At 30.0% G+C, this 60,918-nt stretch overlaps 2 protein-coding genes across 12 annotated transcripts; both read left to right on the top strand.

The window, feature by feature from the left end:
* The first annotated feature begins 14,968 nt into the window (after window positions 1-14,968).
* Window positions 14,969-34,834, top strand: LOC111639344 (protein kinase C-like 1). 6 transcript variants are annotated; one of them, XM_023385214.1, is made up of 17 exons: window positions 15,061-15,275; window positions 18,591-18,621; window positions 20,216-20,348; window positions 24,340-24,420; window positions 24,533-24,648; window positions 24,715-24,775; window positions 28,568-28,721; window positions 28,816-28,847; window positions 28,927-29,012; window positions 29,083-29,212; window positions 30,865-31,089; window positions 31,160-31,261; window positions 31,343-31,563; window positions 33,210-33,383; window positions 33,448-33,539; window positions 33,606-33,668; window positions 34,040-34,316. In XM_023385214.1, the coding sequence occupies exons 3-17, from the start codon at window positions 20,219-20,221 to the stop codon at window positions 34,212-34,214; spliced, it is 1,842 nt and encodes a 613-aa protein (XP_023240982.1). In that variant the 5' UTR covers window positions 15,061-15,275; window positions 18,591-18,621; window positions 20,216-20,218; the 3' UTR covers window positions 34,215-34,316. The 6 variants fall into 6 exon arrangements, with proteins under 6 accessions (XP_023240977.1, XP_023240982.1, XP_023240978.1 ...); XM_023385210.1 differs by lacking the exon at window positions 15,061-15,275 and adding an exon at window positions 18,188-18,494; XM_023385212.1 differs by lacking the exon at window positions 15,061-15,275 and adding an exon at window positions 34,323-34,472 and having other exon boundaries at window positions 18,189-18,621; window positions 34,040-34,181.
* Window positions 34,835-36,449: 1,615 nt separating this feature from the next.
* LOC111639339 (putative protein kinase C delta type homolog) lies at window positions 36,450-55,736 on the top strand. 6 transcript variants are annotated; one of them, XM_023385200.1, is made up of 17 exons: window positions 36,450-37,103; window positions 37,216-37,331; window positions 37,398-37,458; window positions 41,113-41,266; window positions 41,361-41,392; window positions 41,472-41,557; window positions 41,628-41,757; window positions 43,412-43,636; window positions 43,707-43,808; window positions 43,890-44,110; window positions 49,067-49,240; window positions 49,305-49,396; window positions 49,463-49,525; window positions 50,180-50,318; window positions 53,959-54,147; window positions 54,226-54,366; window positions 55,163-55,736. In XM_023385200.1, the coding sequence occupies exons 2-17, from the start codon at window positions 37,239-37,241 to the stop codon at window positions 55,307-55,309; spliced, it is 2,049 nt and encodes a 682-aa protein (XP_023240968.1). In that variant the 5' UTR covers window positions 36,450-37,103; window positions 37,216-37,238; the 3' UTR covers window positions 55,310-55,736. The 6 variants fall into 6 exon arrangements, with proteins under 6 accessions (XP_023240968.1, XP_023240967.1, XP_023240972.1 ...); XM_023385199.1 differs by lacking the exon at window positions 50,180-50,318 and adding an exon at window positions 49,897-50,038 and having other exon boundaries at window positions 36,451-37,103; window positions 55,163-55,735; XM_023385204.1 differs by lacking the exon at window positions 43,412-43,636 and having other exon boundaries at window positions 36,451-37,103; window positions 55,163-55,735.
* Window positions 55,737-60,918: the final 5,182 nt, after the last annotated feature.

Below are 60,918 nucleotides of genomic sequence, written 5' to 3'. Positions count from 1 at the left end.
TTTCCCAATGAAAACGAATAATAATAATAAGTTTCAATAAAAATGATAAAATGAAAATTTAATTTTATCATAACGAGTTTGCTTGAATTTCGTTTCTTCTGAGATCGCAGCAATGCGCGACGGGTAAGCTAGTTAGTGGATAAAACTTCCACATCGCCAGCCCCTGTTGGCGACGTCGGCTGATCAGGACCAGCGGCCAGGGCTAGCCCCCATGTGGCAAGCGGCTGGCTAGTATTTGGGTAAGCCAGCATCTAAACACTAGTAGTTAGTCGCGAACCAACGATCAACTAGTGTTCAAAAGCTTTATCAACTCGACCATTGGTATGTCTCCAACAGAACAGAAAGAGAAGAAAAAAAATAAAAAATTTAACATTTTAAAAAATCTTCAATAGCTTTTTAGAGATTAAAGAGATAGAGCCCATCCCGAAGCATGATCTGAACTTGGATTCTTATTTCATTTTTGTTAGAAATGTCCTAAAACATTAACAATAATTATTTTTAAAAATACGCTATATTCTGCAATATTAACGATATTCTGTATCTCGTAAGAAGAATTAAAATGAATATACTGTAAATAGAAGTCGAACCAGATTATTATAATGATATAAAATAACATTACTGTTAACTAGGTCTATTATGCCTAGGAAAAAATATTTAATTTAATATATAATTAAACAAACTTCAACTAAAAAAAGCATTTTAAATTCAAGTTCATAAAACAAATTCTCGTTTAGTGAATTTAAAATTTAATTAACCTCATATTTAATGTGGCAAATTCACAATTTTAATATAAAGAAGAGCCATAGAAAAAGAAAAGTGTTTGGCTCGAAATGTTTTTATGTTTAAAGAAAGATTAGAAACTATAATTAGAGGTAAAATTAATGTATGAAAGTAAGATATAATAGGAATTAGAAAAGTATGTAATAAAAATAGAGTTGTTTCTTGGGCCTACGTAAAGTTTAAGACAAGTTCTGGAAACTATTCAAGTTCAAGTTGTCACTCGAATGATAAATGCACTCATTTTACTTTTCTCTTTTTGCTTCATAAGCTATATTATGTTCCTGAATATCGTGATATAATTTATTTTATATGTTAGAGTGATGTTGTGTAAAATGTAGGCAATTGACAATAATAATTAGCGGTTCTAGATCAAGAAAGGCCCTGAGATTGAATTATTTTCGAAGAACATTTAAAATCGTCGCTTTTGTCTTTTTTATATTTTACAATAGGTCCATCTACCAATTGCCGGGTAGATAAAACTACCGAATACTGGATTTGCGCTAAACTAACGGACTGGCTAAGTGGTGTTTCTCGGGGTTCTTCACGTATCTAAAGGGAAGAGTTTCCTGTAGAAAGTTCTTCTTGGCAGCTCTTCTATGTATTGAATTGTCTTATTCCACCAATGAAAGCTAATCATTCACTATAGTCATTATTGACTAGGCAAAATTTAGTCGTTCATTAAATAATAGGATAATCATTGCCCACTAAACACATAAGACTCTGGGGGCTCTGGATCTCGGGGAACCCCAAAAATTGGAAAAACAAATAATTTTATCGTAATATATCAATTTATATAAAGTTTTATGGCTACAGTTAAATATTTTTAATTTATGATGTAAAATTACGTAGAAGGGTCCCAATCTTCTGAGCCTAGGGACTTCGGAAAGACTTAAATCTACTACTAATTATAACATAATTTATGTATTGTATAAGTTATAAAAATTATGGATAGTGAACAGGAAAAGTAAATATTTGGCTGTCGTAAAGATCCTAAAATTAACTGATCCATAACAGGAAATAGTTTATTTATTCTTGTGAAATAACTGTGTGATGTTCTGATAATGAACAAACATTATTTGGCTATACAAAGAAAGCGAGAAATAATCACCTCTACTGCCAAAATACAATTTTTCAGTATGAGTTCATCAAAAAATAGAAAAATTGTATTTTGGCAATGGGTTAGTCCCATCCGGGTTCAATAACACTTTCATCCTTTGCATGTTGAATTCTTGCATTACGTACAGTACATTAAACAAAGACATTGAACAGATATTAGAATTGTTAAGTAAGAATAAAGTTATTTGGATACTCTAAAAATGTATTTAAACAAAAATGAAGAAATTAAGCAGGATTAAATCATATTTAATCCTGTTTGTCTTGATTTCTTTCTTAAGAAAGTAAAGAAACACTAGTTTATGTACTATGCGGCCCACCAATGGCCGAGTGGATAACACCATTAAACATTTGTAGTTGGACGCGGGTTCGCTCCCACCGACGGGAACATGAAGAAAAACAGGAAAACTCCAAGAAGCCTCTTGGAGTTTTCCTGTTTTTCTTCATGTTTGTAACACCTAAATAGGGGCCAATTTCTGAAAGAAAGGCCTCTCAGAAGGCATCGTGTTTGACAAATCGCCCATGTGTTGCGTTGCCATATCCCACCAAACTAAGACAATCATTTTGAGTATTACTAATTTATTATCAATGTTTTCATAAATATTATAAGGAATTTTCACCGTAATTCACGAAAATATAGTGAAATTTTTCTCCGAAACATTTATCTCTTTAAGATCCTGAGATCTGACTGTAACAAATATGTTTGATGCCGTATAAACGTGAGGCTTGGGCCAAAGGGATTGGATTGACGATATAAGGCAACACAAGACATGGGCGATCTGCTTCTCGGGAGACTTTCTATGGAAAACTGACTGATATTTAGGTGTTAGAAACATGAAGAAAATCCGGACTAACTCATTGGTAAGGCGCAAACCCACGATCTACTCAGTGTTTTTGAGAGGTATCTCCCAATGGCTCTATTCGGCCATTGGGAGATACCTCTCAAAAATACGTAAATAAAATCAATAAAACAAATCAAAAAACAGATTTTTATCATTTATCTAATTAAAGAAACTTCAATTTATATAACTTTTGTATCATGTTTTATATATATATAAGAGTTAATTTTGGACCCTTTCTGTGTCCAGGACTTGAGCCAAATTGCTTTGCTGGCCCCTCTATTTGCACTTGTATGTTCGTGTACGTAAATTATTAAAAATCCTAGATTTTAACATTTTCATGCACGCACTGTTAAAATAATTAAACGATTAAATTATTGTTAAAAACGAAGTAATTCTAAAAGTGAAACTTAAATTTTAATCCAATTAGTCATCTTTCCTAAGTTTATTTTTATAAACTGTAATTTATCTGATGAAAACAATCATCTTAAAATAGTTCTAGTTAACAGAGGAAAGCAAGAGCAGACATTTTCTTTTACCTGCGTGAATTCACATGCAAGCTAATTAAATTTTTAATAATTTAATATCGAATTCGGAGCTTAAAAAATATATTTTTGCAATTTGTTTTAAATTATAAATTTAAATTGATATAATAAATCATCATGATCATTAGATTAGGTTAGGTTCATAATCATGATCATCATCAAACAGGGATACATTGGAAGTTTCTAAGTGACAGGCAGAGGCCATCCAGAGAGGGAAGCTAGAGAATTTTCCCTGTGAAGAATATTTAGTGGTTCCTCCTCCTCACTCCATAACTTCTATAGTCATACTGGTACAATTCTCCTTTTTTTAGGGCCTCGCGTTTTTAGGGGCCTACATTAAGTATTGTGTGATATGGATGTTATACAGGGTGAACCAAAAGTAGGTGGACAATAGGTGAAATAGGGTTTGTGTTATGGTTTACTATAACAATAGTGTATATTTAACTTGGTTATGGTTATGGTTGAAAAATTACATCAGAGATGCATTTCAAGAAATTAATACACAAAGATACTTATGCAAAAATGTTTGTCGAAGCGTGAAATGGTGAAAGGTAGACTTCAAAGCTGTGTAAATTGTGATGGAGAGTAGTTTGAGCACTTTCGTTGATAAAATTGTATTGTATTTAGGGTTTCTGAAACGGGATTCCGGGATCCCGGGATCCCGGGATCCCGGTTGTTTTTTTAACCCGGGAAATATCCCGGGAAATTTTTCTTATCCCGGGAAATCCCGCAAATTTCTTAAAAATTCACTTTTTTTCTTATTTTGTGTTAAGGTTGAGGAGTTTTGCAAATAGAAAGCATAATTAACTCATTCACTGCCAGAATACATTTGTATTTATTAATTTTAAACCTACCTATTAGTTTTTTTAAATTTTTGCTCGTTATAGCATGTCACAAATGGTCAATAATCAATATATAGCTTATTTGTGGCATGACTATAAAAATTCTTTACTTGTCGGAACCTGTAATATCTGGAATAATTGTGCTTACGCTGTCTTGAGTTTTAACCATGCCCAGTAGCTTCAATAAATGCCTGACGCCAGATTGTGCAAATTGGGCAAGGATACAAACGAGTACAAAGTCTGCAAGTATGAAGTTTTTCTTCATAAACCTGATTATTAAAGCCAAATGAATTGCCGAATTATCGAGCTCTAAGCTTGATGCCGCTATTAAAGCAGCCAAGGTAGACAAATCAAGAATACTAGAGAGCGAAAGAAGTACTACAATCTCGAAAACGAACTCGAAATCTTCCAGGCTACAGGTGAAAAAACACATAATATCTGTCTTCTCTTAAATGCATTAAACACTATTCCAATCACATCAATTGAATCGGAAAGGGCATTCTCGGTGGCAAGACTTTTCATTACTAAAATAAGAATTAGAGTGAGTTATCGGAGTATTGACCATCTTTGCTTTTTAAAATCTTATAAAAGTTTGCAATATTTTGTATTATATTTTATTTAAAAAACGAAAATTACCTTCTAAATTAGAAGTTCATTTTTTTAATTTTTAACTCAATTCAAAACATTTTTTTTTTTTGTTGTTGTATGCAGTTTCCAGCAAACTTTAATTAATTTTTTTCTATTTGTGAAAATTTCTACGTTATTTAAAGGTAATTTTTATTATAGGCCTATAGACCTAACACAGCATTATTAATATGATTTTGGAGGTTACAAAACTTTAAAATTACTTTAAAAAATGGAAAATAATTATATCATTTGATTTCAAGATATTTTCTATACCTTAAAAATAATTAATTCTATCCCGGGATTTCCCGGGATCCCGGGAAACAGTTCACTTTTATCCCGGGATCCCGGGACAAGCAAAATACCGGGAAATGAGAAACCCTAATTGTATTGTATTAATAAATATAATTGTATATGTAATCTCAGTAAATGTTATCATATACTATCCACCTACTTTTGGTTCACCCTATGTTATACAAACTTATCAAAATAGGGCAGATAAGTTCGTACGTACTTAGGGTCTTGCGCTTTCAGGAGTGTCAGACACTACTAATTCAGTATCACCTAGCAATAGTTGATTCAGAAATCTTTAAACTAAAGGGGTGTAGAAATACTCAGAAGGAAATGCAGCTGATAGAGTGAGACGAGAAAGGCCATTTGGATACAAAAAGACTCTCAAAATTTAATCTTTTATGTAAAAAAAAAGCATAATAAGAGAGTCTTACTCCTTTATCTACAATAATATGAATATTTCCAGATTTCCAGACATAAAACCTCAATTTAGATTGGACGATGAAAGCAACACTTGGGAAATCTACGAAAGAGGAACGCCTCCAGGGACTTTCTATGAGAAACTGGCTCCTATTTAGTTGTTGGATGCGTGAAGGAAACTCCACATCCAACGGGCTGACCATGTGCAGTTCAGTAGTGTTATCCACAGTGTTATGCCGGGCAAACCTGTTCGAAATCAAATATCGACTTATGATTTTATCATTTATTGTATTTGAAATTTCGTTGGGCTGTAATTTGAAAAAATTGTAGACATACATTCCCACTGACATCCGTCTGTCTGACTGTCTTTCCTTAATCTCGACAACAGAGACAGACACATGAAAAGCGAGACCAGATATTGAAACTTTAGGGACAGGAGGCCCGGATTAATTGTATGCGGATTTTCTATCTAAAATGGAAGTCACGTGATTTCAATTCAAAATTTTCCACTGAAAGGTGTTAGCTAGATGACCGGCACGACTCTATTGTTAAAGAAAAAGTATGATGTACAGAAGCATGCCACTACTAATTAGAGATGGAGAGCATATATTTTAAATTAAATAAATTAAAAATATGATTAAAAATTGCAGCCTGGCATTGTGACTATGTCACAATAAATAATTGCTCGTTTTTTATTATTAATTAAATTAGATTGCTATAAAATAAAACCTGTCTAAAACGGACTCCGCATAAAACTTAAACCTGCCTAAATGGAAAATTAATCTTGAAATGAAACAATTTGCTATGTAAAATACTATAAGCCGGAAACCCATCTAACACGGAAACGGAACCAAACAATATAACCTGAGAAAAGAGGAATTTCTGGTTGTAATATCATTTAATTGTAAATTATTGATTCCCAAACTTTTTCGATCCACCGTCCCCTTTGTTCCATAAAGTTATACCCAACGCCCCTAACCCCTTTCTCTTCTGTGAGAAAGGCTCGGAAAATCCTTAGGAAAACTTTTTTATGAACCTCACTTTGTGTCCTTACCGTACATTGTTCTCAACATCTGGAAACCATTAAACGCGATGTTTATTATTCTTTTTACAGAGGAAAGGGAACCTGTCAGTGACCCCAACCTTTGCCTATGGTCACCGTTCAGTACCCTATCTCCACCGTCCCCTGCCGCCCACTTGCATCTTTTCGCTCCCTAGATTTACTCACTGCCCACAGGAAGCGGTAGCGCCCACTTTGGGAATCACTGTTCTAAATCATAATTAATGCAATAACATTCCGGCTCGAATTATTACCGATTTCTCAGTGAAAACAATTACAATCTATCTTTTTTCCTGTTAAGATCATGCTACCATTGTCTGGAAAGTCACTTACACAGCACAATACAGTTGTTTCTTTCCAGCTCTTGTAAAGAGTAAGTTATCATCCTTACAAATATAATTCTCTATAAAAACGAACGGAATCATCTGCCAAAACTGAAAACTCTGGCCGTATCGTCGTGTTCGGTTTTAAACAGGTTACTATATTTTATTTAATAGAAACGCAGACAAATGGTGCCGAATATAAAGCACTACCGCTCTGAAAACCGTAAAAATGCAAAGAAAAAGAAAAAACACGAATAAAATCAATATAATAAATAAAGGCAAGTTTTTAAACCATTTTTCTTAAATATAAAAAGAAACTTTAACTTTGATTTGTTCGTATAGGCCAGTGTTTCTCAATGGGGGCGATATCGCCCCCATGTGGGCAATTTTCCATGTTTAGAGGGCGATTAGTAACAATTTATATTTTGGGGGGCGAAAAACAATTTTCTGGGCGATATAGTAAAACATTATATTAAAAATAATTAGATATTTTATTCGTTATATCGTACAATAATTAAACAAATAACATTATACTAGTCACTAGTCTATTCAATGCAGTACGACTTTGGCATTAGCCTTGGCCCTCGGCATCGGAATTTTGAAGTGAAGGGGGCGATACAACATAACGGTTTTATTGAAGGGGCGATACTACGTTGAAGGGGGCGACGATTCGTTACAGGTTGAGAAACACTGGTATAGGCCTACTGCAACAAGACATAAACGATTTGTCGAGAGAGACTTTCTATGGAAAACTGACACTATTTAGGTCACCTGAAGAAATTCTGGAATACCCCACATAGCGAGGTGCGAACCCATGACCAACTACTAGTGTTCAATCCACTTGATCACTGGTGAACCTTTTAATTTAGATTTCTTTTATATCATGTTTTTATATAAATGGCTACATTTTGGGACGCTCTGTTTTCTGGGTCCCACGCCAAATTAATCATGTAGCTCCTATCTTAGTTTAACTGTACGAGATACAAAAAAATCCGAAAAATATTTCTGGTATTGAATTGTTCAACGTTAAATATACATTACTTAATAACAGACATGCAGATAATTCTTTAAAATTTACTAAAATTGTATATAGAACACGGATAAACGCGTATATAAATCAAAATTTCGACATAAATTTTTCACAAAAAGTAATACCTCTTCATTAATATTATATATTATAGACTCAATAAAAAGAATGAAATTTCCCACCCAGTATTTTTATGTTGTGCTTCATATAAATAGAGTAAAAAGATATGAATTTTTAAATTCACATAAATAAATAAAATATAATGAAAACTCTGAACAACGGCCACTGAAGGCAGCATAAAAATGGCCATTGTTCTGAGATGTCCTTTGACAGAGGTTCTACTGTAATGATTAATCTCATTACATTATTGCGATAATTTCGAATTTAAGTAAAACCTGTCTACAACAGAACGCGATGGTATGAGACAGAACTTTTGGTTCTGAAAGATTTCAGTTTTTCTTTAGATTTTATAAGCATGACCTGCATAAAACTTGTTTAATTTTAATTAAAATAGCTTATTTCAAAGAAAAAATCATCTAAAAACGTATAAAAGCAAAAAAATTAATTAATGAAAACGTTTTTAAGTTTATTAAAATTCAAATTCATTTCATGAAAATATTACTGAATTTTTTAATTTTATTAGGCAAATAACTATTTTCTTAGATAAATAATAATAATTACTAATTATTATTATTATTATAAATAATTACATTATTATAATATCCAAAATAATCAATCTTTAACATTTTGTCCAGATTTCCTTTACTAGGATTCTATACGAATCTCCAGATTATACAAAAGTAGACATTAAGGCTCAATAATGGCGTAAAGAATATGATGAAATAGCGAAGAAGCTACAGATTATTTTCGCTTTTCAAACGATTTAATTTTAAAAAATGACCTGAAAATTTACTTAGAAATTCCATTCAAATCAAAACCGATTAAGAGCTTCAGACAGCTCTTTAAAAGCTTCACCAGACTGGTTGTCTGGTGAAGCTTTTAATTCGGAATTCAATATTAGCCAAGATACTAGATCTTGTATAATCAGGCCTTAAGTTATATAAACTTAAATAAAAGAACCCTCGCACAATTAAAAATCCACACTAATTAAGGGATAAATCATTCTGTATGCCTGTCTCTAGATTTTGAAGAATCATAAATGAAGTTTACGGGCTTACAAAAGGTTAAAAAAAAACCGTTATTACATTCATTATTAATTGCTAGGGACACTGTCCGACTTTGACGTTTGGCGATAGAACTGAGGTGAAGTGTTGAGATTTTGTAATTCAATTTTTTAAAATTAACATTATAGTCTGCGCAGCGAAAAAGTAGAAATGAGTCAGCCTGAGCTGGAAGAGTCTATGTCAAATAAAAGGGATGGAAGAAGACATGTGGCTACCCCCTTGAGAGTTTATATGTGGATCTGATCTCTTTCACCTGTTTTTTTTTTTACATTTCTAAAACGTCTTTATATCATTTTTATCATAAATTTTATTTTTTTTATAAATTTTATTAATTACTCTTAATTCTAAAGTTCCTCTCTCTTCCAACTCAGGCTGATTCAAGTCTACTCTTTCGCTGCGCGGACTATAGTACATATAAATAATCTTTCATTTCATCTAATCCGAGTACTGACTGACACGTGCTTGAATGTGTACGTATAAGGGCGTGCGTGTGTTCATGGATGTGTTTGCGAGAGTAAGAGAAAAAAGAGAGAGTGTGTATATATGATCAGAAGGAAACGGTTGCTAGACACACGAGAAGAAAATCCACTTGTTACAATTCTGATTCCTTATCAGAATCAGTAGGCAAATGTGCGAATTTTCTTATCATTTTATGATTCATTAACGATGACTCATAAAATGAGTCATCGTTAATAAATCATAAAATGATAAGAATCATAATCATAAAAGGAGGGGCTAAAATCATTCATATATTTCCTAATATTTCCTAATAATTTAACCTATTTGTTAGATTAAAAAAAGCATATGTAGGCTATATATAGCAGAGTCCCGATTATCCGGTCTTCGAATATCCGCCTTCCAGGTTCTCTTTTAGGCTTAATAATAGTAGTGAACAGTGCATGTATAAGATATTTATAAAATTAATTTCATTTTTAACATATTTAATTATTAAGTTAAACACGAAAATGCGGTTCAAAAGTCAGTTAACCGTGTCTTTTTTTAAGAAGTGAGCAATTTGTGAGTGTGTTAAAGTGTTATTAATTTGGGCATTAAACAAGAAACGAACAATTTTGAACAATTTTTGCAAATAAATAAAGTAGTTAAATAAATAGGCTGGCCGCGTGCAGTTTTCGGGTTTTCTTCACGTGTATAACACCTAAATTGGGACTAGAAAACCCTCCCGGGAGGTAGCCCTTGGCAAAGCCCATGTGTCGCATTGCCTTATTCCATCAAACCAAACCAAATCAATGCTTCGATCTCTCTCTCTTCATCGTGTATAATGATGTATTTTTCGTCGCTCCTTAAACTGTAATTTACGTATTTATGCAATTTATTAATAAATTGTATATTGTTGTCTTAGGAACATTATTATTAACGCATATACAGATTTAACATCATTTATTAAATAAACAATTGTTATTTACATCTTTTACTTGTCCGTAATCTATAATATAATCGAGACGGGTTGATAATAATAATGATAATAATAATAAGTGCAGAGCCCAAACGGTTAGGAGTTGGTAGCTGAAATTTGGTACACAGATAGGGTACGTCACGAAAACGCACACTAGGGTGCGTTTACTTCTGAGTTAGCAGTGCTAATTCTGATAACCGNCTAATATTCATTAGTGGATTATAATATCTTCTCCAGGATCTACAATTCCATAATATATTTGGCTACAGTGCTGACATTTTCTGTTTTTAAACGCAGATAATTAATTCCTGTCATCGTCTTAATGAAACCAGAAAATTTTTCAATTGATGATTTCAACAAGTCTATTCACAAAATTAGTGCCATCATGCTCATAATTTTGTTATGTTTTACTTGTGCACAGCCAATTTTCAATGTCTATATCATATATCCAGCATTGGATATGAGTAATGAATATCATTCGCTGAATCTCTTCTGTAATATACAATTTGCAATTTCACTGCACTTAACTGTTGGGGGACTAATTTATGTTTTATTTTTCTTCTATTTTTATATTTTATTACAAAGTAAGCATTTCAATGTTTTAGATAATTACTTATAGAACTTAATTATAGATCTTAATAAGAACAATTCGAATTTAAGTTTAAAATTAAACGAGATAATGTTTTAACATGCCGAATATTGAAACGTCAATCACACCAACACAAATTTTACTTCACTACCTGTAATATTGTATTTCACAATTCTAGTAGTAACTATTCTCATGTATGATGTGCTTATCTTCACTGACTTGAACTCGATGATGCGATTCATCTTTCTCATATTCGTTATTTTATATTGTTATTTTTGCTGTATATCATTTTTCTTTCAAATCTACCAATCAGTTAGTTTTAATATATTTAATTATTTTCGGTGTTTTTCAGATGCAAACCTCGTTTCACGATATCCAAATATTTTCCGAATGCGATTTAACGTTTGAACAGAAACTAAAAGTGATTGACTTTATAAAATATTTTGTTGAACATCATATTTATTAATTTTTTAACGTTTTATTCAAAGTGTTACACGTTAGAAGTTATATCGTAATCACGTACATTATCGTAAGCAAAAGTAACATATCACTTTCGCTTACGATAATGTACGTGATGCGTATCACTGCAATCTAAGCATTTATTTGATTCTTCTCTCTAATTTCTGAAGTATTTATTTTATGGTTTTATAAATTCCTTAATTAAGTTTTAAATTAGACATATTGTAAATCTCGTGAATTTTTTCCATAGTTTAACTCAATTTTAAATTGAATGATATAAGAATTTAACCTTAAAACCTTAGAAATAGAAATAAAATTAATACACGTAACCCCCGTATAACACGGTAGTTACGTTCCAAAAAATTACCGTGTTATGCGAATCCGTGTTATACGAAACAAAGAACTAGTACGAAAAGGAGGGTTAGGTTCCAAAAATTAAAAAACATGCCATTATATTTTCATAATTAAGATAAATATCTTTATTAAAATTTTCTTAAGTGATACATATTAATATAAATTAAACAATGTTTTCTTCGTCATCACTAAAAGCACTATTAACCGAGAGCGTTTTCTTTTTTGGCAAGTTATCCTTATCCTCTGAGCATGTTTCTGCATTATCTTCAGATCCATGCTCTACCCTGTGCAAAAAGTATGTAATTTTAGATTGCTTGCTTCTAGTTAAAATATCTTTATAAATTTCCTTATATGGTGCTAAACACTTATGAAGAATAAAGAAAGTATGGAATAAGGGAAAAACATCTGGCAGCATCAGAAGCAGAAGCGTCGAGATCTGGCAACATTGAAACAAGTTCGAGAAGGACCATGTGTATCGACAGAAAGCGAGAAAAGAAAATTTACATACTTATGTACTAATAGTTCACGAAAATAATAATTTTCGTGAACTATTAGTACTTAAGTATGTAAAAATTTATTACATTTCATGTTGTACGAGGATTTTACCCAATTCTCGAACCGTGTCAGAGTGAATCCGTACTATAGAAGTGCCGTGTTATAGGGGATTACCTGTATTAGAATTTAATTTCTATTTTCATAAATTTTCATTTTCATAATAAAATGAAAAATAAAATTTTATATATTATACTAGCACAGGTGGACTGTACTTAATGTTATTAATTGATGCAAACTCGAGCGACATTACACGAAAATGTATTGATAATTTCTATGTAAATTGGATAATTGATGTAAAAAGTTCACATATTTAAGCAATAAAAATAATTAAAATAATAATAATAATAATACGAGATTATTAAATAAGTCTCTAATTAAAATATAAATTATCCCCAGAAAAAACCCTGTTTGGGAATTCTTAGCCCCTAACAGGTTAAAAAATCCCTAAATTTAGGATAAAAATTGAAAACTTGTGTGCTGTCGCGTAAAGTATTGTGATACGCAAACCAATATTTTCTTATTTAGGAATAACGTTACGCGAAAATAACGAAAGTGTCGCGTTATGCAGAAGTCCATTGTATTATTTTAAAAATTAATAAATAAATGAATGGAAATTATGTTAAAGTTTAGACTTATGTTTAGTCAAAAAAATATATACATATAAACCCTCAAGATAATGGGACCTGAGGCAAAACACATATTAGGGCCCTATAGCTAATTATTTATATTAAAATAAAGGAAGCAGACGATAAAACATGAAGTATGGTCCCTAATTCATCAGGGTCCAGGGCAATTAGCGACTTTAGTCCCTCTGGGTTTCCTGAAAACCCTTAATAATAAATAATAGAAATGATAAATAATTTATAGTGAAATTTGAAGAAATTATTCTTTAGCAATTCTCGGAGAATAATCAATCGCATGTAATTTATTATTAGAAAAATATAGTAACAAGAAGTAAGAAAGGAAATGAATCAATGTGCATTTAATGTAATTGACCTGAATTTCATCTCTAGAAATTTTTATTAATTATAAAAATAAATACGGTTGCATTTACTATTATAATAACTTTCTAGAAAATTTAACAAGCATTTTTCTAATTAGAATCGTTACAGTTCACATACAGGGCATAAACCAGTCACAAATGTCGGACCTCACTCCGCTCTGAACACCATAAAAATTATATGAATAAAATCAATACAAACTGTTATTTTCGCCATTTATAAATAGAAGTTTTAATTCATATTACAGACAAACTTCCAATAACGATCGTCTCCCAACAACGGCTACTTTTCCAGAAGCGTTTGTTTTTGAATTCCCTACTAAATAAGTTCCGAACAACAGCCACTTTTTAATGTTCTTGTCAGTGACCGTAATTCAGAGGTTTGACCCTGTACGTTTGTATAATTTTTTTTACGTAAAACGGAGGTTGAGGATCCACCTCAACCTCCGTTTTCTTCAACACCTAGAGGCTGCAGCAGGCATAAATAATGACAACTCTTCTCAAAGGCCATCAAAATATATACATAAAATCAATAAAAACAGATATTTTTCATCAAAACAAACTAATTATATCATTTTGATGGGGGTTTACATAAAAGACTAAATTTTAAGACCTCTACGTGTCTGGAGTAAAAAAAAATGCACGTTGTTCGGTAGTGACTGTTATTGAAGGTTTGACTGTATATAGGCTACATATTACAGGTATATAATTAAACAATTTACAATTTTATAAATACAATCAAATCTCTATCAAGGACCCCTCTAAACGGCGGCCATTTTTTTCAGGACGTTGAACAAAAATGCAGACAAAATAACCTCCAAACATTAGCCATTTCAACAACTGCCATATTTTATGTTTCCGTCGGCGGCCGTCGTTTACAGGTTTGACTGCATCATTTTAAATACCCAAAATTTAAATTTTGGAGTAATTTTTGTTCGATTTTTATGTTTAAATCCAAAAATATTCGACTGCTTAACTGAAAAATAAATTATTAAGAAGCATTTTCTAAAAAAATCATCGCTAATTCTAATGAATTATTTTATAAAATATTTAAATTATATTTTATTTTAATTGCAGAGATTTAAAACTGAGAAGAAAATTGAAGATAATCTGTTAATTCGAAGATACGAGATACAAATCGAGATTGGCGCGTGGTATCTTCCATTGTTTTAATTTGAAAAGAATAAAAATCAGAAAATGTATTATGCATTTATTTATTAGTATTATTATAAATTATTTATTTATTTTAAATAAAAATTCAGTAAAATTAAATTATTACAAAGATTATTGTTTAAAATTCACTTCATTCTTTATTTTCTTTTAAGTTTTAAATAAGCCCTCTGGTGAAGAAATCGATTTAAATTTAATTTTTAATAAGGAGGTTTACACAATTATTTTAAACACGATTCGTGATTTAGACATAAAATTATTAATTAAGAATAATATTTTAGAATTTATTTAATTAACTTTATCAAATTTAAAAATTTTCAGATGATTTATTTTTGAAATATAAAACGAAATTTCATTGGTTAATTCAAAATGAGAATAACGGTAATTCGATATTTATTTATTCAAGAAAAAACTATGTTAATTTTTAAAAATTCATCGAATTTAATACATTTGAATATGTCATAAGAAATAAATAAATTTCTAATTTTTCATTTCAACGAGCCGCTAAAGCGAAATCTCCGAGAATTATCGATATCAAAAAGCAGCAGACGATTATCTCGGAAAATTGAAAAGATCGAAAAAAGCGACCAATCGGATGCTAACAAAGCATCACGTGACTCAAGGCGAAGGTCTTCTTCCGGTAAAAGGTTGGCGTATACGAGTTACAACAAGCGGCTGCTTTACAGGTGAATTATACGGATGGATAGAAGAGTCATTTTATAATCTATCGATAAGCAAAAGTTTTTGAAAATAAATCTTAACAATTTTATAATCGAAATTAGTAAAAGGAAACGGAAACAAGTAACCAATGAGGTGAGTATTCAAATATAAAAATTCGTGTTGTTGTTGACTGTGTGAGTATATTTATCATAAAAGAATTTATTCATTAATAATAAAATTATCAGTAAATATTGATGATCAGTAAATACAGAATGCATTTTATATTTTCTCCTTATCTTTATATACAAAGTCAAATGGAATCTTTCTATTTTGTTTTGTATAAATACTTGAAGATGTCCTACCGACATCATCATAAGAAATTTTGTTTTGATGATGATGATGATGAAGAGGAGGAGGAGGATGATATATAGAATATAGAATACTTTTTAAAATATCAATTTTTCTGCATTTTAAATATATAAAACTGAATTACTTTCCTAAAATAATGCAAGGATATTTTTAAATTACGACATCGACATTAAAATGTTATTTTGATGATGACGATCGGTGACGTATTACCCATTAGGCACGTGAAGCACATGGTTAAGCCATCCGGGATTCGGAGGCCCCAAAATTGAAAAAATTAAACAATTTTACCGCTGCAATTGCCTATCATAATTTATAAATAACTGTCGTTTATGAGGATAGCCAATCTTCTAAAATAATAATAATAATAATACGAGATTATTAAATAAGTCTCTAATTAAAATATAAATTATCCCCAGAAAAAACCCTGTTTGGGAATTCTTAGCCCCTAACAGGTTAAAAAATCCCTAAATTTAGGATAAAAATTGAAAACTTGTGTGCTGTCGCGTAAAGTATTGTGATACGCAAACCAATATTTTCTTATTTAGGAATAACGTTACGCGAAAATAACGAAAGTGTCGCGTTATGCAGAAGTCCATTGTATTATTTTAAAAATTAATAAATAAATGAATGGAAATTATGTTAAAGTTTAGACTTATGTTTAGTCAAAAAAATATATATATATAAACCCTCAAGATAATGGGACCTGAGGCAAAACACATATTAGGGCCCTATAGCTAATTATTTATATTAAAATAAAGGAAGCAGACGATAAAACATGAAGTATGGTCCCTAATTCATCAGGGTCCAGGGCAATTAGCGACTTTAGTCCCTCTGGGTTTCCTGAAAACCCTTAATAATAAATAATAGAAATGATAAATAATTTATAGTGAAATTTGAAGAAATTATTCTTTAGCAATTCTCGGAGAATAATCAATCGCATGTAATTTATTATTAGAAAAATATAGTAACAAGAAGTAAGAAAGGAAATGAATCAATGTGCATTTAATGTAATTGACCTGAATTTCATCTCTAGAAATTTTTATTAATTATAAAAATAAATACGGTTGCATTTACTATTATAATAACTTTCTAGAAAATTTAACAAGCATTTTTCTAATTAGAATCGTTACAGTTCACATACAGGGCATAAACCAGTCACAAATGTCGGACCTCACTCCGCTCTGAACACCATAAAAATTATATGAATAAAATCAATACAAACTGTTATTTTCGCCATTTATAAATAGAAGTTTTAATTCATATTACAGACAAACTTCCAATAACGATCGTCTCCCAACAACGGCTACTTTTCCAGAAGCGTTTGTTTTTGAATTCCCTACTAAATAAGTTCCGAACAACAGCCACTTTTTAATGTTCTTGTCAGTGACCGTAATTCAGAGGTTTGACCCTGTACGTTTGTATAATTTTTTTTACGTAAAACGGAGGTTGAGGATCCACCTCAACCTCCGTTTTCTTCAACACCTAGAGGCTGCAGCAGGCATAAATAATGACAACTCTTCTCAAAGGCCATCAAAATATATACATAAAATCAATAAAAACAGATATTTTTCATCAAAACAAACTAATTATATCATTTTGATGGGGGTTTACATAAAAGACTAAATTTTAAGACCTCTACGTGTCTGGAGTAAAAAAAAATGCACGTTGTTCGGTAGTGACTGTTATTGAAGGTTTGACTGTATATAGGCTACATATTACAGGTATATAATTAAACAATTTACAATTTTATAAATACAATCAAATCTCTATCAAGGACCCCTCTAAACGGCGGCCATTTTTTTCAGGACGTTGAACAAAAATGCAGACAAAATAACCTCCAAACATTAGCCATTTCAACAACTGCCATATTTTATGTTTCCGTCGGCGGCCGTCGTTTACAGGTTTGACTGCATCATTTTAAATACCCAAAATTTAAATTTTGGAGTAATTTTTGTTCGATTTTTATGTTTAAATCCAAAAATATTCGACTGCTTAACTGAAAAATAAATTATTAAGAAGCATTTTCTAAAAAAATCATCGCTAATTCTAATGAATTATTTTATAAAATATTTAAATTATATTTTATTTTAATTGCAGAGATTTAAAACTGAGAAGAAAATTGAAGATAATCTGTTAATTCGAAGATACGAGATACAAATCGAGATTGGCGCGTGGTATCTTCCATTGTTTTAATTTGAAAAGAATAAAAATCAGAAAATGTATTATGCATTTATTTATTAGTATTATTATAAATTATTTATTTATTTTAAATAAAAATTCAGTAAAATTAAATTATTACAAAGATTATTGTTTAAAATTCACTTCATTCTTTATTTTCTTTTAAGTTTTAAATAAGCCCTCTGGTGAAGAAATCGATTTAAATTTAATTTTTAATAAGGAGGTTTACACAATTATTTTAAACACGATTCGTGATTTAGACATAAAATTATTAATTAAGAATAATATTTTAGAATTTATTTAATTAACTTTATCAAATTTAAAAATTTTCAGATGATTTATTTTTGAAATATAAAACGAAATTTCATTGGTTAATTCAAAATGAGAATAACGGTAATTCGATATTTATTTATTCAAGAAAAAACTATGTTAATTTTTAAAAATTCATCGAATTTAATACATTTGAATATGTCATAAGAAATAAATAAATTTCTAATTTTTCATTTCAACGAGCCGCTAAAGCGAAATCTCCGAGAATTATCGATATCAAAAAGCAGCAGACGATTATCTCGGAAAATTGAAAAGATCGAAAAAAGCGACCAATCGGATGCTAACAAAGCATCACGTGACTCAAGGCGAAGGTCTTCTTCCGGTAAAAGGTTGGCGTATACGAGTTACAACAAGCGGCTGCTTTACAGGTGAATTATACGGATGGATAGAAGAGTCATTTTATAATCTATCGATAAGCAAAAGTTTTTGAAAATAAATCTTAACAGTTTTATAATCGAAATTAGTAAAAGGAAACGGAAACAAGTAACCAATGAGGTGAGTATTCAAATATAAAAATTCGTGTTGTTGTTGACTGTGTGAGTATATTTATCATAAAAGAATTTATTCATTAATAATAAAATTATCAGTAAATATTGATGATCAGTAAATACAGAATGCATTTTATATTTTCTCCTTATCTTTATATACAAAGTCAAATGGAATCTTTCTATTTTGTTTTGTATAAATACTTGAAGATGTCCTACCGACATCATCATAAGAAATTTTGTTTTGATGATGATGATGATGAAGAGGAGGAGGAGGATGATATATAGAATATAGAATACTTTTTAAAATATCAATTTTTCTGCATTTTAAATATATAAAACTGAATTACTTTCCTAAAATAATGCAAGGATATTTTTAAATTACGACATCGACATTAAAATGTTATTTTGATGATGACGATCGGTGACGTATTACCCATTAGGCACGTGAAGCACATGGTTAAGCCATCCGGGATTCGGAGGCCCCAAAATTGAAAAAATTAAACAATTTTACCGCTGCAATTGCCTATCATAATTTATAAATAACTGTCGTTTATGAGGATAGCCAATCTTCTAAGTCTTAATCCAAGATGATATAATGTCGATCCCGCTTCTCATTAAACTTGATTATATATAAGATTATGTAAATATAAAAAACATTTATATGAATAATCTATAATAATTATAAAATAGAAGTATTATTCTAAAATAACTTGATAATAATTTTAATTACCGATGAGAATATTTTGTATATTTTTCGATTATAATTAATGAGAATATTCATTAAGTGAATTTAATGGATTGGCGAAAGATCCTTCTTAAATAGGTGTAAAATTATGACTTTTAATAGGCCGGCATGTATAATACTTCTTATAAATTTTAATTAAAGTTTTATTCTGATATTAAATCATTTTATAAAAATAATAGGATTTCGTAAAATTCTGCATTTTTTTATTGTATCTCTGTAAGTTTATGTAACAGATAGATGTGTGAATACCGTATATATATATATATATTCATACATCGATCTGACATACTTAAATTTTATATAAAACAATAAAGGTTATATTTATGTAACCTATATTGCTGTATACGAAAGTATGTGCATATATATATGTGTGTGTGTGTGCAAAATATTGAAATATATACAGACAGATAAGTTTATTTTTTTGCATCAAATTTGTTTTATGTTCTAAAATATATTTTTTCTGTTGTTGCGTTAAAGTAAGTTGCCAAATATCTGTATTTTGAAATTATAAATAATATCACAAGCAGAATTGCTTTCAAAAGTTAAACTGATTAAATTTCTACGAAGATGAAATCAATGAAGTTTGATTGTTAATACTTTTTCATTATAAAAATAAGCGGGTTTGGTTTTCCTATATACAGTTGTGCAAACAAAAGCAGATGCAGTGGATATCTTCCATATGGAGGAGATTGCTTTCCTTTTTCTACAAATGTATTTTAATATATATTTCTCTGTTCAGCTCTTCTTATACGTTGACTTTAGTCATGGAAGCTGTATAAACATTGTCAACCTATGCATGCTTAATCTCTGGGGATTTTAGTCCTGTATTATATTGACTCAGTTTCATTTTGTTCAGGATATGTCGAAGGGATTCGTAAGAATCAAGTTCTGTCGGTTGGAGTTAGGAAATGAAGTAGCAAATGGCAGATTGGCTGAAGTGATCGAACCTTACTGTGTAGTCAGATTGAAAGAAGCAATCGATGTACCAGGTAAGTTTCATTTAAGTCTACAAATTATACGAAAATTGACTTTGGCGTTCCCACTTCTTACTTACGTTTCACGGCAAAGATTTAGTAGTAAATTTTACAACTCTAAGGCAACACTTTCCTCGAAAGTAAATTTAAAATCATATCCGCTTAATATCCAGCAAAATAATTGGTATCGTGTAAATTTGAAAGATTTACATGATTATAGAAAGGTTTAGTTTATGAATGCATGATTCAAAACCTAGGAAAAAACTTACATAGAGAGAGATTCGCGGAGGCTTTACTTCAAATGTGATTAAATTATTTATTTTAACTAAATGATATCCAGAGAAACTAATAAAGATTAATAATTGCAGAGTTAAGTGGTTCAAATTATTTGAATTAGCAGGTACATGCATACCCATAATTCTACCGTTCTATACCTTACAATAGAAAAAACTACTATTACTTATAGTTTTTTCTATTCTCAATATAAAATTAAACTACTACTAACTTATAATATCTTAATGGGTGAACTTGTTCGTATATTGCACATTATCAGATAAATATAATTTAAGAATGAGTATATTATTGGCATTTTATGGCATTCAAAACAATTATGTTCGGACTTATGATTTTTAATAGGCCGGCATGTATGATACCCTTATGAATTTTAATTAAATTTTATTCTATTAAATCACTCCATAAAAATAATAGGATAACGTAAAATTCTGCATTCTCTATTGTACAATGTATTTTCTGTAAGCTTATGTAACAGAGAGATATGTGAATACTGTATACATTCATACACCGCATAAACCCATGAAAGCAGATTATACTATAGAATTTAACTTAATAATGACGTAGCTAACCACATTATACTTATATTATACCTATTTGAAATCACCAATTTAAATTAATATAAAATTATATATCTAAAAATGTAACGCATAATAACTAATAAATTTATTTTAAGTGTAAAAATGTTTATATGTACTTATTATATAAACAGTTTTTACTATATTTTGTTTTTTAGATTAATTTATTGAAAATTACTTTATTATCTCAATTTTATTTTTATTTTAAAACATTTTTTTAAAATATGCTTTAAATATAAATGTCCTCAATAAAATAATTTACGGTAGAAAAATTATTAATTTATTTTAGTACAGTAAATAAATTATTACTACTTTTAGTGAGTCAGACTTTCTGGAAGCTCGCTACTGTAAAAAAAATTAATTAATTAATTATATATTTTGGCAACAATATCAAGATGTCTAAACAAAATAATTTATAAAATAATACGTTACAAAAGGATATAAAATTGAGATTTTTTACTCTTGTCTTCTTTCAGCCTAGCTTTTACTAAAACGATTATTATAATTTTTATTTTATTCCCTAAATTTTAATAAGAAACTCTATTATATTTTGAAAATAAATGAAAGTTAAATATAATTAAGTTTTATTTTTTTAAACCATTTATATTGTATGTCTCAACAGTCAATTGGAATTTGAACTGTGCATTGAAAGTTATACTTCTAGGAGAAGCAATTCTTTTTATTTACTTTTGTGTTGTTTACTCGAGAAGATTGCAGATTTATGAACCGGAATTGATTTAAATCTTAAAATTTTTCTTTAGTTTTTATTAATAATTTAATTTTTTTAAATATAAATAAATTTAAATAACAATGCTGCTCTCTCACCAAAATTATTTTATGTTCTAATAGGATCAGGAGGCTTTTTTCTTAAAGAATATCAAATATATTTTGTTAAAAATTGAATAAAAATGATTTTATTGAAATTATAAAAATATGAGAAATATAGAACATAGAATATAGATTGAATAAACACATTAATTAATTAATTAATACATTAATTTATAGCTTAAATATCAACTTTAAAACTAATTAATCATCATTTTTGTAGACTTAATAACTATTCTTTTTTAGTTTTGAGTAAAAAATTTCCTTAAACTTATTAAAAATAAAAATTTTAAACTGCATTTCTAACATTCTCCGTTATCTTCTTTAGTAGCTTGCATTTATTCAGTTATTTATTTTTAATTTTTAAGTAAATAATCAAAAATATTGATATATGCGAATTAAAATGTTAATTATTATATTTCATTACTGTAGTTTTGAATATTTATATAAATACACTTACTAAATAAAATAAATATTTTTATCCGAACAATAACGTATTTAAAACGCATTTTATTGAGAGTGTTTTTTTTAATAACGAACAAATTAAATTATAAACTATATACAAATACATAAATACAAAAACAACTGATAAACGTTTAAAATTTCATATAAACATACTTTTCTTATATAATATTACAACAAAACGATAGCGAATTTAATAACTTTGAATTAGATTTAAGCGATTAATTATTCAAATTTAAAGTTACATAAATAATTTGTATTTAATTCGTAGCAAGGAGGATTATAACTTACACAATAATTAATATTTTTACATTACAATTACTTGTTAACACGTAATAACTTATAAATAAGTGATGATAAGTGCTTCTGATGCGATGATTTTACAAATTTTCTCAAACAAAATACTGAATTTTTAACACTTAAAATCAGATTATTTTTTAAATAATACCCTTTTTAACGTTAGCAATATTTCTGTATTGCTATATACAGCGTTTATTAAAGTAAATTACCCATTACAAAAGCTTCATATTTAATGTCAATCATTTTACTTTATCTTAAATTTAGTTTTTTATGTCAAGGTTGGCCTTTAATTTGGGAAAATAGAATCAGAAAATTGCTGCAGTCTTCCTAATAGAATATATAGAACAAAACTTCTTTTTTTTATTAAATAATAAAATTTATTTTAACAATTTAAGCCATTCTGCAAACATCAATTGACATACAATTGCAATAACAAATGCTATTAAATATCTTTAAATCACATTTATGGATTATTTTCTTACAGAAAATACTTTAAAATTATTTGACTTTTGCCAACGTTTCCAAAACTGTGTTAAGATATAAATTATTTAAATTTTAATGTAAACGAGTGTCCTTTCCAGCTAATTATCTCGTTTTAACGAACCCAAAGGAACACATATAATAAAATGGTTGCTAATTTTAGACAGGTAATTGTATGCAGAAATAAAAATATTCTTGCAATTTTTTCAAAGGACTGCTGAACATATAATGAGACTTTTACGTCACGTATTTGGTCATTGGTCTTTACGGTCCTGTGATCAGCGTAATGATATAACAAGAATTATAAAACAACCCACTTCCAAAAGTTACACAAACAATTTGTAAATTTTTTTAAAACAGTATATTGGAGTATTTAATTAGCCTTCAATTAAACTACATTATACTTAATAATAATGTAATCTGTTGCCGCATATTTACAGGTAATCAGAATTATTTACTTTTACGTCCTTATTTATCATTGTCTGAAGAAGATTAAACAGATTCGATTTGGTCAGCGTTACATACATTACTAGTTAATACGATTAATGACGATGACATAAAATGTGTCACTCTTAATGTTTTCTCTTTCTTCTCATTTATACCGTTTAATGTTACAAATAATAGAATCGCGATGTATAACCATCGATGCATAATGAAAACTTGAGAATAATGCTGTAACAGTTGCTAGGTTGAGTCACGTTTCTGACAGAAGATCGATAGTTTCTGCACTGTCGACCATCTTAAACAACAGGAGCTTCACCCGAACAATTTCCAATGATAGAAGGATGTTTCTCCACATTATCATCCGTTTAATTATTTATACAAATATTTCGTCTCACGTGAATCGTTTCCCATAAAAATTATCGACGATACGATCAGAGAAAATTAAGTTTTTTTCGGTACAAAATTTAATTTTGAAGACTTTGATTAGAAGAAAACAATACATTCTTTCTTTCATGTGCGCTTCATTAAAAGAACGAGAAATAAAGCACTGTTTTAATCACTCGTATTCAAAATAAATATTCTTATTTGAAAATTATAAAAATTCACATATTCTCGATTGGTTTCAGGTAAAGGAGTGGAGATTGTGCAAAGGAAACGAAGTCAATATTTGGAATGGGATTCTTGCTTCGACGTCCAGATCTCAAGAGGTTTGTAAGAAAAGCTTTCTTAATAAGGAACGTCTTTTCCATTATAGCACTTCTTCAAAGAAGTATAGGCTATTTTTTCCCCAGCATATTATTTTTAAAATTAACTTTTCAGGTTATTTGCTGCACGTAGTAGTAATGGACAGACCCGACCGTCTCTTAGCCGATTTGCTAATTAGCGCTCAAGTTTTGGCAGATAAGTGTGCAGACGAAGAGAATAGACCTATTTGGGTAAGTTAAAATTCGATAATCCTTCGTTACGTTTCCTGCAAATAATTTAGTTTCTTTTCTTTTCAGCTTAAACTCAGGCCGAGTGGGAGGATTCTCACTCAAGTCAAACATTTCAAGGATGGTGAAGGTCAGTAAAATAATATAAACTAACGACACGAATCCTACGATGGCTTTAAAAGGAAAGAAATATAAAAGAATTCATAATAAAACGATTAATATTTATCGAATAAATATTAACATAAAAGAAATTGAATTCTCAAAAGTTTAAATAGCATTTACCGATAAAAATGATTATCGATTATTTTAAGAAATAATTAAATTAGGCTATATAAAAATTTCTAATCAAAATTTAATAATTTTTAATGAATACATAAGGGACTGTCCATTAATTATGTGTACAGTTTTTGAGCTACTTCTACTTTCAACCCCCTTTAATTACGAGTACAATTACTCATGGACCCGACTTAGAAGAAATGACTTTTAAAAGTTTTACAAATATTTTCTTACTGATCATTTATTCACATGACTAGTAAATGGGCTTATAAGAACAAGTTCATAGGTTATTATTAGCCAGTAGTGTAACCAAAGGTTAAAATTTAATATGAATTACTACATATTTTAATACTATAGGCCTATAATGAATTATAATGAACATTATATAAATTACTAGGTCAGTAGTTAATTCCACAGTTAAATTAGCTTTTCTACAGTAACATTTTTATTAACTTTCTCATATTACGAAAAGGGGCTCGCTCGGGTCCCTCTCTGGTTACGCCAGTGTTAATACTACTAAAAAAGTCCATGTAGACAATGCCTAGATATACTGTACTCCCTCCCATAGTGTACACTGATGCACTTTTTGCTACCCCTTTCCCTTAAACTGAACACGTAATTAATAGGCAGTTCCTAATGTAATATTTTTATTTTTAATACTTAGGCCTAATATCAGATAACGTTTCCGGTTGATATGAATTAACGAATTCATTATCAACAAAAATTACGTTTCAATTTTATAACTTAATTACATTATTTTTATTATTCTAATACAATTTTTAAACACAGTGTAAATAAAATATACAAGCCAATAACTTTTATTAGATTTGTATTATTACTAATAGATACAATTCCGTAAGAAAAAAAAAACCCTAAATTTATCACTGTTAAAAATGAATTTACGCAAAGATGTTTAAATTTTATACTTATGTGAATTGAAATATTTATTACAGAACCTATTAAATGTGTAACAAATTGATAACAAACACGTAAAATATTCAATGCATAATATATAAAGTTAATACATAAAGTGCCTTTGTTTTCGTATATCATTTATGAAAATTTACATATACGGTGCTTATTATAAAGAAATAATCTAATTCTTGTAAGCGAGCTTTCGATAATTGGTAAAATAATTAGAATAGATCTATAAATAAGTACGTATCTTCGCACTTCCTTAATTATTCTGTATTAAGATCTAGTTTAATACAATTAAATACAATGTCAGACCTAGGTCAGGTTGCCAGATTTCTATGACTGGATTAAAGGACATTTAAAAAATGATTAATGTTACCATATCTAACTTTCACTCATCCCCATTCCATCCCAAAATAAACCAGCAATGAGTTACTCAACTTTCCCGGCAACGTTTAAAATTTTGGTGGCATCATTGTTATCATATTCAGCGCCGGATCCAATAGGTGCGAGGCCCGATTGAATTTTTTTTAGCGGGGCCTCTCAAACTTTATATAATAAAATTAATTAACAGTTAATTTACATATTGAAATATGTTGTTATATTTTTAATAATAATATACCTAGATATTTATTTTTGTAACATGTACTATTTTTAAATATATAAATTTTGATGTGCTGTGGGGCTCCTTCAAGCGCGGGCCCGATTGGCACAAATCGCTCCAATCGCCTCAAATCCGACTCTGATCATATTTTATTTTAAAAACTTTTTATATTTTTAACTATTATAAAATGGTAAAAAGCTTAATTTTCAGGATTGGAATGGGTTTTTATAAAAAAAAATTGTAAATGCTGATAACGAGTAAAATCGTCATTAAGTCCGACCCTACTGGAGATACACACGACCCCATTATCTATCCACCCCTCGATCTTTAATCACCAAAATTTAATAGCATCAATTCCCCTAATACACAAAGTTCCCTGCAAAATTTCAGAAATTTTCGACAAAAAGCACAGGAGTTATTAAGCTTCAAACAGGGTGAACAAAATCGTGCCCCCCACACACATTCACTAACATCCATATAAATAGAAATTACCCCGAATTTTTTGCATTTCTCGACGTTTCAAGGTGTCCTAAGTCCAAAAATGTAAAAATCTTGGGGGGAGTCATTTTTTGACCGATCGCCCTCTTATATAAATAACAGCCGGGAAAGTAAAATTCTGACATTTTTACATTTATAATTTAATTTAAAAATTATAGTTTTTATATTGCCTGTAAATGTTTGCAAATTTAAAATTTTTAATGGGAAACTATATCCTTTTATGGAGAATGATATGGCTTGATACATAAAGATAGACAATACATCCCTGCCAATAAATCAGCCGCTGCAAGAAACACAGGCATCAAAGAATGAAAATAAAGGAGTCTTGCGTCCTTTCTTGTTTGAATAAAAGACAAGAACAGTTTAGCTAAAATAAAGGATTGTCCTTTGAAATAAATGACTTCTGACAACCATAGACCTAGCACTCTTCTTCGACAAATACAATCATTCAAGTAGGAATCAAACTCTCGAATTATGAATGCGCAAGAAACAACGTGTTTAACATGCTTAAGTGTGTTTACTTTCACAATAAAACTAAGAGAAATTTCGAAATTAATATAAGAATATTTTTATAACACGCTTATTAAATGTTTAAAAACTAGTGGCATAAGTAATTCAGTGCTATGAAATTTATTAGTGCCCTTTGCATAGTTTTATCCATTTAGCTAGAATTCATGTAGTTAATTTGAATTTTATATAGTGTTTATTAATTTTTTAAAACTTTTAAATACGCCTGGAAGTGTTGGGTCAAAATAATTGATTGCCAAAATATTGAGGTATTAATTATAGAGATTTCTGTAATAAATAAACAACACTAGAATAGAACTATATATTTTTTACTTAATTGTATTACAATTGATATTTAAAGGAATTTAGATGACCGAAAAAGAGAAGCCAACTTAACAAGCCTATTGAAAGAAGTGCAATTATTTTCCAAAAAATTATAAAATTCGATGGAGTCAGAAATTTTCTCTTTTATTTCCTTCTTACATAAATGTAAAAATACGAAAAAATTTATATTTTGCTTTCTCTTCTGACTTTTGGATAATATATAACTTCAATTTAAAAAAAAAAATATCAAGCCTTGAGAACGCACTTTGTGTACTGTAAGCCCCACTGAAGAGGCCGCAGGCGAAATGCATTTGGGAAGCTTGTTAGTAATAATGTAAATAAAAGTTTTTCTCTACAAATTATTTTCTTTTTTATAAAAAAATATCAAGCCTTGAGAACGCACTTTGTGTACTGTAAGCCCCACTGAAGAGGCCGCAGGCGAAATGCATTTGGAAAGCTTGTTAGTAATAATGTAAATAAAAGTTTTTTCTCTACAAATTATTTTCTTTTTTATACCTTTTTTAACTCTTTTTTGGAAATTTTATAGTCATTATTGGCTTGATATTTTTTAAAAATTGAAGTTATATATTATCCAAAAGTCAGAAGAGAAAGAATATAAATTTTTTCGTATTTTTACATTTATGTAAGAAGGAAACAAAAGGATGCAATTATTTTCTTTACCCCAATAACAAGAATTAGAACAAATTACACTAAAAAATCAAATTAGTATCAAATTTCATTTTATTTAGCATTATATAAGGACTGAAACTGAGAGAATTCTTATTGTTTTTGCTTCAGCAACGCCCTGGTTTGACGAACACAATGGTTTGGGAAAAATTGGCAGAAGAGGAGCAATAAAACATCAACGAGTACACGAAATTAAAGGACATAAATTCATTGCAAAATTTTTTCGTCAACCTACTTTCTGTGCATTTTGTAAAGACTTTCTCTGGTGATGATCGTAAAATTTATTACAAAAGAATACAATTTAAGTTTTAATACTGCTTTTACATACAAGCTTAACAGCCAATCTCATTTCATTATAGGGGATTTGGTAAGCAAGGTTATCAATGTCAACGTGAGTATATACGGCATTTTCAGATATAGGTTTGACAACTTTATGTAAAAAAGTAAAATGAAACCTCGAAAATTTTCAGTATGTCAAGTAGCTGTTCACAAGAAATGTCATGATAAAATCCTCGGAAAATGTCCAGAATCAGGCAAAGAATCTCAAGTTACTCTGGTTAGAATCTTTTACATTTATTTATTTTCAAATAATTTGATGAATATTCTCAATTTTCTATATTCTTTAGTATCTTCGTGAGCGATTCAAAATCGACGTACCTCACAGATTTCGAATCCACAATTACATGAGTCCAACTTTTTGTGATCATTGTGGATCTCTTCTGTACGGGATTTTTCGACAGGGCCTTCGATGCGAACGTAAGTATTGACCTTTTCTAATTATGTTATAAACTACGCAGTCATTAAGGTCTCAGTTGAAAATTGATATGCATAAAACAAAAATCACACATTCTTGAAAGTGGCTCCACCTGTTAGCAATATTTCTTGACTTATCTCGGTTTATTGCCCATTAACGTCACTCAGTATGTAATGCTATATCACTTACAGTACGTAATATTACCTTTTAAATATGACGTGTGCTTCTTATTTAAGCGTTTTATTAAACTAAATACTGGAAAATTGACAAAGTAGGCTACATTATAAATTTAGATACGGTTTTCTTATCATTAATTTTTTAGAAAAATTTATAACTAGTCTTAAAAAAATCTCTTATAAATTTCTTAGTTTATTTTGAGAGTTTGTTTTTGTAAAATTCGCCGAATTGAATTCAGCTTTTAAAATGCTTACATATGAAACACAATATTATTTCAACATATTACTCTTCGGTGGATCGTTGCCTAGCAAAGATTTTTTGCATTCTTCGACTAGAAATATTTTTACTGTCTTTTTTTTTACCCGACTTTATTTTCATCACAATGACGAACTTTTCTGATAAACGGATAAATAGAACGATAATTAAATGAGTAGAAGTATAATTGGATCCGATCCTAATGACGTTAAAATGTCCTCACAAATTATTATTTTCAGAGTATAATTACATACTTAATTCTAATTAAACTTCTAGTTTTAAAAATGGATAATTTCTAAACGTTTATTATAAGAGCATTAAAACAATATAACGCATTTTTATGCTCTTTCTATATCAATTTTTTTCATCTATACTTTTGTTTGTCACGGAAATCATATTTCTAAATTGATACCTGTGAGTTAGTTCTTGTGTCTAAATTTATAACTATAGATTTACTAATGTAAGTAAAGAAAAATTAAAAAAAAAAAAAAAACAAACTGGCAGTGGATTAGAGAGAGAGAGAGAGAGAGACATATTGGCTCCGTTTGTTTTTATCTTACTTTGTATCTGTGTCTTATCACATTCGTGACACGTAAGAAGCTAACTTAAACTATTTTTGCCTTCACCTGATTTGCCACATGCTTCTTCCACGCGCAACGTGCGGTCTGTTTTTAGAAGTGATCGACTCTCCCGTTTTGTATTTGTTGATAAAAATATGAATCCCTCCGTCACCTTCTAAACATAAAATCACGTGATAAACTGTATACAACGCAAGTGCGGTGACATCGCGGTATAACTGGAGGAAATTCGCAGTACCACCATAGCAAATACGCATCTCATTGTGAAAACATGTATCGAAGGAGAGCACCCATTTACTTAGATGAAGGTAATTTTTACACGAGACCACCAAGTAAACCAATGGTTATCCCGTTTCTTGCTAAACTTAGAGACACTCCTTGTTATCGTTCGGATCCCGGTGGTCTTCATCTATTGTCTTCGCCACAGCCATTCTCGATTTTTGATCACCAAAGCTTTATCAGTCCATCTTCCTCGCCAAGGAATCATAGCTATATGTTTGGTTCACCACACAGAAGTCCTCTAACCACTTCGCCTCTATCCAAAAGACCACCTTGTACGACATTTGAATATCGTCGACCAATTATAAGAGAAAGACCTATCTTAACTACGTTTCGACCTCGACCTAAGAATCTAATTTCTGTAGATTTAGGTATCCATAGAAATCGTCAAGTCATCAAGTTTCGTGAGCAACCTATCACTAGGCAGACAAAACCAATAAATTGGAAAATATCTAATTGTACTAGCCCAGCAATAAGACGTCGAAATGTTAATTTAGATCAATATAATTCAGATTCACTGAGATCTTTAGATTCTGGAATAGAATCTCCTCGATCACCATCTTTACCACCACAGACACAGAAATTAGAAGGCATGTTTTTATTCTCCTTCTTCTACTTTTATTTATTATTTTGCTTATGATAATTGTGCTTTATCTTTAGAGTGTAAAGTGAATTGCCACAAAAAATGCGAAAGCTTGATGCCAAATTTATGTGGAGTAAACCAAAAATTGCTATCTGAAGTGCTAGAAACAGTCAAGAAAGGTGAGAAATTTTGTTAATTAATATTTTGTTAAAGGCATATTATAGAGTGACATTCTTTTAATTTTAACATTGTTCTATTAGAAAAAGGATCTTTGACGTCTAAATCCCCTAACTCTTCTGTGAGACCCTCAATATCAAGTAGCAGTTTGAGCAGTAGCGATTCCGATGACAGTTCTGAACTCAACACTGATAATAACGAAGAATCTTCTAATAAAGATACAACTACTCGTCTTCGCTTCAAGAAATATACTATAGATGATTTTAATTTCATAAAAATGCTCGGAAAAGGGAGTTTTGGAAAGGTAATGCTATTTTATTATTAATACATTCTTTCAGTCAGGGCGTAAAAAAGAAATTTTACTATACTCTCGCTATATATGCCTGTAACGGAAGTCCTTGGCACAAGAACAATGAAGGAAAGAAAGTACGAAAAAAATACAGATAAAATGACGCAAATTAGCATACATAAAAAATCTTTTAAGTGAAAAAAGTTGAACTTGACGCGCAAGCATGTTATTTATACAGGATGCTTCAAAAATATTAACACTAATATGGAAGTAACTTATTATGCTGGATTTGTATTTGTAGTGTCCTCTGTGTAGTTCTCATGAATCGTCGTGTGCAAAAAGTTTTGTTGTTGTTTGAAAAAAACAATAAATAAATAAAAAATACTGGCCCTGTACCTTCTCCATTTAACTATTGACATTTTTTGAAGTACCCTGTATATAAGACATGCTGTTAAAACATAAACAGCATTAAATATTTAAAGCAATAAGACAATGTTTTAATTTCTTATCATCATGATATGGAAAGAAAATCTGAAATAAGAAATCTTGCTTTTTAAAATATTATTTACTTTACAAAAATAGTAGAAATAGTTCGCTTATTTCATACAAATTATTGTAAACTTCATTTTTTATGTTTAATAGCCTACATTCAGTCCATAACTTAGTTTATAATAAAGGCATTTTTCTTCTTAACATGTACTTTGATTCATACAATAAATATATTTTCTGTTTCATTTATGTTACGAAAATGCAATTAAAAAATAATAATGTTTAGTTTTTATTTTGTCGCATTTATATTAATGATATTATATCCATCTTGAGCACGTTTTGCGGACTTTTTAGTTTCGAATTTCTTAGAATGTTGAGTTGATTTTTGTTTTTATAACTTCATAATTATGATCATATCTGAATCGATGAGCACGTAAAATTTGCAGTATATAAATTTTAAACGGATTTTTGGACAACAGACGTAAAAAGTTTTCTCTATTAGACTGAATTAACGATTATTTCCTTAATTGAAAGAATCCAATTTAAATGTCCGAATCATTTACAATAGGAATTATTAAAATACACATTAATTAACTATTTGATATGACAATTTAATATTTAAAATATGACATATGACAGTTCCTTCGCTACTTTGCTTTTCTTATTAAAATGTATGAGATTTTAATAATATTTTTCCAAACATAAAGCTTAATACTAATGATTCAACGTAAAACATTAATAAATTTAGTATACCCCCATCAAATTTATAATAGATACTCTTAATGTTCGATTAAAAAAGCCTTTAAAAACTATGACGTTACTTATTTACTTTAATTTAGATACAAAAATTACAAATTATCTGGAATAAACGTTTATATGAACCACCCCACTTACGTACGTTATATGTCATGTTTTAATTAATATCTCATTAGATAGGATTGTCGTGACCTTGACATTTCTAGACTTTTTTCCTTCCTTTTTTTGTTTGGTTCGCTCACCGACTTTATTCTAGTCTTCTAATCTATTTCTGTGCTACTCGACATCTTAATCGAGTGTTGGCATCTTAAGCTAAGCCACTAAATCTGTGCCGTCCTTTATTTTTAGAAACAATAATGGTTCTCCTGTTCCCTTACTTCCTCTTTTGTTGTGAAATTTTAAACTTTATTTGATAGGTGATGTTGGCCGAAATGAAAGGACAAAATCGCTACTTTGCTGTTAAATGTTTAAAGAAAGATGTAGTTTTGGAAGATAATGATATCGAATGCACAATGATCGAGAGGAAAGTATTAGCCTTAGGTAGTAATCATCCTTATTTATGCAAACTTTACTGCACCTTTCAGAATGAGGTAAGCACCAAATATCATTTAATATATTTTACATAATTCTAATGATTTTTTAAAAATTTATTAGAGTCATTTATTCTTCGTTATGGAATATCTAAGCGGAGGCGATCTAATGTTTCATATTCAACAAATTGGCAGATTTGATCAAGATAGAGCAAGGTATTTCTTTACATTTTACCTTTGTGTTATAATCTTTCTATTGCTTAACATTATTAATTTTCTTAGATTCTATAGTGCAGAAATCGTGTGCGCTCTCAAATTCCTCCATCGTAAAGGAATTGTTTACAGGTAAGCGTATATAGGTATAAATAATCAGACTATCTCAGATTCCAGAATCCTTCAAAAGTGACAAAACTCTGGCGAGAATGCCTCCTTAAAGATGTCAAGCTTACTGCCTTGACATCAAACGTTGACAGGAGCGTCAACTAGCACGTAATGCTCATGAAATATTCGTGCTAGTTTCCCACCAATAATTTTGGCAAGGAAATTTAATGGTCCAATTATCCTTAAAGAGATTAATGAAGACCTAAAATAAGACTCAAACTGGGTTAACTTAAAACTGTTTAATCCCACATTAGATAAATAAATTTACCTACATGAAAATATTTTTATAAAAAGATGAATCTGTTGACGAGAATTTTTGTTTTTATTTGGACCAGAGACCTGAAATTGGATAATTTGGTCCTAGATATAGAAGGACACGTTCGATTAGTCGACTTCGGCATGTGCCAAATGAGGATTTATCGTGAAGAATGTCTTCCATCTAATTTCTGCGGCACACCACACTACATTGCACCAGAAGTACGTTTTTTAATGCACTTTCAGATTCACTAACATACCCGAAATACTTACAGCATGTTAACATTGATTATTTACCCAAGAGGAATTAATAACTTTATAGTAATCCGTAGTTTCTACTAATAAGCTTGCATGAATTTGCAGAGATCTAAAACTGGATAACATTTTACTGGATAACAGCGGTCATGTCAAAATATCCGATTTTGGCATGTGTAAAACAGGTATAAAGAATGACAGAAGAGCTAATACCTTTTGTGGTACGCCCGAGTACATAGCTCCCGAGGTAGGTGAAAGTTCACGTTTGTTCTAACAAAATATTAATTTTGTTATTAATTTAAACTAAATTAAATGTATTTGAGTCTAGATATAATCGAAACTTGAGCAAAATTCTTTTAACGTTATGTCATTTTCGTATGATTACAAAATGGAAAACATTATTGATTAAATGAATTAATAAATTATTATGAATAGTTTTATCTACTCGGCCAGTGATAGTGACATTGTTTAGCGTACCCGAAAATAAAAAGTGAATTCAACATTAAAACAGATTCACGGTCTAGGATTATTTCTAGATTAAAAGTTTACATTACATTACAGTATTTTTCCCTATATTTTCTGTTAAATCAGCATTGTATCATCTAACTAGAGGACTAATCTGAATTTTAANAATTAATTAATTAATACATTAATTTATAGCTTAAATATCAACTTTAAAACTAATTAATCATCATTTTTGTAGACTTAATAACTATTCTTTTTTAGTTTTGAGTAAAAAATTTCCTTAAACTTATTAAAAATAAAAATTTTAAACTGCATTTCTAACATTCTCCGTTATCTTCTTTAGTAGCTTGCATTTATTCAGTTATTTATTTTTAATTTTTAAGTAAATAATCAAAAATATTGATATATGCGAATTAAAATGTTAATTATTATATTTCATTACTGTAGTTTTGAATATTTATATAAATACACTTACTAAATAAAATAAATATTTTTATCCGAACAATAACGTATTTAAAACGCATTTTATTGAGAGTGTTTTTTTTAATAACGAACAAATTAAATTATAAACTATATACAAATACATAAATACAAAAACAACTGATAAACGTTTAAAATTTCATATAAACATACTTTTCTTATATAATATTACAACAAAACGATAGCGAATTTAATAACTTTGAATTAGATTTAAGCGATTAATTATTCAAATTTAAAGTTACATAAATAATTTGTATTTAATTCGTAGCAAGGAGGATTATAACTTACACAATAATTAATATTTTTACATTACAATTACTTGTTAACACGTAATAACTTATAAATAAGTGATGATAAGTGCTTCTGATGCGATGATTTTACAAATTTTCTCAAACAAAATACTGAATTTTTAACACTTAAAATCAGATTATTTTTTAAATAATACCCTTTTTAACGTTAGCAATATTTCTGTATTGCTAACGTTAAAAAGCATAATATACAGCGTTTATTAAAGTAAATTACCCATTACAAAAGCTTCATATTTAATGTCAATCATTTTACTTTATCTTAAATTTAGTTTTTTATGTCAAGGTTGGCCTTTAATTTGGGAAAATAGAATCAGAAAATTGCTGCAGTCTTCCTAATAGAATATATAGAACAAAACTTCTTTTTTTTATTAAATAATAAAATTTATTTTAACAATTTAAGCCATTCTGCAAACATCAATTGACATACAATTGCAATAACAAATGCTATTAAATATCTTTAAATCACATTTATGGATTATTTTCTTACAGAAAATACTTTAAAATTATTTGACTTTTGCCAACGTTTCCAAAACTGTGTTAAGATATAAATTATTTAAATTTTAATGTAAACGAGTGTCCTTTCCAGCTAATTATCTCGTTTTAACGAACCCAAAGGAACACATATAATAAAATGGTTGCTAATTTTAGACAGGTAATTGTATGCAGAAATAAAAATATTCTTGCAATTTTTTCAAAGGACTGCTGAACATATAATGAGACTTTTACGTCACGTATTTGGTCATTGGTCTTTACGGTCCTGTGATCAGCGTAATGATATAACAAGAATTATAAAACAACCCACTTCCAAAAGTTACACAAACAATTTGTAAATTTTTTTAAAACAGTATATTGGAGTATTTAATTAGCCTTCAATTAAACTACATTATACTTAATAATAATGTAATCTGTTGCCGCATATTTACAGGTAATCAGAATTATTTACTTTTACGTCCTTATTTATCATTGTCTGAAGAAGATTAAACAGATTCGATTTGGTCAGCGTTACATACATTACTAGTTAATACGATTAATGACGATGACATAAAATGTGTCACTCTTAATGTTTTCTCTTTCTTCTCATTTATACCGTTTAATGTTACAAATAATAGAATCGCGATGTATAACCATCGATGCATAATGAAAACTTGAGAATAATGCTGTAACAGTTGCTAGGTTGAGTCACGTTTCTGACAGAAGATCGATAGTTTCTGCACTGTCGACCATCTTAAACAACAGGAGCTTCACCCGAACAATTTCCAATGATAGAAGGATGTTTCTCCACATTATCATCCGTTTAATTATTTATACAAATATTTCGTCTCACGTGAATCGTTTCCCATAAAAATTATCGACGATACGATCAGAGAAAATTAAGTTTTTTTCGGTACAAAATTTAATTTTGAAGACTTTGATTAGAAGAAAACAATACATTCTTTCTTTCATGTGCGCTTCATTAAAAGAACGAGAAATAAAGCACTGTTTTAATCACTCGTATTCAAAATAAATATTCTTATTTGAAAATTATAAAAATTCACATATTCTCGATTGGTTTCAGGTAAAGGAGTGGAGATTGTGCAAAGGAAACGAAGTCAATATTTGGAATGGGATTCTTGCTTCGACGTCCAGATCTCAAGAGGTTTGTAAGAAAAGCTTTCTTAATAAGGAACGTCTTTTCCATTATAGCACTTCTTCAAAGAAGTATAGGCTATTTTTTCCCCAGCATATTATTTTTAAAATTAACTTTTCAGGTTATTTGCTGCACGTAGTAGTAATGGACAGACCCGACCGTCTCTTAGCCGATTTGCTAATTAGCGCTCAAGTTTTGGCAGATAAGTGTGCAGACGAAGAGAATAGACCTATTTGGGTAAGTTAAAATTCGATAATCCTTCGTTACGTTTCCTGCAAATAATTTAGTTTCTTTTCTTTTCAGCTTAAACTCAGGCCGAGTGGGAGGATTCTCACTCAAGTCAAACATTTCAAGGATGGTGAAGGTCAGTAAAATAATATAAACTAACGACACGAATCCTACGATGGCTTTAAAAGGAAAGAAATATAAAAGAATTCATAATAAAACGATTAATATTTATCGAATAAATATTAACATAAAAGAAATTGAATTCTCAAAAGTTTAAATAGCATTTACCGATAAAAATGATTATCGATTATTTTAAGAAATAATTAAATTAGGCTATATAAAAATTTCTAATCAAAATTTAATAATTTTTAATGAATACATAAGGGACTGTCCATTAATTATGTGTACAGTTTTTGAGCTACTTCTACTTTCAACCCCCTTTAATTACGAGTACAATTACTCATGGACCCGACTTAGAAGAAATGACTTTTAAAAGTTTTACAAATATTTTCTTACTGATCATTTATTCACATGACTAGTAAATGGGCTTATAAGAACAAGTTCATAGGTTATTATTAGCCAGTAGTGTAACCAAAGGTTAAAATTTAATATGAATTACTACATATTTTAATACTATAGGCCTATAATGAATTATAATGAACATTATATAAATTACTAGGTCAGTAGTTAATTCCACAGTTAAATTAGCTTTTCTACAGTAACATTTTTATTAACTTTCTCATATTACGAAAAGGGGCTCGCTCGGGTCCCTCTCTGGTTACGCCAGTGTTAATACTACTAAAAAAGTCCATGTAGACAATGCCTAGATATACTGTACTCCCTCCCATAGTGTACACTGATGCACTTTTTGCTACCCCTTTCCCTTAAACTGAACACGTAATTAATAGGCAGTTCCTAATGTAATATTTTTATTTTTAATACTTAGGCCTAATATCAGATAACGTTTCCGGTTGATATGAATTAACGAATTCATTATCAACAAAAATTACGTTTCAATTTTATAACTTAATTACATTATTTTTATTATTCTAATACAATTTTTAAACACAGTGTAAATAAAATATACAAGCCAATAACTTTTATTAGATTTGTATTATTACTAATAGATACAATTCCGTAAGAAAAAAAAAACCCTAAATTTATCACTGTTAAAAATGAATTTACGCAAAGATGTTTAAATTTTATACTTATGTGAATTGAAATATTTATTACAGAACCTATTAAATGTGTAACAAATTGATAACAAACACGTAAAATATTCAATGCATAATATATAAAGTTAATACATAAAGTGCCTTTGTTTTCGTATATCATTTATGAAAATTTACATATACGGTGCTTATTATAAAGAAATAATCTAATTCTTGTAAGCGAGCTTTCGATAATTGGTAAAATAATTAGAATAGATCTATAAATAAGTACGTATCTTCGCACTTCCTTAATTATTCTGTATTAAGATCTAGTTTAATACAATTAAATACAATGTCAGACCTAGGTCAGGTTGCCAGATTTCTATGACTGGATTAAAGGACATTTAAAAAATGATTAATGTTACCATATCTAACTTTCACTCATCCCCATTCCATCCCAAAATAAACCAGCAATGAGTTACTCAACTTTCCCGGCAACGTTTAAAATTTTGGTGGCATCATTGTTATCATATTCAGCGCCGGATCCAATAGGTGCGAGGCCCGATTGAATTTTTTTTAGCGGGGCCTCTCAAACTTTATATAATAAAATTAATTAACAGTTAATTTACATATTGAAATATGTTGTTATATTTTTAATAATAATATACCTAGATATTTATTTTTGTAACATGTACTATTTTTAAATATATAAATTTTGATGTGCTGTGGGGCTCCTTCAAGCGCGGGCCCGATTGGCACAAATCGCTCCAATCGCCTCAAATCCGACTCTGATCATATTTTATTTTAAAAACTTTTTATATTTTTAACTATTATAAAATGGTAAAAAGCTTAATTTTCAGGATTGGAATGGGTTTTTATAAAAAAAAATTGTAAATGCTGATAACGAGTAAAATCGTCATTAAGTCCGACCCTACTGGAGATACACACGACCCCATTATCTATCCACCCCTCGATCTTTAATCACCAAAATTTAATAGCATCAATTCCCCTAATACACAAAGTTCCCTGCAAAATTTCAGAAATTTTCGACAAAAAGCACAGGAGTTATTAAGCTTCAAACAGGGTGAACAAAATCGTGCCCCCCACACACATTCACTAACATCCATATAAATAGAAATTACCCCGAATTTTTTGCATTTCTCGACGTTTCAAGGTGTCCTAAGTCCAAAAATGTAAAAATCTTGGGGGGAGTCATTTTTTGACCGATCGCCCTCTTATATAAATAACAGCCGGGAAAGTAAAATTCTGACATTTTTACATTTATAATTTAATTTAAAAATTATAGTTTTTATATTGCCTGTAAATGTTTGCAAATTTAAAATTTTTAATGGGAAACTATATCCTTTTATGGAGAATGATATGGCTTGATACATAAAGATAGACAATACATCCCTGCCAATAAATCAGCCGCTGCAAGAAACACAGGCATCAAAGAATGAAAATAAAGGAGTCTTGCGTCCTTTCTTGTTTGAATAAAAGACAAGAACAGTTTAGCTAAAATAAAGGATTGTCCTTTGAAATAAATGACTTCTGACAACCATAGACCTAGCACTCTTCTTCGACAAATACAATCATTCAAGTAGGAATCAAACTCTCGAATTATGAATGCGCAAGAAACAACGTGTTTAACATGCTTAAGTGTGTTTACTTTCACAATAAAACTAAGAGAAATTTCGAAATTAATATAAGAATATTTTTATAACACGCTTATTAAATGTTTAAAAACTAGTGGCATAAGTAATTCAGTGCTATGAAATTTATTAGTGCCCTTTGCATAGTTTTATCCATTTAGCTAGAATTCATGTAGTTAATTTGAATTTTATATAGTGTTTATTAATTTTTTAAAACTTTTAAATACGCCTGGAAGTGTTGGGTCAAAATAATTGATTGCCAAAATATTGAGGTATTAATTATAGAGATTTCTGTAATAAATAAACAACACTAGAATAGAACTATATATTTTTTACTTAATTGTATTACAATTGATATTTAAAGGAATTTAGATGACCGAAAAAGAGAAGCCAACTTAACAAGCCTATTGAAAGAAGTGCAATTATTTTCCAAAAAATTATAAAATTCGATGGAGTCAGAAATTTTCTCTTTTATTTCCTTCTTACATAAATGTAAAAATACGAAAAAATTTATATTTTGCTTTCTCTTCTGACTTTTGGATAATATATAACTTCAATTTAAAAAAAAAAATATCAAGCCTTGAGAACGCACTTTGTGTACTGTAAGCCCCACTGAAGAGGCCGCAGGCGAAATGCATTTGGGAAGCTTGTTAGTAATAATGTAAATAAAAGTTTTTCTCTACAAATTATTTTCTTTTTTATACCTTTTTTTAACTCTTTTTTGGAAATTTTATAGTCATTATTGGCTTGATATTTTTTAAAAATTGAAGTTATATATTATCCAAAAGTCAGAAGAGAAAGAATATAAATTTTTTCGTATTTTTACATTTATGTAAGAAGGAAACAAAAGGATGCAATTATTTTCTTTACCCCAATAACAAGAATTAGAACAAATTACACTAAAAAATCAAATTAGTATCAAATTTAATTTTATTTAGCATTATATAAGGACTGAAATTGAGAGAATTCTTATTGTTTTTGCTTCAGCAACGCCCTGGTTTGACGAACACAATGGTTTGGGAAAAATTGGCAGAAGAGGAGCAATAAAACATCAACGAGTACACGAAATTAAAGGACATAAATTCATTGCAAAATTTTTTCGTCAACCTACTTTCTGTGCATTTTGTAAAGACTTTCTCTGGTGATGATCGTAAAATTTATTACAAAAGAATACAATTTAAGTTTTAATACTGCTTTTACATACAAGCTTAACAGCCAATCTCATTTCATTATAGGGGATTTGGTAAGCAAGGTTATCAATGTCAACGTGAGTATATACGGCATTTTCAGATATAGGTTTGACAACTTTATGTAAAAAAGTAAAATGAAACCTCGAAAATTTTCAGTATGTCAAGTAGCTGTTCACAAGAAATGTCATGATAAAATCCTCGGAAAATGTCCAGAATCAGGCAAAGAATCTCAAGTTACTCTGGTTAGAATCTTTTACATTTATTTATTTTCAAATAATTTGATGAATATTCTCAATTTTCTATATTCTTTAGTATCTTCGTGAGCGATTCAAAATCGACGTACCTCACAGATTTCGAATCCACAATTACATGAGTCCAACTTTTTGTGATCATTGTGGATCTCTTCTGTACGGGATTTTTCGACAGGGCCTTCGATGCGAACGTAAGTATTGACCTTTTCTAATTATGTTATAAACTACGCAGTCATTAAGGTCTCAGTTGAAAATTGATATGCATAAAACAAAAATCACACATTCTTGAAAGTGGCTCCACCTGTTAGCAATATTTCTTGACTTATCTCGGTTTATTGCCCATTAACGTCACTCAGTATGTAATGCTATATCACTTACAGTACGTAATATTACCTTTTAAATATGACGTGTGCTTCTTATTTAAGCGTTTTATTAAACTAAATACTGGAAAATTGACAAAGTAGGCTACATTATAAATTTAGATACGGTTTTCTTATCATTAATTTTTTAGAAAAATTTATAACTAGTCTTAAAAAAATCTCTTATAAATTTCTTAGTTTATTTTGAGAGTTTGTTTTTGTAAAATTCGCCGAATTGAATTCAGCTTTTAAAATGCTTACATATGAAACACAATATTATTTCAACATATTACTCTTCGGTGGATCGTTGCCTAGCAAAGATTTTTTGCATTCTTCGACTAGAAATATTTTTACTGTCTTTTTTTTTTTACCCGACTTTATTTTCATCACAATGACGAACTTTTCTGATAAACGGATAAATAGAACGATAATTAAATGAGTAGAAGTATAATTGGATCCGATCCTAATGACGTTAAAATGTCCTCACAAATTATTATTTTCAGAGTATAATTACATACTTAATTCTAATTAAACTTCTAGTTTTAAAAATGGATAATTTCTAAACGTTTATTATAAGAGCATTAAAACAATATAACGCATTTTTATGCTCTTTCTATATCAATTTTTTTCATCTATACTTTTGTTTGTCACGGAAATCATATTTCTAAATTGATACCTGTGAGTTAGTTCTTGTGTCTAAATTTATAACTATAGATTTACTAATGTAAGTAAAGAAAAATTAAAAAAAAAAAAAAAACAAACTGGCAGTGGATTAGAGAGAGAGAGAGAGAGAGACATATTGGCTCCGTTTGTTTTTATCTTACTTTGTATCTGTGTCTTATCACATTCGTGACACGTAAGAAGCTAACTTAAACTATTTTTGCCTTCACCTGATTTGCCACATGCTTCTTCCACGCGCAACGTGCGGTCTGTTTTTAGAAGTGATCGACTCTCCCGTTTTGTATTTGTTGATAAAAATATGAATCCCTCCGTCACCTTCTAAACATAAAATCACGTGATAAACTGTATACAACGCAAGTGCGGTGACATCGCGGTATAACTGGAGGAAATTCGCAGTACCACCATAGCAAATACGCATCTCATTGTGAAAACATGTATCGAAGGAGAGCACCCATTTACTTAGATGAAGGTAATTTTTACACGAGACCACCAAGTAAACCAATGGTTATCCCGTTTCTTGCTAAACTTAGAGACACTCCTTGTTATCGTTCGGATCCCGGTGGTCTTCATCTATTGTCTTCGCCACAGCCATTCTCGATTTTTGATCACCAAAGCTTTATCAGTCCATCTTCCTCGCCAAGGAATCATAGCTATATGTTTGGTTCACCACACAGAAGTCCTCTAACCACTTCGCCTCTATCCAAAAGACCACCTTGTACGACATTTGAATATCGTCGACCAATTATAAGAGAAAGACCTATCTTAACTACGTTTCGACCTCGACCTAAGAATCTAATTTCTGTAGATTTAGGTATCCATAGAAATCGTCAAGTCATCAAGTTTCGTGAGCAACCTATCACTAGGCAGACAAAACCAATAAATTGGAAAATATCTAATTGTACTAGCCCAGCAATAAGACGTCGAAATGTTAATTTAGATCAATATAATTCAGATTCACTGAGATCTTTAGATTCTGGAATAGAATCTCCTCGATCACCATCTTTACCACCACAGACACAGAAATTAGAAGGCATGTTTTTATTCTCCTTCTTCTACTTTTATTTATTATTTTGCTTATGATAATTGTGCTTTATCTTTAGAGTGTAAAGTGAATTGCCACAAAAAATGCGAAAGCTTGATGCCAAATTTATGTGGAGTAAACCAAAAATTGCTATCTGAAGTGCTAGAAACAGTCAAGAAAGGTGAGAAATTTTGTTAATTAATATTTTGTTAAAGGCATATTATAGAGTGACATTCTTTTAATTTTAACATTGTTCTATTAGAAAAAGGATCTTTGACGTCTAAATCCCCTAACTCTTCTGTGAGACCCTCAATATCAAGTAGCAGTTTGAGCAGTAGCGATTCCGATGACAGTTCTGAACTCAACACTGATAATAACGAAGAATCTTCTAATAAAGATACAACTACTCGTCTTCGCTTCAAGAAATATACTATAGATGATTTTAATTTCATAAAAATGCTCGGAAAAGGGAGTTTTGGAAAGGTAATGCTATTTTATTATTAATACATTCTTTCAGTCAGGGCGTAAAAAAGAAATTTTACTATACTCTCGCTATATATGCCTGTAACGGAAGTCCTTGGCACAAGAACAATGAAGGAAAGAAAGTACGAAAAAAATACAGATAAAATGACGCAAATTAGCATACATAAAAAATCTTTTAAGTGAAAAAAGTTGAACTTGACGCGCAAGCATGCTATTTATACAGAATGCTTCAAAAATATTAACACTAATATGGACGTAACTTATTATGCTGGATTTGTATTTGTAGTGTCCTCTGTGTAGTTCTCATGAATCGTCGTGTGCAAAAAGTTTTGTTGTTGTTTGAAAAAAACAATAAATAAATAAAAAATACTGGCCCTGTACCTTCTCCATTTAACTATTGACATTTTTTGAAGTACCCTGTATATAAGACATGCTGTTAAAACATAAACAGCATTAAATATTTAAAGCAATAAGACAATGTTTTAATTTCTTATCATCATGATATGGAAAGAAAATCTGAAATAAGAAATCTTGCTTTTTAAAATATTATTTACTTTACAAAAATAGTAGAAATAGTTCGCTTATTTCATACAAATTATTGTAAACTTCATTTTTTATGTTTAATAGCCTACATTCAGTCCATAACTTAGTTTATAATAAAGGCATTTTTCTTCTTAACATGTACTTTGATTCATACAATAAATATGTTTTCTGTTTCATTTATGTTACGAAAATGCAATTAAAAAATAATAATGTTTAGTTTTTATTTTGTCGCATTTATATTAATGATATTATATCCATCTTGAGCACGTTTTGCGGACTTTTTAGTTTCGAATTTCTTAGAATGTTGAGTTGATTTTTGTTTTTATAACTTCATAATTATGATCATATCTGAATCGATGAGCACGTAAAATTTGCAGTATATAAATTTTAAACGGATTTTTGGACAACAGACGTAAAAAGTTTTCTCTATTAGACTGAATTAACGATTATTTCCTTAATTGAAAGAATCCAATTTAAATGTCCGAATCATTTACAATAGGAATTATTAAAATACACATTAATTAACTATTTGATATGACAATTTAATATTTAAAATATGACATATGACAGTTCCTTCGCTACTTTGCTTTTCTTATTAAAATGTATGAGATTTTAATAATATTTTTCCAAACATAAAGCTTAATACTAATGATTCAACGTAAAACATTAATAAATTTAGTATACCCCCATCAAATTTATAATAGATACTCTTAATGTTCGATTAAAAAAGCCTTTAAAAACTATGACGTTACTTATTTACTTTAATTTAGATACAAAAATTACAAATTATCTGGAATAAACGTTTATATGAACCACCCCACTTACGTACGTTATATGTCATGTTTTAATTAATATCTCATTAGATAGGATTGTCGTGACCTTGACATTTCTAGACTTTTTTCCTTCCTTTTTTTGTTTGGTTCGCTCACCGACTTTATTNCTTTTTTTTTTACCCGACTTTATTTTCATCACAATGACGAACTTTTCTGATAAACGGATAAATAGAACGATAATTAAATGAGTAGAAGTATAATTGGATCCGATCCTAATGACGTTAAAATGTCCTCACAAATTATTATTTTCAGAGTATAATTACATACTTAATTCTAATTAAACTTCTAGTTTTAAAAATGGATAATTTCTAAACGTTTATTATAAGAGCATTAAAACAATATAACGCATTTTTATGCTCTTTCTATATCAATTTTTTTCATCTATACTTTTGTTTGTCACGGAAATCATATTTCTAAATTGATACCTGTGAGTTAGTTCTTGTGTCTAAATTTATAACTATAGATTTACTAATGTAAGTAAAGAAAAATTAAAAAAAAAAAAAAAACAAACTGGCAGTGGATTAGAGAGAGAGAGAGAGAGAGACATATTGGCTCCGTTTGTTTTTATCTTACTTTGTATCTGTGTCTTATCACATTCGTGACACGTAAGAAGCTAACTTAAACTATTTTTGCCTTCACCTGATTTGCCACATGCTTCTTCCACGCGCAACGTGCGGTCTGTTTTTAGAAGTGATCGACTCTCCCGTTTTGTATTTGTTGATAAAAATATGAATCCCTCCGTCACCTTCTAAACATAAAATCACGTGATAAACTGTATACAACGCAAGTGCGGTGACATCGCGGTATAACTGGAGGAAATTCGCAGTACCACCATAGCAAATACGCATCTCATTGTGAAAACATGTATCGAAGGAGAGCACCCATTTACTTAGATGAAGGTAATTTTTACACGAGACCACCAAGTAAACCAATGGTTATCCCGTTTCTTGCTAAACTTAGAGACACTCCTTGTTATCGTTCGGATCCCGGTGGTCTTCATCTATTGTCTTCGCCACAGCCATTCTCGATTTTTGATCACCAAAGCTTTATCAGTCCATCTTCCTCGCCAAGGAATCATAGCTATATGTTTGGTTCACCACACAGAAGTCCTCTAACCACTTCGCCTCTATCCAAAAGACCACCTTGTACGACATTTGAATATCGTCGACCAATTATAAGAGAAAGACCTATCTTAACTACGTTTCGACCTCGACCTAAGAATCTAATTTCTGTAGATTTAGGTATCCATAGAAATCGTCAAGTCATCAAGTTTCGTGAGCAACCTATCACTAGGCAGACAAAACCAATAAATTGGAAAATATCTAATTGTACTAGCCCAGCAATAAGACGTCGAAATGTTAATTTAGATCAATATAATTCAGATTCACTGAGATCTTTAGATTCTGGAATAGAATCTCCTCGATCACCATCTTTACCACCACAGACACAGAAATTAGAAGGCATGTTTTTATTCTCCTTCTTCTACTTTTATTTATTATTTTGCTTATGATAATTGTGCTTTATCTTTAGAGTGTAAAGTGAATTGCCACAAAAAATGCGAAAGCTTGATGCCAAATTTATGTGGAGTAAACCAAAAATTGCTATCTGAAGTGCTAGAAACAGTCAAGAAAGGTGAGAAATTTTGTTAATTAATATTTTGTTAAAGGCATATTATAGAGTGACATTCTTTTAATTTTAACATTGTTCTATTAGAAAAAGGATCTTTGACGTCTAAATCCCCTAACTCTTCTGTGAGACCCTCAATATCAAGTAGCAGTTTGAGCAGTAGCGATTCCGATGACAGTTCTGAACTCAACACTGATAATAACGAAGAATCTTCTAATAAAGATACAACTACTCGTCTTCGCTTCAAGAAATATACTATAGATGATTTTAATTTCATAAAAATGCTCGGAAAAGGGAGTTTTGGAAAGGTAATGCTATTTTATTATTAATACATTCTTTCAGTCAGGGCGTAAAAAAGAAATTTTACTATACTCTCGCTATATATGCCTGTAACGGAAGTCCTTGGCACAAGAACAATGAAGGAAAGAAAGTACGAAAAAAATACAGATAAAATGACGCAAATTAGCATACATAAAAAATCTTTTAAGTGAAAAAAGTTGAACTTGACGCGCAAGCATGTTATTTATACAGAATGCTTCAAAAATATTAACACTAATATGGACGTAACTTATTATGCTGGATTTGTATTTGTAGTGTCCTCTGTGTAGTTCTCATGAATCGTCGTGTGCAAAAAGTTTTGTTGTTGTTTGAAAAAAACAATAAATAAATAAAAAATACTGGCCCTGTACCTTCTCCATTTAACTATTGACATTTTTTGAAGTACCCTGTATATAAGACATGCTGTTAAAACATAAACAGCATTAAATATTTAAAGCAATAAGACAATGTTTTAATTTCGTATCATCATGATATGGAAAGAAAATCTGAAATAAGAAATCTTGCTTTTTAAAATATTATTTACTTTACAAAAATAGTAGAAATAGTTCGCTTATTTCATACAAATTATTGTAAACTTCATTTTTTATGTTTAATAGCCTACATTCAGTCCATAACTTAGTTTATAATAAAGGCATTTTTCTTCTTAACATGTACTTTGATTCATACAATAAATATGTTTTCTGTTTCATTTATGTTACGAAAATGCAATTAAAAAATAATAATGTTTAGTTTTTATTTTGTCGCATTTATATTAATGATATTATATCCATCTTGAGCACGTTTTGCGGACTTTTTAGTTTCGAATTTCTTAGAATGTTGAGTTGATTTTTGTTTTTATAACTTCATAATTATGATCATATCTGAATCGATGAGCACGTAAAATTTGCAGTATATAAATTTTAAACGGATTTTTGGACAACAGACGTAAAAAGTTTTCTCTATTAGACTGAATTAACGATTATTTCCTTAATTGAAAGAATCCAATTTAAATGTCCGAATCATTTACAATAGGAATTATTAAAATACACATTAATTAACTATTTGATATGACAATTTAATATTTAAAATATGACATATGACAGTTCCTTCGCTACTTTGCTTTTCTTATTAAAATGTATGAGATTTTAATAATATTTTTCCAAACATAAAGCTTAATACTAATGATTCAACGTAAAACATTAATAAATTTAGTATACCCCCATCAAATTTATAATAGATACTCTTAATGTTCGATTAAAAAAGCCTTTAAAAACTATGACGTTACTTATTTACTTTAATTTAGATACAAAAATTACAAATTATCTGGAATAAACGTTTATATGAACCACCCCACTTACGTACGTTATATGTCATGTTTTAATTAATATCTCATTAGATAGGATTGTCGTGACCTTGACATTTCTAGACTTTTTTCCTTCCTTTTTTTGTTTGGTTCGCTCACCGACTTTATTCTAGTCTTCTAATCTATTTCTGTGCTACTCGACATCTTAATCGAGTGTTGGCATCTTAAGCTAAGCCACTAAATCTGTGCCGTCCTTTATTTTTAGAAACAATAATGGTTCTCCTGTTCCCTTACTTCCTCTTTTGTTGTGAAATTTTAAACTTTATTTGATAGGTGATGTTGGCCGAAATGAAAGGACAAAATCGCTACTTTGCTGTTAAATGTTTAAAGAAAGATGTAGTTTTGGAAGATAATGATATCGAATGCACAATGATCGAGAGGAAAGTATTAGCCTTAGGTAGTAATCATCCTTATTTATGCAAACTTTACTGCACCTTTCAGAATGAGGTAAGCACCAAATATCATTTAATATATTTTACATAATTCTAATGATTTTTTAAAAATTTATTAGAGTCATTTATTCTTCGTTATGGAATATCTAAGCGGAGGCGATCTAATGTTTCATATTCAACAAATTGGCAGATTTGATCAAGATAGAGCAAGGTATTTCTTTACATTTTACCTTTGTGTTATAATCTTTCTATTGCTTAACATTATTAATTTTCTTAGATTCTATAGTGCAGAAATCGTGTGCGCTCTCAAATTCCTCCATCGTAAAGGAATTGTTTACAGGTAAGCGTATATAGGTATAAATAATCAGACTATCTCAGATTCCAGAATCCTTCAAAAGTGACAAAACTCTGGCGAGAATGCCTCCTTAAAGATGTCAAGCTTACTGCCTTGACATCAAACGTTGACAGGAGCGTCAACTAGCACGTAATGCTCATGAAATATTCGTGCTAGTTTCCCACCAATAATTTTGGCAAGGAAATTTAATGGTCCAATTATCCTTAAAGAGATTAATGAAGACCTAAAATAAGACTCAAACTGGGTTAACTTAAAACTGTTTAATCCCACATTAGATAAATAAATTTACCTACATGAAAATATTTTTATAAAAAGATGAATCTGTTGACGAGAATTTTTGTTTTTATTTGGACCAGAGACCTGAAATTGGATAATTTGGTCCTAGATATAGAAGGACACGTTCGATTAGTCGACTTCGGCATGTGCCAAATGAGGATTTATCGTGAAGAATGTCTTCCATCTAATTTCTGCGGCACACCACACTACATTGCACCAGAAGTACGTTTTTTAATGCACTTTCAGATTCACTAACATACCCGAAATACTTACAGCATGTTAACATTGATTATTTACCCAAGAGGAATTAATAACTTTATAGTAATCCGTAGTTTCTACTAATAAGCTTGCATGAATTTGCAGAGATCTAAAACTGGATAACATTTTACTGGATAACAGCGGTCATGTCAAAATATCCGATTTTGGCATGTGTAAAACAGGTATAAAGAATGACAGAAGAGCTAATACCTTTTGTGGTACGCCCGAGTACATAGCTCCCGAGGTAGGTGAAAGTTCACGTTTGTTCTAACAAAATATTAATTTTGTTATTAATTTAAACTAAATTAAATGTATTTGAGTCTAGATATAATCGAAACTTGAGCAAAATTCTTTTAACGTTATGTCATTTTCGTATGATTACAAAATGGAAAACATTATTGATTAAATGAATTAATAAATTATTATGAATAGTTTTATCTACTCGGCCAGTGATAGTGACATTGTTTAGCGTACCCGAAAATAAAAAGTGAATTCAACATTAAAACAGATTCACGGTCTAGGATTATTTCTAGATTAAAAGTTTACATTACATTACAGTATTTTTCCCTATATTTTCTGTTAAATCAGCATTGTATCATCTAACTAGAGGACTAATCTGAATTTTAAGACACCAAAACTTCCAGACATTACAGTTTATAGAGTGATTGGCTAATACTTAAAAACTTAATAATTATTTCAATAGTTTCTTCTAACTTTACTGCTGATTTTATATTTTAATTATTATTTTTCCTAGCATTATCAAATTAGGCAGGGTATATAAGTAATTCATACTTTCAAATCCTGATGCGCAGAACTAAATTTATTTTGCTTCAGCTTCATTTCTATTTTTAAAAACTAAAGTTTTCTATCATCATCAGGTTCCGAGATATAAACAGTAATTTTTTTTAATAATGATTCGACGCATAATTGTTACGTGTAATTATTAAAAATTGCAAAAGAACATAATTAGATAGAGTCGAATCTTCTATAACGGTCACTTCTAAATTTTTTCTCAGAAACTTTTTTTAACCAAAATGCATACAAAATAATCCACAAACAACCACATAACCACAGGCGTACCAGTCGGGAAAGCAACAGGAACTACTTACTTCCAAAATTCAGGTAAAGCAAGAACAAAAAGAAAAGAAAAAACAGACATGGCAAAAAGTTAACAAATTATCAGTAATGGCAAATTAAAAATTGGCACTTGTGTTTTTATTTGTGTAAAATTTCGGGAAAAATCAACCCCTCTGCCCCTTAACCGAAATGTTTCCTTACACTCGTGAGCGAATAATGGTCATTTTTTATGTTCCTATCAGTCACGGTTATTCAAAGGTTTGTCTGTATCAATATGGTCCACCAGTGTAAGCGACTTGAAAATAACCATAAAAACAGTTTACACTACAAAATCAGATAACCATTAAAAATAAATTATACCAAATAACTCAGCAAATAATATGCAAAATGTAAAATATATTTACCATAGTAACAGTCTCAATTATCTATTATCATCATTATAAATAGATAGTGATTAACATCTAAAACATACTTTCTAACAGTAACATGGCTAAATTAACAAAAAAAAAAATCAACAAATGAAGCATATATAAACATAACATTAGTGTTTAGATTAAGAAAATTTGCAGCATACTTTAGAAAAAGAAAATACATGCGACAAAATAGACTAATTAGACCTATTAACAAACATCTAGTAACAAGATAAACATGTATACACATCTTTTGGATGTCTGCCGGTAGCATCCTTTTGACAAGAATTTATGTAATTTAATCCTTAAGAATCGAGGATTATATATATTATGATTTAATGTTTCTCGAGTAAAATAATATTTCCTTTTGGATAATTTGGGAAGCGGTTCTTACACACTTACAGCATATTATATTTTTTGAGATTGCATAAGATTTATTTATAGAAATCTCAAAATTTTATCATTTTATCATGTAAATTTTCGATTTTAGCTGAGGTCTTTCATCCTCCACCAATTAATAATAGATAACACATACGAGTATTAGGTCTAATTTTTTTTTTTTTTTTAATGAAGCGCGGCCCTAAGTTATAACTTGTTTACCTTAAGTATAAATTCCTATATCCTGTGTTTATAAAAATTGCTGTCTTTAGGAAAATTTTATGGAAAAACTCGTAAATACCTCGACAAATAATATAATTTAATAATTACTTATCCCTTTTCTTAAAACTTCTTAAAGATCGAATCCTTTTGAAAACAATCCAATACTGTATATATAGAAGAACCCCTATTTAACGCTATCTAGAGAACGATTTAGCAGCTGAAATGCAACAAAATCTGATTTGGTGACATTTCAGAGGATAAAGAAGACATTTCCACAAAGAATCAGTACCTTACTAAAACTCACCACTATGGCACTTTTGGCGCTAAAAGCAATAAACATTTTAGTCGTATTAGACAGCGTTGAATAAAGGCATTTTAATTATGTACTAGATATTTAATTAAAATTAAATATATAGTACAGAAAACACTCGCTTTCACGACTATATCATTTCATAAAAGTACACAAGTCGTAAAAGCGAGGGTTGCAAAACAAACGGTCGTAAAACGCGGTTTTATTATATTTCATACACAATTTAAAAACTATCGAGAGAAAAATATACTGTACAATGTTTTAAATATAGAATTAAATCTAGAACTTAAATTTGATATCTTAGTCGAATTTAAATTCAAGTTGTTTTTTTTAATTTAGTTTGTAATCTTTCCAAAGAGTAGGTTACACAATTCATTTAAGAAGCTAATTATTCATTATTCGTGAGTAAATTTTAGATCCCTTGCTATATGCTATTGTTAAAATTGAACGGAAACAAATATGTAAAATCTTCTAGACCTATGGACAATTTGATTCCTCCCTTTTTATTTCTAACCAAGACATCTTTGTTATTTCGTAATCAGCAAGTTATTTCTTATTCAACATGTTGCGAAATCCTTAGTCATGTCTTTCAACTTTAGTTCGATACTTCTCCATATTGGCTAGATATTAGTTTCCATTTTGATCTTAATCCTTACTTTATCTATGCTCTCATTTCTCAGATAAAATTAAATCTATATGATAAATAAACCTTATCTGAAGACCATTTCATTTGCGTTATTAGGAAGATATTCTCGTTCTGTATGGAAATTCATAAAAATTCAAGGATTTTTCCTTGAATTTTTTTATCCAAGACGAAATGTGGCCCGGACGTTCGTAAATGTGAAGTTTCGTCATCTTCCGTGATGAAAAATCTCTATATATATAGCCTATATAAGATCAACTTTACGATTTTGTCCGTTTTCAGACAAGAAGGGTCCCAAAATTTAGTTCCCTCTATTCAAGACCATCTCCGCACATAGAAGCCTCTAAAATTTATTCTTCTCTCTTTGAGCGTACAAAAGTCTTATTTCGCTTTTAATTCCATAAACCTAAATGTAACGGTGCTAGTTGATATCATAATAAGCATTTTAGAATAATTTGTTAGAGATTCACACGATTTAAATTTATGCACTTGTAAATAATAAACGACTTACAAAGTTAACTGTACAAGCGTACAATTAATTGTCGTTTTATTTGTGTGCAGTTGCGCTTCCGACATTTATATTTTACTTGGCTACGAGAAACAATTCAGCCTCGCGTGATTAGTCCAGTTTTAAAACAACAAAACTTTGAAATAAATTTATCTAGACTCAAACTTTTCAAATGACTCAGAAACTAATTAGTTCAATGTTGTTATCATAGTAATTTTAAGATTGTTACTATTACTTTCCCCCTCGACTTTCTTTTTTTAAACTAAACAATGGTTCTAAATTAAGCAATTCTAGAATATACTATGACGTAATAAAATTTCTTTTTATCTGATACAGATCATTAAAGGCCAGACCTACAACCAGTCAGTAGATTGGTGGTCTTTCGGTGTTTTACTGTACGAAATGCTAATTGGTCAATCCCCATTTAATGGTACGGACGAGGACGAGTTATTTTGGTCCGTTTGTAACGAAGAAGCTTCTTTCCCGCGTTTTATAAGCAAAGAAGCAAAACATATTATATCGTTGGTACGTTTATAGCATCACCTTAGGCAAACGATAAAGAATTACGCGAATTATATTTGTAATATTATTATATATTTCTAGTTTCTGATTAAGAATCCGGAAAGGAGATTAGGAATGCCAGAATGTGCTGCTGGAGATGTATGCAGTCAACCATTTTTCCAAGTGATTAATTGGGACAGGTTAGAGAGGAAGGAAATTTTACCTCCTTTCAGGCCTCGTGTGGTAAGTATAAATTTAAATCAGTATGGTCTAACCGAAGATTTACAGATTTCGTGTAACTCTAACTCGTGTCTTTTTGGCACTCTTTAGTCAAATTTGTCCAATGGAGCTTTGTTTTTAGCAGATTAAATATTGATACTGAAAAAAATTGAGAAAAGGGGCCATCCATTAATTACGCGCAGTATTTGGGCCACTTTTGATCCTTTCCCTCCCTGTAAATATTTTCTAATAGTTCTAATATTCACACTAGTAGGTAGGTTTATAAGAACATATTCTTACGCCATAATATACTACAAAAAATGTCCACATTGCTTCGACCTCCTCCTGTCGTTACCACATACTATACTAAGGGTCACATAACTATGTACAGATAACTATGTTTAGGGGTCATTCGTCTCGTTAATCAATATAATTACACGAATTTACGACCGATTCTCCAAACTTTTGTGATGGAATTTATGCCCACGAGTGACCCAGTGGATAAAACCACTGAGCACTCGACCAATGGGCTGGGCGCGTGGACTTTTTAGGGTTTTCTTCACGTGTCTAGGTGTTCTAGGGTCAGTTTACTAAAGAAAGCCGTCCCGAAGACTCTCTCCATTTCACAGCTCCCATACGTTACTTTGCCTTATTCCATCAATCCAATCCATGATGTAATTTCATTTAAGTAGCCTAAAGCAGTCATTACATCAAGATATGAAAGGCACTATAAGCCATAAAAGGTTAGACCATCCTGAAACGAAATGATTACGAAGATTTTAATTGCATTTAACCATAATTAAATTAAAATTTATTTCAGAAAGGACCATACGACGTCAGTAACTTTGACTGTAATTTTACTTTGGAGAAGCCAGTTCTTTCCCCAATCGATCAAGAGATCATGGACTCCATGGATCAAGAACAGTTTCGAGGATTTAGTTACACAAACCCTAAAATGATCCCCTGAAAAAGTTCGCCCATTAATTAAAAAAAAAAAAAATACCGGTTTCAAGTAGAAGTTAGAATTTAATTATGCTTCATTCCATTTTGCAATGTGGTTTGCACAAATTGTGATATAAGATGGTACAATACGGACAAAATTGGGTAATAGACTTGTATATGGAAGAGGGTTTTGTGCAATTTTAAAAAACATGCAACACGTCCCAGTTTGGTTTATATATATAATTTGATGTAATATATATTTGTTAATGTATATTATATATATATATAGAATATTGTTTTTGAAGCAGTAATATTTATATTATAAATGGTATATTCAATGTATTTAGTAGAGGGCCATTAAGAGTCCTTTAATTGTTTCAAAGCTTCCAGGCAATTTCTACTTATCAATGTAAAAATTAATTAAAAAAACGACAGAACTTTAATTAACAATGAAGTAAATGCATTCTTTCAATTACAAAAGTTTTGAACAATTGGCAGAAACAGATTTATTATTAACAAATACTTTTCAACACACAAGATTCTCTAATTAATTAAAAAATAAAAAAAGAAAATCTGCAATAAAAAATTAACAAATTGAAAATACAAATTTTCTGTTTTCTTTTTTTAAATTTTAAGTTCTTTAGAATCACAACAAATGAATGGAATGTACATTTGGGTTATTATATACAGCAGATAAATACTATGAATATTTTTAAAATACATATAGAATATTAACATTTCTAATTTTTCTTTTTTCATGTTGGAATATGTAGGAATGAACACATACATAGTTTTTTCTTTTTTTGCATTGGAGGTTAGGTTTGGTGTCACTCCATCTATAAAATCGTTGCTCTGCAAAAATGTCTCTCCCAGAAATTTCAAAAGTTTGAGGCAAGATTCTCTCTGTTTTGGATATCATTGGCACAACAATAGTTTTGTAGGCTTTTTTCTTCTGCTCAAAACTGAAGAGAATGAAAGCCTATGAAAAAACTCTTCAAAACATGTTCTGCTCTGAAGTTTTCATTACAACTCTTCTTATTTGGTCAGATACATTCTAAATAAGTTTTTTTTCCTTCTTTTTTTTAAAGATATCTCTCAACTATTCACTACAAGAAACTTTCAAATTTATATATTGTATATATTTGAAGGATTTGGATGTAAATAGTAGTGACCCACATATACATAGTGCATTAGTAAAAACATAAACATAGATTCTTTTATTGTTTCTACTTTAAAAGGCCAAATATCAGGGACTTCTGATTGACTTCACCTTCCCTCAGCATAAATTGACACTTCTGATCATTTCACCAGATGGCCATTTGAGAAAGCAACTTATCAGTATAGATAATTTAAAACTTTTGTGGATTACTGCTGTTTACATCCGAATCCCTCATTTAGTAAAAAATTCTTTAATTTTGTTATGGTTTAGCATATGGAGTTGACTAAATATATGTCAGCAAATAATCTTGTAAAGAGGAAAACACTTGTTTTAAACACTGTTTTAGGATACACTTCAAACTTTATTTCAAATTGTTCAACATTGCAAGAAGTGTGTTTTGGCAGACCACCTTTCCTAAAAAGTCATTCGCAGACGTACAATTCTTCTCAGTTCTTTGCTTGTACAGTATAAAGCCTACAATACTAGGAAAGCACCACATGGTATCTGAGAGAGAGAAAATCTTACCAAATTTACATTTGTCAGTCTAAAAACAATTATTAGTTTATTTAAAAATGACAGTTAAAAGTGAATAATAATTTTTCTGGAAATGTTTCTTGGGTTCTTACATATAAAGTGGAATTCTGTCACTAAATTAAATTTATAAAAAATATATTACTTATATTTACAAAAAACAGAATCAAAAAATTCATTATAAATTTCAGAGGGAAAAAAAACGGTTATTTTATTTTATTTATTAAAAACTACCAAACTTTTAGTAGTTTAGTCAATTTTTTAACTGTTATAAATAATAAGATTTTTGCAAGAATTTCATGTCCTAGTATCGTTTTCTCTTTAGTTTCAATAGTTAAAAGCCAAACATCATCATCAATTTGCTAACAACTCAACAGATTCTATTGAATCGCAGTCTATTAAAGTTTTAGAATTCCTTCTATATTAAGCAATTCTTTATAACTCCTAATTGTAATCTTTCCTTATGAAGAATGTAAATTGATGGTAACAATTTTTCTAATTAAAAAATTTATTTTTTCATGTTTTTCAAAAGTTTCATTTGATTGCGTAGAGTAATTTATTCCAATGTATCTTTGCTTGATAATTATTAGAATAAATAAAGCATGAAGATAAACATATTGAATTTAAAAACTAGAATCAGATTTTAAGGAACGACAATGAACCAATTGTTATTTTATAACAAACGACAATAATATAAAAGCATTTTCAGTTATTGTTCTCAATAAATCAATTATATGAAGACGAAACTATGTAAATTATGAATAATTAAATAGTTTAAATAATAACTTATATGAATAATATTTTCTTATTGTTATGTAACACGACTGCCGTTTTGTGGAATGACAATATTTGGGAAATGTGACAGTGAATATTTGACGGCAAAAATAAATGAGGCACGGCGTGAACATTTAATGATGTTTCAGTTCTGATCCAATCCGATAACTTAGCATTTTGTTCCAGTCGATTTTAGCATGAGTGACCGGCAGCTGTCGACGGAGGGCTTTGAAAGTGGCGTCCGACATGGTCTGGTAATTTTCAGAAACGGATATCTGAATTTCAAAACGAAATGAACACATATTTAGCATTTGTCACTTTTGTTTCAAAAGATGAAACAATTAAGTGAATATTTAAATTACATGCTAAACCCAAGCAATTAAGACATTAAATATTTCCATTACTCATAATTACCTGATATTCATTTTCTGCATCTTTTACAAATTGTACAAATTCTTTGGCCATTTGTATTTCATTCTGTTAAAGTAAAAAGATTGACACATTAATTTTCATTTGGAATTTATTTAGCCAAAAAAAAAAAAAAAAAATTGTATTTAATATTTAATAAATATTGTTATCTATTGTTAATATTAAACAATTTCTATTATAAAATTTTATAGACTTTTTCTATTGACTTTTAATTTAATACTGATATATTGTTGATTAAATTGTATGTAAAGCTATGTTCACATTCATATGCAAATTGCTATGAAGTAATTTTTTTATTTGCGGTTTTAGGCCCTTTACCGCTCAGAAAGCACAAAAAGGCCATAGAATGTTATATTGACAAGGGCGTCTGTGTTGGTTAGTAAAAGATGTCCCAAGATGGGCTCATAAATGTCCCATATAGGGCTCATAAGAAGTATCTACTTCCCTTGTGAGGGTTCATAATTTTGTGTGTATATGTTATGTTTCAAATTTTTTTCTGCATGTTGTGTTTTTGTTTGCTATTTTAACTTACTATTCTTCTTTGATAAATAAGAGGAAAATAGATTGATAGAAAAGTTGCAGTTTGCATTGCTTAACTAACCAGACCTAACCAATAATTCTGGGTTACTCAAATACCACTGAAGAGAAGAAAGCAGCAGTAAGCAATCCAATGACAACAATTTCCAGCAAATTTAGAGTAAGAATTTTGATGGGAAAATTACTACATCCCATAGGAATAGATAAACAGCAGCTTTTTGGGAGGACTCTAGAGGGGAGATGGTCTAATTCAAGAGATAAGGTAGAGGAAACCCAGAAAACTCCACCTGGCCAGCTAGAGAAAATCAAAATAGTTGAGATATCCAACTTAATAATGTTTAATAAAATAGTGCAACAATCAACCAAGAGGTTGCTGGAAATTATTACCACATATAATGGTAGACAAAATGATTAGAACTGAGTCTAGAAGACCAATGCATTCATCTCACAGTCTCCAACAGACGTGTAGTTCTGTGTAGTGGATGATGATCTTGACCTGAAATTTAAATTTGTAATTAGTACCTAGCATAGGGCTGTAAGAAGCCCTTCATAGCTAGGTAAAGAGGAAGAGACACAAAACAAATAAGAACAGAAAATAGCAGCAGTGGATAGGTGCAGTGGCTCACTAATGCCATGTCAAGAGAGGCACTCATAGATGGATAAAGGCCATGGGAAGCAAGAAGGAAAAGCCTGTTGCCAACTGCAGACAGCAACCCTGGAGCAGAACTGCTGCTGCTGATCGACTGAGGGATACCCGTACCGGGATCAAAGCCACTATATGAAAAACGAAAGGACCATGCACGGTGGCCGAGGAGGTCCATCCGACCAGAGTGACAGCCCAGAAGAACAGGACAGGCGAGTCCAGTGCATGAACCTCCACACCTAATGCCTGTCTAGAAAGAAGGAGAAATACCTGGTTGTCTGCTTACATAAGTAGAAGGGGCAGAAGGCAACAGAGAGAAGGTGCCTTATTGACAGGGAAATTTAGGAAGGCTAGCTTGATAAATGAAGTTCTATTTATGAAGAAGGGAAGTGATACAATACCATAGTTCTTAAAAGTTGAAAGTAAGTGAGAAGGTAAAGGGTGAGCCCATCATCCACCAAGTGGCATAGGCAAGTACAAGAGGTGCCCAGATTGGGAAAGGGAAAAATAGACCCGAGTTACAGTGAAGTGAGAAGTATAGATGGCAAGTGAACACTCACTGAAGTGGCTACGGGAGTACCAAGCTTGCCAAGAACAGAAAGAAGATTGCCGCGTCCTGCACCGGGAACCAGTAGCGGCAAACACATGATGCATTAGCTTATAGCTAGGCATCAGAAATAGACAAAGCCTCTCCATGATGGAGAGACAAGCAAAGATAGTAAAGTAAAGGAGAACAAGTATAGTAAGGGCTATGAAGTAGATATGAACTGTTAGTTTGTCCCCTTTCTGCAACTGTTCAACCAATTAACTTTTTCCATAAAACTGGTGACTCTAAATGAAACCTTTTCAAATATCAGACGAATGGCAAGATCCCTTTATCGGATTATTAAGGCTAAATAATTACTAAGTAATCTGACAGGAGCCAAATGCCAGACTGCTTAGTAATTATTTAGCCTTATTTGCCCAATAAAGGAATCTGGCTATTTGTTTGATATGTCAACCTTTTCACCAATTATGCATGTTCTAATGCAGTCTGTCTCATAATATGAGATAATCTTGCTTTGGTTAGTGTTTGTTTCATTATAGTGATTTGTAAGACAGTGAACCTAGCATTTTATGGCATATGTGTCACTGTTCCATTATGTACTTTACACTTCTCCATTTAATTTTCATTCTAAATATTACACTATACATAGTATATTTATTAATTTTATCTATTAATATTAATAAACACAGGTAGCCCTCGGTTTACGCTGCAGTTCCGTTCCTACAAAAGCCGGCGCAAATCGAATTGGCGTAAAACGAACCCATATTTACACTGAGGTATAGGGTTAGGTTCTACATAAGTGAAAAATATGCAAATAATTTTGTTTATTAATACAATATAATACAAAATACAAATAAATTTAATTTTTAAAATGTATTTTATCATAAAATAAAGTTAAATGTTTTTATTAAAAATTTTAGTTTCGGATCTCTTACATTTTTCGGAAAAAGTATCCATCTTTAATTGTTTACATTTTTGTTTTCTTTCATTGAGAATTTCGGAATATGGTCGAAT

Source organism: Centruroides sculpturatus, unplaced genomic scaffold, assembly GCF_000671375.1.
Source record: "Centruroides sculpturatus isolate CEXI.00-Female unplaced genomic scaffold, Cexi_2.0 scaffold1266, whole genome shotgun sequence".
Classification (NCBI taxonomy): domain Eukaryota; kingdom Metazoa; phylum Arthropoda; class Arachnida; order Scorpiones; family Buthidae; genus Centruroides; species Centruroides sculpturatus.
The sequence above is the reverse complement of the archived record's forward strand: the minus strand, read 5'-3'. Positions and strand labels throughout refer to the sequence as shown.

Excerpts from the sequence above, each read along its gene's own strand:
- LOC111639344 (XM_023385209.1), top strand. The coding sequence starts at position 20,219 with ATGTCGAAGGGATTCGTAAGAATCAAGTTCTGTCGGTTGGAGTTAGGA. Across the intron at positions 24,421-24,532 it reads CGACGTCCAGATCTCAAGAG|GTTATTTGCTGCACGTAGTA; the intron begins GTTTGTAAGAAA and ends TTAACTTTTCAG. Across the intron at positions 33,669-34,039 it reads CGTAAAGGAATTGTTTACAG|AGACCTGAAATTGGATAATT; the intron begins GTAAGCGTATAT and ends TATTTGGACCAG.
- LOC111639339 (XM_023385199.1), top strand. The coding sequence starts at position 37,239 with ATGGACAGACCCGACCGTCTCTTAGCCGATTTGCTAATTAGCGCTCAA. Across the intron at positions 37,459-41,112 it reads ACATTTCAAGGATGGTGAAG|CAACGCCCTGGTTTGACGAA; the intron begins GTCAGTAAAATA and ends TTTTTGCTTCAG. Across the intron at positions 41,758-43,411 it reads ACAGGGCCTTCGATGCGAAC|ATTTAGGTATCCATAGAAAT; the intron begins GTAAGTATTGAC and ends TAATTTCTGTAG.